The sequence below is a fragment of the Akebia trifoliata genome, chromosome 8 (genome assembly GCF_017979445.1).
Source record: "Akebia trifoliata isolate Shusen 1 chromosome 8, ASM1797944v1, whole genome shotgun sequence".
NCBI classification, from domain to species: domain Eukaryota; kingdom Viridiplantae; phylum Streptophyta; class Magnoliopsida; order Ranunculales; family Lardizabalaceae; genus Akebia; species Akebia trifoliata.
In genome coordinates, this window is record NC_141382.1 from 8,528,638 (window position 1) to 8,589,585 (window position 60,948).

Here is a 60,948-nt window from a genome sequence, read left to right on the forward strand (position 1 = left end):
TTAAATATTTACTTGATTAGATTAATCATTGGGCCGGGTCGGTCCTTCCATTCCATGATCCATATTCACCAAATACAATACAAAAAGAAAATAGGATTTCATTACCCAAACTACCCAAATATAACATTTAACACACCCACATACAATACTGCCGAAAGACTCATCATATGGGGTTCCACCAATATGCTTCGAACTAACAATAAACAACTTGAAGACCTAAAAAGAACAATTTGATAGATTAAAACCTCATAAAAACAAATAGTATGTCACTTAAAAGACTTTTTACATGAGTGACTTTATATCATTGGATATGCTCTGGGCATCAATGGCAGCTCCATACAATCCTTTTCGAGATAATCCAGCACAGTAGAGTCCATTCTGACCCTTCCAATGGTTAGGAAAACTCGGTTTTGGGATCCCATCTTCGTCGAGGAGGTAGTCATCATCCTGATACCATAAACACAAAGTGTGAATTAGATTATGAAAATTGATTTTCAAAATCCAAAATCTCGTTTGGTGAAAACTAATTTCTAGCTCTTTTATGATTTTAGTTGACCTTTTATTTTGATCACTTTGTATTGGAATGTGATGTATTATAATAAAGTGTATTGTTCAATGACATTTTTGTAAATAATATAAGAGAAATTTTGATTTAGATCAAATACGTTGAGTTACCTTGAGCCACTTGTTCGTCGATCGCTTAAACCCAGTCGCAAAAACTATAACATCGAACGGGTGTGATTTTCCATCTGTGAATTCTACATTATTGCCCTTTATCCTTGCTATTGATGGCAAAACCTGTTACATTATTAAACCAATGTTAATGGCTAATCTTATATCGAAAAAGGGTATTACTGTAATTTCACTATCTTATAAATCTCTAAAAACACATGATGAAATGAAACACATATAATTATGTCCTTAAACACCCCTCTCTCCTCTAGAGAATTAACATGATACACATAATTTATAAAAGAGAGCTTCTATTGCCACACCGACTTTTGCTAAAGCGACCCCCGATGTGTGCTAATTCTTTGTGATTTACATATGAATTTATTTAGTAGGGAAAGAGATTAAATACCTGAATCTCACCAGACTTGATCTTCTTCAAGGTCCCAACATCAACAACTGGATATTTACCATACTTTACTTTCATGAAGAATGGGCCTTCTTTGGGCCTACATATCCCATAAATGCTTGTATCACCATAAATGAACTTACTCAGCATGATAAGTAGTCCATCCACCATGTGTAAGGGAAGATACTTTAGCAACACCAGACCCATGTACACCATTTCCCTACTCAGTATGTGTACCTGCATCCACCAACCCCCATAATAACCTTTAATCATTATAAATTCTCAACCAAGATAGTAATAATAATAATAGTGTTGGGATCCATTGGTTCATGCAAAATGAGTCATAAAAGAAATATAAAATTCAACTACCTGTAATTTGATATTCATCTTGGGGATGTGTGTCATCATATTCTTGGGATAATTTTTTTTTATCCCAATCATTGGATTTCGTGTTATAACGATTTAGATTTCGTCTTATTTTATGAATCATTCCCCCTCTGACACACATACACCCTGATATGACTTGGGTTAGAACTATAAATTATTTTTCTCGGGATACATAACTGCACATATTTATGAGATATACAGTTGTGTATCCCGAGAAAAAATCTATGATTCTAGCCCATGCCATGTCAAGGGCGCGTGAGGGTGTGTCAAAGGGGGCGTCAGAAAACCACGATTCTTGACTAATACCCCCACAAAAAAGAAAAAAAAAAAAAAAAGAAACTCATAATTAAGATACGAATTTCTTGATTTAGGTCGGGTCAGGTTATGGTGAACCATTATTTGGTCACTAAAAACTCTCCCCCTATTTTAACTTTATAATCCTTTCAACATGTAAGAATCCATGTCATAGAAAAGGATATTTTAAAAATCTACAAAATATCATCCTGGTTCAGATACATCTAGGGATGGATCCATATCCGACCTGGAACCGGGTCAAGTGACGTTAAATCATATTCAACCCATTTTTTTAATTGGGATCTACTCCAAGGATCCAAACCCACTAAATCTGATTTTTGGATCACTTAGACTTCGGGTCAATCCAACCCATTATGTCCTAATTGCCCACTCCAACGTGGAGTATTCTCCCATCTCAGCAGTTTAGCAAATTTTGACTCCTCGAGACACTTAGATCTTGTCCATCAAATCATCAATTGGATCAGGTCCATAAGTAAATCGGACCAACGAGTCCAATTTGGACTGTTCTAGGGTCAAACAACGTTGGACAGATAGAATCCAATGAATGAATCTCTAGGGAATAGATTTCCATCTTAACCATCTGTCAGGTAGTCCTTATCTGGAGAGAAAAAACAAACAAACAAAAAACAAAGTAGAATGTCTTTTAAAGAAAAATATTTTCGAGATGGAAAAAAAAACAGTGTTTCTAGGGATCTGTTCCTAAAAAAAAGTTTCTAAACATCATCTCAATCTCAACCGTTGGATTGAAATTTCCAAAACAATAAGGTCAACCATCGGACAAAAATAATTCAAAAAAAGTTCAAACTTTTCACATTGATCTACCAGTCTAAATCGACAATAAATAAAAATTCATAAAATGAAAAACAAAAAAAAAATTATTTTACCGGACTTCGAACAACAATGGATGTCTTAGCTCCGAAGTTTGATAAATCCAGAGCGATCTCCATGCCTGAGTTCCCACTCCCGACAACCAAAACATCTCTGTTTCTATAATTCCCTCCAGATTTATACCTGGTAGAATGAAAAACCTCTCCATTAAACGAATCCAAACCTTCAACATCTGGAACAAACACATCGCTAGTTTCACCAGTCGCCACAACTAGAAATCTCGCGAAATAATCTTCAAATTCATCCAAATTATTCGTTGTGTTCTTCACCTTGACACACCATTTTCCAACACAATCATCAAATGTTGCAGATTCGACAGATCGATTGTACAATGGATTCACTTTGAATCGAGAGACGTAATTGTCCAAATAATTGATGAAATCTGATCTTGAAACATAAGTTGGGGATTTCGCTGGGAATGACATGTGAGGAAGCTCACAGAATTGCTTCGCTAAGTGGAGATGAAGACGATCGTAAGATTTCTTCTTCCACAACGAAGCGAAACAATCTTCTCTTTCAAGAATTACATTTGGGATCGAAAGATTATTCAGACATGCAGAGGTTGCGATTCCTGAAGGACCAGCACCAACGATTATCACAAGTTCTTCCTTCATTTTTTTTCTGACTCAGTGAGTTGTACAACTCGATTGATTAAGAAGAGAAGAAGAGGACTGGAGGAGCAAAGGAAGAAGAGATCCCTATTTATTAGACATGGAGGGCAAGATGGTCAAATTTTAGATAAAACCTATTCAAGTTTGCTTCTTCATTTATGAGACCCTGTTTGGTTTAAGCATTTATCAATGATGGTCGTTATGCTTCTGAAACTTAAGAAAAAGACCTAACTACCCTTACCTGTAATTTCTGGCCTTTTTGGGAGAAATTTCTATTTTCAACATCTTGGGTGGACATTTTTACCCTTGTCTTCACCGTCATGATTTCATTTTTCATTACCCTCTAAATCTTAATATTTATATGGGTTTTGATAACGTGTGCCCTTAAGGGCACATGTTAAAATGCAATAAATACACCTTGAGAATAAGTATTCGAGTGTATTTTGGTACAAAAATAAATTTTAAGGTATTTTTAGTATAAAATCCAATCTTCAAAGTGTAGTTATTGTACTTTAATGTGTGCCCTTAGGAGACCCTATTTATATAAGATTTGTGAAAAATTACCATGAGTTCGAGAAGTATTATTTTCGACAAGCTTCTCAAAAAAAATTTTAGATTTTGAAAATGTATTATCGACCAGATTATATTGTGAGATATTGAATCAAAATCTCGTAATGACCGTAACATTTTGTTGACAAATGATCAATATGTAGGAAAGATCTGTATGGAAAGTACTGATGATTGTGAGGCATCGTGTGATACAATCACTTCATAAAAAAATTTATAAATAAAAATAGATGTATGTAATTTCATCTAAAATCACTTACACACTCTGTAAAAATGATAGTTAACTTAATTATCAAAATATAGTTAAAGAACTCTCGAGAGTGAAAAATAAGACCTAGGCATCAATGGTAGAAAGAGCTCAAGGTGATAGCTTGTGCACTCCACAACTACATTGATTGGATTTTTTAATCTTTAAACAACATTTGAGGTACAAAATCAAACTTATAGTTGAGACGGTAGAAAAGTACAAATTTTCTAGAGATTCGTATAATTTTTTAGATTTACAAATAATCGCTAGGAATATTTACCTATTTGGATGGTATTTTGGAAAACTTGAAAGTGATGATGTTTTGGAAAATAAAATTAAGGGCTTTTGGCAATTGTGACTTGTTAGATGAGGGTATTATGGTTATTTGCAGCTAGTCTTTCGTAAAAGACAAATGTGAAGAGGATGTATCATCAGATTTATAAATACAAGATGGTATTTCAATAATTATAAAAAAATTGGAGGGGTACATTTAAAATACCGAAAATGTGAGATCTCAGTGGACCTAAAATGGAATACTGGTATGAAAAGGTTACTTGCCGTGCAATGAGGGTTTTTTTTATTTTACAAACAAAGTCAAACGTCCGTTTTAATTTTGTATGTGTGACATGTTTTCATAACTCAATACAAGTAGAGTCGGTTCAACCTCATATTTTATTAAAAATTTATCCAATGGTTCTTAAGAGGATTGAAGTCGATGCACACTAGACATCCTACCCTACACTTCTTTCTCTAAGAATCAAATTAAACATCACAAATCAATAAAATATGCTATTTATTTACTTATCACGGATGCCTTGAGATCACCAATTAGTGCATGCGATCAACTCCGATTTAAAATATTGTTTCAACGTCTTTAAGAACCAATGTGATACTTACCAAAGAGACATTAATTTTTGAGTCGTGATGAATGCACATGAACTTGATATGTGGATAATGTGACAAGAGCACAGAACTGTAGATTGTTTTCATCGGGATACACAAGAAAAATGTGTCATTGCCATGTCATCCACGTACCAAGACTGCGTGCATTCATCATTATTCTTAGTTTTTATTTTAAAAATTTACTCAAATTTAAAATATAATTAGAAGATATGAATACTATTATCTCTTTTTTATCCTCAAATCAAGATTTGTTGTTGACAAAGGTAGTGATATTCTAAGGACCCAATGGTATAACACCACGAGTATAGAGAACAAGTAGAAATCCACATTACAAAATTTTCTTCCGCAACTTTCTCTCGTCCAAACTAATCACTCTTCCAATTTCAATATACATGGCATGTCTACTCTTTTTTCCTCTTATACATCCTATTGGGTAGTTTTCTTTTTCCTCTTATGCATCTTATTAGGTGTTTCCTTTGAGAGCAGAACCTTTGTGGTACTTTTTTCTTATAGTTCCCTGTGGTATTCTTTCCGTAATGGAGAGACCATGTTGAAAAAAAAAGGCATTTAAGGATCATGACCTAAATCAATTTTTTTAATGTACTTTAAATCATATCAAGGGTTTTGAAAATGAGCGATAATTGAACACCAAAGTTTCAACAAATGGATTTTGATATCTCTGCCATGTGGTGCTTTCTCAACCATCCAATCGCACTTCACAAAGCTAAAAGAAAAAATTCCATAGAGAACCCACTTCGATTTCCTTCTACCATGTTCTTTTATATATATATATTTAAGGATTCAAGATTATTCATTTTTTAGGTTCTTATAGTTGGTTACTGTGGGAGGTATAATTTCATTTGATGACATAGACCAATAAGATGCCTCCACATAGGGATGTACATTTAGGTATAATTGAATTGAATTTTCAGGTTTGGTCTAAGAATAGTTGAAATTGAAATAAAGTCGAAAATTTCAGGTTCCCCTAAATCCTAAATCGTTGTGAGTTTTGTTCATCAGGAGGAACCAAAATCAAAATTTTGGATTTTAATCGGTTCGATTTCAATTTCTAGGAGTGGAAACTAGATCCAAACTAAAACATTTCGATCCAATTTTGATTCGGTCCATTTGGATTTTGATCCGGGTTCGATTTCGATTTTTTTAGTTCAATTTTTAGATAATAGGTAATTTGTACATCCCTACCTCCATGTGACCACTAGTGCAAGGCAAGGGTAAATAAGAAGGGATATGTGTATCATCCCTAAAGTAGGATGAACCATTCGACAAGAGAAAAAGAGAAAGGTTTAGTCAAGATAGCCTGTTGAGTGTGTATATTTTCCTTCACTTTCGAGTGTGTCATATCCCAATTAAGTTATATGACCCTCTTATATTCATAGTTCTCCCCTCCCCCTCTCCAACAAATCGGTCTTTTAGAATAGTTGGTTAATTAATATGGTATCAGAGCGTTGGGTTTGTATAGGTCACGTGTTTGAATCTTTCCACCCTTATAGGTAAGGGGGAGTGTTTAGTGTATATTTCTCCATTCTCGGGTTTATCATACAATATTTAAGCCTTGCAACCCTATTATATTCATAGTTCTCCCTTGTCCAACAAATTGATCTTTTGGAATAGTTCGTTGGTCAACACAGTCATTCTTCACTTTAACTGACACCTTAAGGGGACTCTGCCTAACTTAGTTCGTAGAAGAAAGATCACAGAATTAAAAAGAAAATAAGAGTATACCTAAATTTTAAGATTTCCTAGGACATACAAAATCCTTATTAGAGCGGAATTGTTAGATCAATTTGGCCGGAGATTAACACTAAAAAGAATTGTGATTCTATAAGAAATCAAACAAGATAAAAATAGAAAAATCCTAATTCAAGTAGTATACTAGGATATATACATGATTGTCACGTAAAATGTTACCAATGTAAGTCGGATTTCAAAAAAAAGCTATAAATAAAAGTATCAACACACAAGTAAATGACATTTTTTTTCCTCACATTCCAATTCAACCCTTCGAGTTTTTCTGTTAATTTGAAGTCAAGGGGTCTTAATCTGGTTAACCCTCCCAAGTTTGAGACCTTGTACATGTACAAAAGGGAATCAACTTCAAGACATGAGTCTGGGGGTGAGATAATTTTATTTTTGTCTACAGTTATGTTCCTACTATAATCGATATGTCTCTTTTACCTGTTTTGATTAGATGAGTTAGTCTGCTAGACAATCGCAGCAGATATGATTTGAGAACCATTATCCCCTCCCTTATCGAGGGGTCCAAATTTACATTGATCCTAGTCCTTTATGAAGAATCTCAAGGGAGTACTTTATGTTTCACATTTATAATAGAGAAACATTTTCCGTACTCGTTTTGCTCAAATGGATTACCACTTTAGTAATCAAACACAACAGTCTTCCAGAGTTCATCGAAAAACTTAGAGTAATTTCTTTTGGATTTTATCCAAGGTCTTGAAAATGGACAGCTACCAAAACTTTCAGGTAAGTCCCAAATCTAAAATTAAAATTTAACGATAAAAAATAATTTTTATTTTTCCGAAATTTCTCTTTTTCAAAGTTCATAGAATTTTGTCCTCTACCCGTTTTTTGCATCGGATTATATTTTTTGATGTCACAAAGTGAGCCCAAGGATCCTTAGTAACGGTGAAATCCTTACTAACTTAGTAAGGCTAGTCAGACTCTAATACAATAAGCATCATCATCATCACCTATGATGTTCTTTAGACATTATATATTTTTCTTATATGCAGAGAGATTTAGCCATGAAACATGTTGAAGGAGTTTGGTACAACAGTGAGCCCCACACCAGCGTAATGCCGGCACTTCGCGTCATCCTTACTTAGATCACAAACCATTGAAATATTCTTCGAGATCTTGTGGAGGACCATTTAAACGCGTAAGCCTAGGGATGATGTCGACCTTAGGCTGTCAGTTACGTGATTATGACAAACATGTCATGAGTGTACACGTGGCAGAAAGACGAAGAAATACTAGTTATTCATGCTAGCTAGCTCTCTTGGAGTCTACTCAACTCGTGCTATTAACGTATTAATGGGTTTGCAGGTGATTGATAGAAAAAAGAAAATCTAGTATCCATCATAGTCGGATACTCTGTATCCAACGATCTGCTAAGATGCAAAGAAACCATTGAAAAAAAATGATTCCTTATTTTTTATGTCCATCTCAGCCGTTCATCGAACACCAAATGTTTGAAGGACCTAAAAAGAATCAAAAAAGAAAAACAAATAAATTTATAATGACTAAAAATCATCCTAAATCATACCATTAAGTAGGAAAATTTTCTCAATAATATCAATAATTATTTGAAAATTTTGTCTAAGAATAATTCTCATTTCTTATATTTAAATAATTACAATGTTTATTTTAGGTTTGGTAGTTTTAGAAAATTATAACATTTGATTTCAATATTTCACAAATCATGACTAATTTAAATAATTTAAATGCCCTCATCTACAATCTTTCTCGAAAATCTTAACTTTTTCGCTAAAACTCATAATATTCAACTTTTAAGTTCAATATTTTACTTCAATCTAAAGTTTCTACCCCTTCAACAATCAAACCTAAAGATCAATATAGAATAAGGGGAAGGTTGAAGAGAGACACGATTGCAACATGAGCGCACGGGTTGACCCGAGTTCAATCCAATCAATGGGTGAGCCTGGGTGAGAATAAATCAATTCGACCTTAATTCAGATACAGCTTGGGTTGAAGGTTTGGGTAAAGTTACTAAAAAAAATTATATTAACTGTATCTCTTATTTAAGTTACAAATTTTCTTTGCTATCGAATGAACCCAATTCACCCAATTGGTCCACAACTATCGAATTTGGGCTAACCCAATCTCAACCTGAGTTTAGAAGGTCAAGTTCGAGTTGAGCTTAGGTTAATGAGTTGAAGATCAATGCTCGAGTTGAGAGATCTGCCGCTTGAGTTGAGCCTAGATATACCTTTCAATTCGCCAGGTTGCCGTCCTAAGAGGAACATGTTACAACTCATCATATTCAACTTTTACGATAAATATAAATATTTTATGATATGTAATCTTCAATCTAAAGTTTCTACCTCCTTCAACCATGAAACCTCAAGACCAAGGCAAGATTAGGGGAAGTTTGAAGAGAATAAATTAGTGGGAAGAAAAGTCAATTTTTTTTTTAAATAATAGGTAGAAGATGATGGATTGATAACAAGGTTGAAAAGATTTAATTGGCTAAACATATGTATCTTAGGTTGGTGACCATGGGGTTTTAGGTAAAAAAAAATCAAGGGTTGATGTCATGAGATTGTATGCATTTTGATTACTTTTTGTTCTACTAGACATGCATTTAATAGTTTTTCATTGAGTCTTTGGGAGTCTGTCTCTTTCATGCAAGGGTTATTTAATCAATTTGAAAATGCAAAGGAGTCTATGGGTGTCCTTTTAGATTTTTTTTTTTCCGTTAATTTAAAAAAAAAATTATGAGGGAATTATAGATTTATACGCGAGTTTAATTAGATAGTGAAATGTGAGATGAAGTCATTCAATTCTCACATGTCACTATCTTAACCATTGGACTATATTCTTTCTTTATTTTCTCTCTCCTCTTTTCACATCTTTTCTTTCATATATTTAAATTTTGATCTTAATTAATGTAATCATGATCAAGATTATGATCGTGATTAGTATTATAGGATAATCATGATCATGATCGTGATCAAGATCTCTATAATATTTTTCTCTCTTCAATTTATTTGTTGATTAATTATAACAACAACACAATCATGAGATCTTGATCTTGATCAAGATCGTGATTGTGAGATCTTAACCTTGATCATGATCAAGAATGTGATCGTGATCTTAATCAATTATCACGGTCATGATCATGATCGTGATCTTAATCAACGTGATTATGATTATCCTACGATACGGATCACGATCGTTTTGATCTTAATTAACATGATCATGATTGTCCTAAGATGTGGATCATGATCATGTTGATTAAGATCAAGATCTCACGATCATGATATTGATCATGATCAAGATCTCAATAAATGAGAGAAAATAAGTGAAAGTAGGAGAGAGAAAATGAAGAAAAAAAGGGGAAAGTAGGAGAGAGAAATTTTCGGCCCTTAAATGGTCGAAAAATGTTTGTGTTTATAATTTTTTAAAAAATTTGATTTTTTTTACAAATTAATTTTTTGTTATTTTTTTAAATAATTTTCCCAATTATTTTCATTGGGTCTTTGGGAATCTATCTCTTTCATGCAAGGGTCATGTAATCAATTTGAAAATACAAAGGAGTCTGTGTGTGCTTTTAGTTTTTTTTTTCCCGTAATTTAAAAAAATTATGAGGAAATTATAGATTTATATGTGAGTTCAATTAAATAGTGACATGTGGGATGAAGTCATTCAATTCCCACATGTCACTATCTAAACCATAGGACTATAAAATAACACTATAATAATATATATTATAAAATGAAAATTGATGACTCTAGTTTCCTATACATGTTAACCTTTCATCCATGCAAATTGTTAATTAAAAAATATTTAGATCTCTTTGAGAGTAGCGTTCGACAGACAACACTAAGGTGACAATGTTGAGAGACAAAATTTGTCCAATATGACTTAAAAGTTTCGGATTGGGCTGATGTTTTCTGAGGGTGATCTCTATGGTAAGGAGATCATTCTCACAAAAAAATCAACCCAATTTGAGACGTCAAACTCCATCAAAAGTGATTTATATATTAATGATAAAAATTTAACAGTTTACAATTCTAAACTACTTTTGATGGGGTTAAAAATTTTCAGATTGGTTGATTTTATTTTTAGGGTGATCTCCTCACCATGAAAACCATCCTTAAAAAAAAAAAATAGCTCATTCTGAAACTTTTAACCTATATAGGACAAATGTTATCACCCAATGTTGTATCCCTAACTTTGTTTGCAAAAAGAGATCCCTCTTTTAATATTCTTGAATATGTAAGCAAACCAAATACTTTAATAAATTATATTTTTTTTTTATATCTGCATATTTGAAATGCTTTAATTCTTTAACATGAATATTTATCCTACATTATTTGATTTTATTAGTTGATTTGCTTCTAAAATTGGGATGCAATAGATGCTTTAAGTTTTACTTTCATTTGGGCATATATTAGAGATACCCCATACTTTTAAATTGATGAAATTCCTCCTTTGACCTTTTCTACCCACCCTCTCAAATTTTGAAGCGATTTAGAGATACCCCTCTACGTTTCGATAAATATTCGAGATACCCCGTATTTTCGATAAATATGTGCCCCCTTTGACCTTGTTGTCACCCCACCCCTCTCAAGTTTTGGTTGTTAGATACCCCCTTACATTTTGGTGAATATTTGAGATATCCCTTGAGTTTGACCTATTCTCTTTTCTAGATTAACAAAATAAAACCTAAACACCATCATTATTAACCTATGATAAATAAATAAATAAAAAATCAATAATACTTCTTTGAAAATCCAAACATCTTTGAGCATCCTAACCGATATAATAAATTAATTTTAATCCATTTAACCTCATCTTCAAGCAATTGTTTATAATTTCGCCTAAGTCCACCTCAAAAAAAAATAACTAATAAATAAATAAAATAAAATAAATCTTATCTTGTTCTTAAAGTACTGAGGTTGAAGAAGGATAGATTATTGGGAAGAAAACTCATCATATTCAACATTTAAGATAAATATTTTACGATAGTCTTCAATCTAAGGTTTCTACTCCTTTCCATCATGACCCCAAGACCAAGCTAGAGTCAAGGGAAGGTTGAAGAGAATACGTTATGGGAAAGAAAAAGTCTTCATTTTTGTGGGATTGATCACAAGTTTGGAAAGATTCAATTTGTTAAAAAATAAATATCTATGAGTCATGCATTTAACAGTTTCTTCGCTCTCTACGCCTCTTTCATGCTTGGGTCATGTCATATATAGACTATTAAAACACGTCTAGAAGGTTACCAGAAAATTACACCTTGTTTGGTCAACGTTTGTGTGTGTTTTTTTTTTTTATTTTTAATTTTTTATGAGTCGTGATAATCTAACTATCCCACGTGGCAAATTCGGTGATTACTTGACGTGAGAAATTTGGGAATCATAACGATGCATTCCTCGGGATACATAGTTCCCTCAAGATATCTTTTTTTTATGGGAAAGTGTAGCAGTGTATCTGAAGAAATGCAAATTTACGATTCCCGAACTTATCATGTAAGAGTAGTTGATTGAATTTACCAAGTGGGATACTCAGATTATCACTATTCTATTGATTTTATTTATTAACTTAAAATATTAAAGGAAATATTATAGATTTGTACATGACTCCAATTAAATAATGACACGTGGGGTGAAAAAACTTCAATCCATTCCCACATGTCACTGTCTAAACCATTAGACCTCAAAATAAAAAGAAATATATATATATGAACAGCGTTCCTAAGACTCATATTGGGACTCACATTGCGACACACCGTTTTGTCTTATATGGGCAAAAATATTTGGAATTGGCTGATTTTTTGTGAGGATGATCTCTATGGTGAGGAGATCATCCTTGCCAAAAATCAGCTCATTATGAAACTTCTAGACCGTCCAATTTTTGTTGAAAAATTATAGACCGTCCAATTTTTGTAAATCAATTTTGATGGGGTTAGAAGTTTTGGAATGGGATGATTTTTTGCCAGGATGATCCCCTCATCACAGAGATCATCCTCACAAAAAATCAGCTCATTCCAAACATTTTTGCCCATATAAGACAAAACGGTGGTCGCAATGTGAGTCTCAATATGAGTCTTAGGAACGTGACCCTATATATATATATAATATATATATAGGGAATGTTCAGCAACAAACATTTTGACAAACATTTTGGCAAAACATTTTTCAAAATATGGGTTAGAGGTTTTGGAATGGGCTGATTTTTGGTGAGGATGATCTCACGGTGAGGAGATCATCATCACCAAAAATCAGCCCATTCCAATACGTCTAACCCATCAAAAATGATTACAAAAAATGGACGGTCCACAATTTTTCAATTTGTAAACATGGGGCTAGAAGTTTTGGAATGGGCTGATTTTTGATGATGATGATCTCCTCACCATAGAGATCATCCTCACCAAAAATCAGCTCAATCCAAAACCTCTAACCCATGTTTTGAAAAATGTTTTGCCAAAATGTTTTGCCAAAATGTTTGTTGCTGAAAGGGACCCATATATATATATATAATATATATATATATATATATATATATATTATAATATATATATATATAATAATATATAATATATATATATATATATATATATATATAATATAACTAAGATAATATTTTTTAATTAAAAAAGATGATTTATTCTTTTCTTATTATTTATTATTATAGATATGTTAGTTATATTTTTATCGGTAAATGCATTCACATTGATTTTTGAGTCGAACCAGCATTACTAAGTAAGGATTTCATCCTTACTAAAGGTCGTTGGGCTCACCTTGTGGCATTATAAAAAATATGATCCGATACTTCAGTTTTGTAAAGGACAAAATTCTATTAATTTTGAAAAAAACAAATTTATCGTTAAATTTTAATTATAAAATTTTGAATTAGGTGGAAGTTTAAATTGTAGAGTGTTGAGTGTTGGATTGTTGATATGATAATCCATTTGAGTAAAATGGCCCTTAGTAAGGCTTAGAATCTTTATTATGTTAGTAAGAAAAAAAAAATTCTTGGATTATTTTTTTATTTTATTTTATCTTTGAACACTCATTTAATGTATTTTCATTGTGTCTCTCTCATTTTTCTTTAGTCCCACATTAGATGAGACGTTTATCTTAATTGATTTTTAAAATAATTTCTATAGCTACACTAATATAAATGTCAACTTACATGATTACGAAATACAAAACGTACAGAATAAGAAGGTAATTATACACATAATTTAAATTTCAAATAAATATTGATTAATTATCATAGATGGCATGAATCATGATCAATTTCTCCCTTTATATGTTGACTTAGGATTCAATACGGTGTCCCATTCCTCAACCAATGTTCCCACGTAGACACCATTCCTATACATAGAAATTGGACACTATTCTGGATTGTGATTCTAAAAATAAATAAAATAAGAGTCGTGCTGGAGTGTCCTCAATATTGTACCTCATATCTCACTTTTCTCAGTGTGAAAGTGTGTAGGAATCATAAATATTTTTCATTGGGATACGAGTGAAAAAGCATCTATGATTCTTGCACACTTTCATGTTAGGAAAGTGAGATATGAGGTACAATCTTGAGGTCACTCCAGCATTATTCATAACATAAATACCTATGTTTTTTTATTGGTTGAGAAATTTTCTTTAGTTTTAGGAGTATAAATGTAAGGAAAATCCTAAGGGGCTTTGTTTTTCACTGTGTTGATGTAATAGTTGTGGAGGATATTTTTTGTAACACATAAGATTGTGACACATGACACTACTTCTGACTCAGTATGCACTGACTTTCTCTAAAGTATCGAGTCCGATGAATCAGAAAATCTACAATATTACTGTCTCGGGATAAGAATGATAAGTCGGACTCGGAACGATATTTCACAGTATGGGCTACCGACAGAATCGAATCTCAAAAGATTAGAGATTCAGGATAAGATAAGATATAATTTAATCCGAAATACAAGGGATTATCTTTGATTGAAGGAAAATCCCCACGTAATAAAGAATGAATAAAGTCACATTCCATAATATGGTACACGTTAATTCGTTACAAAAAAAAAAAAGAGGAAATATTCTATTTGATAAACAAAGAAAATCTTATAAACAAGACAAGAAGAAAATGTTGAAGGTAAGTAATTCTTCCTCAAAATTAGAATTGTTAATCATTAATATAAGATTCTAACTAGAGCGTCAGAGAAATTGTATTGCAGGCACATCAAAAAATGTAAAAAGTAGCAGATCAAAGAAGAAAATTAAACATCTCAAGGTGTGTAAGAAATTATATCTACAATAGCCATTGAAATGTGCGCACCTCCACGTCAGAAATGTGATAATCGTAGTAAATTCCAATATCACCCCAACATTACTCTAAATGTAAATATTAAAACAATATTTTCCTTATCGAAGCGACATAGTGTACTCGTGATCTTCCAATAATAAACTACTCTTAGATAAAGAATGTGCCACATCATCTTTAATATTATTATGCCCACAAAAATTTGGTTCTCACTAATATCCCTACCTTCACATTTAAAATTAATAAAATTAAGGTTATTTTTGTGAAAAATCAAAAATAACATTTCCCTTAGTATTTGAGCAAGAGTGCATGTGACCTTTTCAATAAAAAATTGATTTGAAATAATTTATCTCATGTAACTATAATTGAGATCCTCCTACTTCTATGAGACTTGACTAACGACAAATATCTTACAACATTTACGTATAATGCCCGCTTTGTTCCCCAAACGTCAGACCAATCAGCGATTCCTACAATTAATGTCCGCTCGTTGGGCCCACTGATATCTAGTGTGTATTAATTATGGAAAAAACTTTGAAGCGGGTAGTCTGCTTCAAAATTTTGAAGAAACCCTCTTCTATGAATTACACGTGGCATTTCTAATTTAAGAGCTATTCCTACTTTTGGCGGAAATGTAGGGAGTGAAATAAATTGAAAATGCCATATGTCTTGTAACAACGAGGGTTTCTTCAAAATTTTGAAGCGTCTGCCGGCTTCAAAGTTGGACTCTTTATATATTTGGTGGGGTGAGAAGAGTCGTTATTGATAAGAAGAAAGTCACAACATCGTGTGGTTCAAGCATGATTTTAAATCTTATCCAAGATTGGGATGACTCATCTGATTTGTCTCGATATCATCCATTGTCGAGATGGGTTGACAAGTCATCTCAAACCTGATGTTTTGACAAGTTGTCCACTAACGACTCTTATTTCAATTGTCACTTATCCTTCTCACTTTGTTGTAGGGATTTATATATTATATACTACTTGGTTGAAGGGTAATTTTCTGACTTAAATGTCAGAGTGTTTATTTTTTATAGAATCCTGTCGTTGAGATACGAAGATAGAAAACTCAGTACAAAGCAACTCAAGACGATTCTAATTTAAAAGATTTAGTGATTGACATTTTGGTCATCTATAATTTAGTTCGTGTTAATAAAGAAAGAGTAACAAATAGCAAAGAATTAAAACTTCAAGATTTCATTAATTTAATGATTGAAACTAAGAAATCTATTTTCAAGAAATGAAAATTATATTTCTCATTCGAAGGGAAGTAAGCTACTTAAGAATTTCTCATTTTATTTAATTTATGTCGTAATTATAATGAATTAAGTGGGATAAAAAAAATAATTGTAACCAATCATAATAAAGGTGGATCAGATCAAGCAATCAAGAAGTTTTTTCAAAAAATTATCTAAAAATGATCCGGGATGCATGTTTTCATTTATCTCTCTTCCTGGATTCATATTCTATTTTGATTTTGAACTATGAAATTAATTTATTTTCTCTAGTAATTAAATAAGAATTAAGAAAAAAATTTCAGAATCTCAAATTTCTCTCCTCTCATGTGCTCTGTTTTTTCATTTACTCATGAAACCACACCATGGTTCTTAATTATTTCTTCATTGTATGCTTGAAGTCGAACAACAAATAGAAAGAAAAACAAAACACCAAACTTTTTTTCCCAATGAAAGAAAAAAAAAATCCTAATTTCAAATAAAACCAATAGAAAAATTAAAATTGTCATTCTTTTCTTTTCTTATTGTGTCCTAATCTAACCTAAATTTAATAATCAAGAACTAGGGTTACAAAGAATCAAATCTAGAAAATATATCAAATAAACAAGAAGAAATATACCACTTTTTTTTAATCTCTAAAGAATCAAAATAAATTGATCAACATTAATCTCCAACACCACTGAACCCTAACCATTCTCACAAATGCAGTCGAGAAATCGAAAGAAAAGATAAAAGGACACCTATAGTAGCTGATAACTTTATTCGCTTTATTTTTCTCTCTTTTTTGAAATAAATAACATTAGAATTTTAATTATTTTCTAAGAAGTTGAGTTGGGGAAAATCTTTTCCCATGATTTTCTTCTAAGATAAATAATCATATTAATTATGCAAATCAGATTACACTTTGTTTGCTTATCACATAACCTTTCTAAACCATTTTCAAATCAGATTTTTGAATGAGGATTTGACAATGATGATGATGGTTATCTAAGTTTTTCCATGATAATGGAGATTTGACCATTTCAAAATATACAAAAAATACAGATAAAGGAGAAAGATTACGTCAAGTTGGGAAAAGGCGTAAATACTTTACTTTCTCCTAACATGAATCCTAATGATTCCGACTTAAATGTGATTAAGAATGCGAGAGAAGGAAATAAAAAATAAATAAATTAAAAATATATATCTTTGAAATGAAGGAAAAGAATGAATCATGAAAAGAAATCACACCACCTACGACTATAATAAAGCCTAGAGATTCAAAAACATATAGAACTAAGTTTCTAAAGATTACACTTTGTTTGCTTACCACATACATATAGAACTAAGTTTCTAAAGATTACACTTTGTCTGCTTGCCACATACCCTTTGTTCCTATCTTGAAAACCCAGAAAATAATTTCCCTGAAAATAAGTTGAAATCAAAAGGATTCCATTTCTTGGATGAGTACTCCTTAAGAATGCTCTTGTTTTTCTTCTTGGTTTCACTCAAATTCTCCTTTAAGATCTCAAGAGATAAACTAAGTTGTCTAATTACTTGTCTCTTCTCTTCATCTTTTGCAAGTAATTGCTCTTTTTGAATCTTATTCTCCTCTTTTAGCCTCTTTAATTCTTCTCTAAGCTTCATAACTTCACTTTGACTAATCACACTTGAAACTCTTTCTTCTCTCATTCTTCCACCACCTTGTGTTTCTTCCTCCTCTTCTAGTTCAGGGTCTTCAACTTCAGACTCACCACCAGCTTCATCTTCTTGTTGGGTTACTTCCTCGTGTTCGGGATCATCAACTTCAGAATCCCCACAATCTTCAGAACCAAAAGTCTCGGAGTAGCTATCGTAGGATTTCTCCATTGGACTCATTAACTTCTTAGATTGGTATTTGGTCGAGAAAAGGAATCCCAATGGTGTCGTCAAGCGGGCCTTGGATTCTGCTTTGAGCAAATCAAATCGCTCTGCTAAGGAACGGTGCGTGCGGTAGAAATCCTCGACCATGTTGATTAACTCCGGACGCTTCTTGTAGTACATCTCGGCACGTTGGGCAAAAGAATCCGCGTCTTCTTCTATTAGTTTTAGCATCACCTTTGTCTTCTCATCTAGCTCTGTTTAGTAATTGAGAGAAGGTAAATGAGAATCAAATAAATGGCTAAATCATCTCTAGAGAGGAAGTTTGATTTATTTTCAATGATCCAACATTTAAGCAATATGTAGGAAATATCATCAAGAAAAGACCATTTCTTCTATTGTTTAAAGGTGTCACCATCTATTGAAGTATCTATGAATTGAGCTTATGAAAGAAAGACCATTTCATTGACCCCAATACATCTTTTTAGTGTTATGGGACTAAATACCACACTTTATCATCTTCAATTTTCATTTCAGTATAAAATTTGGTGCGAGAAACAAGGTAACAATAAAAAATAATGCAAAAAATCAGACAAAAATAAAGAGCACAACATTAAATTTTTTATGAAGATTGTGTAGAAGCCCATGGGCTTAACTCATCCTTACAAAACCGGCTTGTAAGAGAGGATTGCCCCAGGTTTATATATAGCCCAAGTTAACGTGTGGGACAATCGCTCACACTCCCCTCACATGTAACGTGTGAGGGGGCTTCAAAATCGGCTTGCCCACTCTGATACCATGTAGAAGCCCATGGGCCTAACTCATCCTTACAAAATTGGCTTCAAGTTTATATATAGCCCAGGGTTATATACGGAGGCAACGTGGGACTATAGCTCACAGTTTGATGCCTAGGTCCATATATGGATTGTATGAAATTCAACGATTATGTCTGTAGTGACATGAATATGTGGCCCACCCTTTGTGATTCTACAACAAAATCAGCCCATGACACAACTGAAAAACACCAATGGTAAGTCAACGAGAAAGTTGGTTCAATGGGATTTGAACCTAAGTTGTGGGATCAACACTTCATAAACCTTAAGCAACTTGTCTAAGTTGACTCAATGATTTGTTTGGTTCCATTGAGTTTTGGGGCGAATCACCTCAAAATCCAATCGAGTTGAATGATTTAAAGAGTTTTAAAACCATGCACTCCAATGCAATTAAGACAATCCTAACCATCCAAATGTTTTACATATCCATGATGAGAGGATCAATAATGTGCCCTATCAGATTGTATGTTTCTTTTGGTATTATTTATTCTAATTAAGAAGTTTTTTAGGTTTACATTGGGAAGCAGTCTCCCATTATAATCTAAGGGTGTCAATGGGTATCCAATTATTTGATATAACTAAAACCGATTAATCGGTTTTGGGTCTACCAATATGGACTCAATCATTTTTGGGTCCAGTTTTGGGTAGCTATCTTAAGGACCCAATGAGACTCGGGTCTTCTTCAAGTACCCGACTAGTAAGTTTATAATATTCTATAATAAAATTAGTAATCTAATTAAATGCTTACAAAGAGATATCTTGAAGTAAAATTAAAATATAAAGAAAATGTGAAGTTTTTAATTTTTACCTTTTCTCTACATATACTTTCATCCATTTTTCAAATTTTTATAAATTTCAACTATCAATAAATGGTTCTTACTTTAATTTTCTGTGATTTTCTTCTCAAAAGCTTGATTTACTTAAAAGACTTTTTGGTTAATTTTTTTTACTTTCATTGAGGAATTACAAGTTAAATTATTACATTTATAAATAATTGTCAATTCTATTCGATACTCATGTTTTTCTCGTTCAAAAAAAATTAAAATGAAAATAAATCCATCTTAATGGGTACCCGATATGGGTATCGGGTATTTGTTGAGTCGGTTCTGATTCTAAGGATCTCATACCCGGAACCAAACTCATTAAGAATTGGAACCGAGATTTTATTTAGGTTCCGGTTCTGGGTACATGTGGAACTGACCCATTGACACCCCTATTATAATCTCATTAATCTTTCTAAAAAAAAATTAAAAAATTAAAATAAAAAATATGCTCAAAAGTTTAGATTAATGGGAATAACTTTATATTTCTATTATCAGATACAATGTGATGCGTAGTAAAATAAACATTATGAAAATGGATTGAAAGAAGGAATGAGTACCTGAAAGAGTGGATTGGAGCCACGTGGAGCGACATGGGCTGTTGTGACTATCAAACCACCATGAGTGAGAGGACTTCTTCAATGCCATCATCTCTCTTACCTTCACCAACAAAATTAAATAATTACAGTTACATAAAAATAAAAAACACTTGAGTTTACTTAAATTTCCCAAAATGCCGTAAAATAAATCTTACAGATGAGCAAAATTAATAGTCAACCTGAGGGTATTTTCGTCATTATGCAGCTAACTTTCCCATATCCTAATAAAACTAATACTTAACAAATGCTGTGATAGTTTAATCTTAATGGATCACAGTAAATCTGATCAGATAATTGTAAGGATTCCAACCGTTGGATCTAGTTCTCATGAGGATGGGGCCATGGAACATTTAGTGATTCAAACATAGAAATATGCCACGTGGCAATTTACTTGGACCAATGGTATGAACTCTTTGTTGAATCTATGAAACAAAACCAGGTGGACTGGTCATCTATAACGTTGAGAGTTCTTTAGAGAGATTCTATTAGCACACCAAGTTTTTCTTACAACACACCAATCCTTTTGAAATCAGTCGGTAAGAAAACGTTGGTGTGTTAATAGAAGCTCTCTTTTCTTTTTTTTATAATCATGGTGACGTTAGAATCTAACGGCTAGAAACCGGTTTGTAAAGGCTGAGGAAATATCAGCCAATCAATTGTCTAAGGGTATTTTAGTAATTTGATCGAACGAATTCAAATCAAATATGAGTGACGTCACCTTTGGACGTACACCATGTTTTTCAAAACCGATGCCTTATACCGCTTGACCTCTTTCTTCTCTAATAAGAGATGAACAAAATGACGTAAATACCCTCGTCTTCAACCGCTAGCCAAAGAATACCTCGATTTGTTTTCTCTCAAACCAGTCATACTCATCCTCTAGGATTCAAAAAAAAAAAACAAAACTTCTACCTACTTCTTAAACCCTAAGATTCTGTTTTCTTCAAACCTCAAACACAGGATCAAGATGGGATTTTTGGGAAAATAGGAAAAAAATGGAAATTTTACAGTAAAAAAAAATCAAGGGTTTTCTAAGAGAGATCCAGGGCTTGAAGATGACTGGTTTTAAGAGAAAAATCAAGGGTTTTTCAACCAATAGACTTAAATAAAGAGTAATCTGAATCTCACACACACAAAGAGCATACCTGAGTTCTCTCTGCTTGCTGGCTCCAGAGAGTGAGAGAGAGGGGCTGAGAGAGGAAGAAACAGAGCTCTCTCTGTGTCTAGTTGTGAGATGTACTTCTCAAGAACTGAACAGAAAACTCCAACTTGTGTTTTTTATATATATTTAAAAAAAAAAAAAAAAAAGGAATCCTCTCTTAAACTTTGTTCCGTTTAGAAATTAGACAAACACTTTAACCAACCAAAATTCGACAGGTGTGTATATAGCCGCAGAGGTTGAAAACCTCGAGGCAAAGAGTTTTTAGAGTCTCGCTAACGAACAAATCCAAAATGATTATTCTTTAAATGACTAAACTACCCCAACTTTTACTCTTATTTTCCTCTCCAACCACATTCTGTCTTGAATAAGATCCTGTCTTATATTATAAGCTTAAAATACAATATACTAGCGATGTAATTCCTAGTAACGAATACGACAAAAAGTTGGTGGGTTTGAATTAAATCTAATTATTTCTGGATCTTAATTGTGCGAATGTATTCTAATTTGATTATTAAATGGATTGTGTTCGAATTAGAGACATCAATCTGATTAATCCAATTTGATTTATTTAATCATTGAGTTATGTTGACATATGTACAACTTAACCCTTATACAATCTATAACAAAGATGGATTCAAGATTTTTTTTTAATGAAGGTAACTAAAAATTTTTGTGGGGACAAATGTTCCCATTGAAAATTTACTCCTGATTGATAGATTGGTGGTTACGATTTGTATATTGTAATCATGTTTTGATCATAATTGTGTTATGTTCATGGATTGTGTGTGTCAATTTGATGAACAAAACACAGCCCAAACTTCAAACTCAAGTATAAGATTTTGACGAGATTATTAAACAATTCAAATTCATGTTGAAATTTTTTTTCTTTTTCGAAAACCTTAACCTCAAACCTCAAAGATGGCAACCATGAACCACCACCCCTAATTGGCCAATTCAACACATTGTCGTCACCCATGACTACACTACAAGCAAAGAGTAAGACAAGTGTTGTAATTTCGATGTGCAAGGAAGGGTATTTATGAGATTATTGAATTAATTATAAAGATTTGTACTTATCTGGAGATAGAGCGTAGTTTTGTCCGATAAGAGGTGGCAACGGTCTGATTTTGAGGTGGGGTAATCTCTCTAAACCTTTTTGTTTGTAGCAAAAAAGAAAAAAAAAAAAAAAAAAAAAAAAAAAAAAAAAGGGAAATTTCAACTGTCTAACAGTCGTATTGCTGTTTAACTAAAGTGTTTTTTTAAGAAAAAAATTTAATTAATTATTTTCTAAACTGCAGAACTCGAATTTTTTTAACTTACATAATAAAATACACATGAATATAAAGGGCTCATTTGTAATTTTGAAATATATTTAAGTGATCGTATTGAAGATTACAAAATAAAAAAGATATTTTTTTAATTTTAAAAATTAATTATCACTGTAATTATATTAAATTTAAATGTTAAAGAGGGGTTAATTTTGAAATCTAAAATTTGATGATATACTACTTCTACTCTGTTTTCTTTCATTATAATAATAAAGATATTAATATTGAATTAATAAACATATAAGTAAAAAAAAAAAAAAAAAAGAATAATGAGGGCATAGGGGACTCAAATAACCACGACTCAAGAAAACAAACATCGGTCCTTTGAAAGGGAAAAAGAAAAATATCGTTCTATTTGCACACACCATATGTGCTTATAATACCCAATTGTAAAAAAAAAAGCGTGAATTTTTTGTTCAATGTATTGGTATCGAATCATTTTTGGAAGGTTTGATAAGTACGTACTGATCCTATACATAGAGATTTAGTGATGACATACCAAACATAAAAATAAAAAATAAAAATTACATGAGAAATTTTTGTTTAGTAGGTAAATACCAATCAATTTTATAATGTTCGGTAGGTAAGTATTGAATGTTTCAGAATTAATTGAAACATGTTTCGTTTGAGCTTTTATTAGCAATTTCGCCTTTAATTCTTGAAAAATTCATGAATTTTTAATATTTTTTAATGAAAGTATTATTTTTTGGATTATTGAACTACTCTGAATAATTCATGGATTTTAAATTTGAAAAGAATAGAACACATTTTTTTTTACTGAATTTTATGATTTTTACAAATTTTAATAAAACTTAGGTGGAAAAAAATGCTACTATAACTTGTTGTATGTTGCAAAGTGCGAACTTGAAAGTCATGACGTGTAACACAAATTGACTTTGAAACGGCCATGTTTTAAAATTTTGGAGGAATCCAAATTTTTACTTGACAAATGTTATTTTTATCTTTAAAAAACTAATGGAATGTACCTCTACATCTATTTAAGATTACACCTTAATTTTTCAAATTAATGATTTGTCCCTCGACTTTGGTCTTCTTTTAAAAATCAATGAAACCATAGCCTCAATGTCCTCATTATAACCATCACCAATTTCATCATCATCATCATCATCACACTCATATGGCCAAATTTTTTGTTTTCAAAATTTTGAAATAATACCAGATAATACACATATGAAACATATGCCGCTTATTTTCCATTTATCGAATTTTGGATCAGATTTTTCCAATTTAAAATCGAATAGAACTCAAATTTTTCACGAATCGAATTTTTGCCGTATTCCGAATGGCTAACAAGGGTCTAAACCTACCAAACAAAATCCGTAAAAAAAAATTCTGAGTTCTTCAATCCGAAATTGTCTCTTTGAAGGTTTTAATAATGGTTTTCTCTTATCTTCCTTGGTAATTAAACAAAAACAAAAAAAAAAAAAAAACAAAAAACAAAAAAAAAATAATAATAAAATAATAATAATAATAAGATAACTTGAAAATAACCTAAAAAACTAATCTCCGTTGATTCAACTTCACGCAAAACTAATCTTTGTTTTTGTTTGTATCAAACCCAATGAAAGAATTGTTAACGTCGGATGCAAGGACTAACTGAACCCAATCAAAGCAAATTGAACAAATAGAAAACACAATAACTAGTTTAGGTCTGAGTTTACATAAAATCTCTTCTAACTTGCATTCTATGTGCTTGTAATTTTCACAACTAAACAAAACTTAAACAAAACTTAAACAAAACTAGGTTTCATCTGAATTTCCATAGTGGAGTCAAGTCGGTAGTTAATGTATACTGTCACAGTGTCCACTCCAATTCGAGTTAAGTTCATGGAGCTCATCTTCGGTTGACAATCTGTCTAGGATTCTTTAAATCGAATGTGAAAAAGAAATGCTTCGATCAAACCTTACCCACTGACCGAATCAATTCCTCTTTGCTTCAAGAATTCCTTTGCTTCTACAATGTCCTACAAAATAAAATTTTTGATTCCAAGTTCTCTAAAATAAAATAAAAACTAAATCTCGATAAACAGGAAATAAGATCAGTTCTCTTGTAGAACATTTCTTCCATGGGTAGAATCCACATAGGAGATTCCTTAAACGAAGTATCCATCTAACAAGATGAACCAATTGATGCACTCACAAGAGGGACGAATCCAAGTATGCTGCAAAGGCTTCACATAAAAGGGGTTATGTGAAGTAATGTATGCCCACGAAATCAGTGTTTTGAATTCTACATACCCTCTTCTTCAACTACTTAAAAAACAAAAAAAACCCTTATTTTTCTTTCCAAAACCATTCATCACCTTCAAGCTTGTTTTTCTTCATGCTTGAGATCCCACCCCCTGGCGAGCACATGATTACACCCAATACACCAGTTTGTGGTGGGTGGGCAGGCATATCCAAAGGAACTAGTCCTACTTCCAAAGAGGGGGTGGGGCACATCCTACGATATCAAAATAAATTTATGAAAAAAAGAAAAGAAAGAAAGATGACAAACCCAAGTTATTGAGAGTTTTTTTTTTTTTGATAAGTAAAGACTTATATTAGAAAATGGAGGTTGAGGAGACCAACCAAGAAAGTTACAACAAAGAAAAACAGAGAAAACCAAACTAAGCCATTGCTATGTTACAAACCCTGTCCCAATTTCCTATAATATCATCAAAGAAGACACCTCTAAGCTCTTCGTGAATCTTGCACCTAAAAATATGGTTATTGAGCTCAAGCCCCAACAAATGGCAAATAGCTCCAAAGAACTCTCTTGGCAGCCACAAAATGCCCGCCCCACGAACACTAACCCACAAATAAATCTGCAACTGACTTTGGAAGACACCCCCAAGAGCCAAACTGCGAGAAAACAAAAATGGCTCCAACCCTCATGGGCCCCAACTTGGAGTGAAGCAACAAGTGATCAACTGACTCACCATCGCACTTACACGTAAGGTAAATGTTGGGGAGTAATGAAAGGTTGGCCCCCACCCCTTCATGTCCTCGATGTATCCTAAAATTTTGGGATAAGGCTTTCCTTGAATATAGAACTTAACAAATTTAAAGCCATAAGCCTATAATCAAATGCCATAGAAGAGCTTAACTGTGTAGGTGAAAGGAAAACTCTAGGTAGGTCATATCAACCTCCTACACCCCTTTGTATTATTCTGTTTTACAATATATTATATACCTCTAAAAAATGTACGTAAAAAGAAAAAAAAACAATAATAAGAGAAAAGAAAAACCTGATGCAGTAGTCCTGCTTCATTAGGACATGTTGGAAATTGCATCAAACCAACTCCAACCAGTAAAAGACCATAGCATCCAAGCGACACGATAGAGTAGACTGGTAGCTGGCAAGAAAACAAGAAGAGAGGAAGTTAAGAAAATAACGAATTAGATGAAAACTTGAGCAAAATAATAAATAAAGGATTGGAAACTCACCAACCATGCATGGCTACATGGAACTACAGATGTCTCCAAGAGACCGATCCAAAATGCAGAGATGGCCACAAGCAATGTCAAAATCTTTATGATATGCTTCATTTGGCCTTGCAATGAAAGAATGCTTAGTAATTCCTACCTATAAAAGACACAAATCTAGAATAAAATTTATTTGATTTCCAAACAATGAAGTAATGTATAAATCCTTGAATAAACTCAGTCTGCAAAAGTATTGAAAATTAGATAATAGTAGAAATTTTCTTTTAAAGTGGTAAGAAATTTACAAACAACAGCTTCCACTAATCAATTATACCTAATCAACAGAACAACTGCAAATTTTTACGTGCTCAATAAATTTATGAACAATGGAACATAGATAAGAATTATATTTTTTTTATCGAAAAGATGAAATTAAGCTAATGATGCAACCAAAAATTCAGCACTGCGGATCAACCAAAAATTATTAATATAATTTTTTTTTTAAAAGAACCATAGTATCACTGCCATCAGAAGGGAACAACCATGAGATCATTTCATTGAAAAATTGCAATATAATGCAATACTCAAAGCCCTTGCGCAATATCCCAACATCATTTGGCAAGTTTACTTCAAACTACAGAATCATCTACACAATCGAAGAATCCATGTTTGAGAGAATCAAACATCAATGACAACAAAGACTTATCCCAAAGATTTTGTGTCGGCTAAACGAATCATGTTCCTCAGATTCCACTCTGTCAAAAGCCACTTTATATTTAGTGATCAACGAAAATCTACAATGGGAACATGAGATTGTAACAGAAAAAATCACAAAAAAACAAAAAAAAACAATTCTTTAAATTTAGTAGGGGTTTTTTAAGGTATTGGCAAGAACCCTACATATTAAAATCGATACTACAACGCATAATTGAAAGGAAAAAAAAAAGCTAAACTTGATAAAAACGAATAATCTTAAATCTAAAACCAAAAAAGCCAATAAATTGCATAAAAATTCATTTGTTAGGAATAAACTAGTGAAACATGGAGCTTACCAATGATTGTGTTGATGTTAGAGAGTTAGAGGATTGAGATTTGGGGGGGAGGAGGATAGAAGAAGTAGTTTCATAAATTATAATAACTTTTTTCAAATGGTCAAAATTTAGACTGTAAGGAAATATTCAATCAGATATTGTAATATGTCATCACATACTTTTTTGTACAATGGCACAATGACCTAACAGTTAGAAATCGCATATGCAGTTCGTACAATTAACACATTAAAAAAAGTAGGTAGGTTCAAAAATTAAAATAATGATAATAACTATTTTCAAATGGTCAAAATTTAAACAGGGGGGCAATATTCGATCAGATATTGTAGTATGCCATCACATACTTTTTTTTTTTTACAATGACCTAACAGTCATAAATTGCATATGCACTTTGTACAAATAACACATTCAAAAAAAAAACCGAACTTTAATATGGATCCAAGTGTTTGCAAGAACCCAAAGAATCTTATTAAATTTAGCATAGTGAGTATTCATACTAGTGCTTGGACTATAACACCAACGACTTGTGCTTCATTGTATCCTGCTTACATTTTTTATTTAGAGCCTTTGTGCACTAGCAATCTTCATTTGATAACTATCCTTTAAACAGCGTCAAAGATTTCATCGAGCCTTGAAGTCAATAGGATCACCATTCATCTTTACATTTTGTTCCCTCACTTTCCTCACATCAAATTTCACACCGTTTCCAATAGTTTTTTACGATATTTACTACCATTTGATAGAGGCACTACTGAGCTTTGAAATCCATTAACTCATCATTCATCATATTTTTTGTTCTACTATTTTCCCCCATCAAGTTTCACACAATTTTCAATACCCAAATCTTTTTATAATAAATCTTGTATATTATACCAAAGGGAGCAAATACTTGCAGATCACATAAAACAGGTAGCACTCCATTGTAGAAAAAATCCCAATTTTTTTTTTTTTTAAACTTTTCTAATTCACATAATACCCTTATCTGTTGCACATCAAATGGGAAACTGAGTTTACTCAGATGAATCATTCAAGTTGAGATAATCAAAATATAAAATCACGACTGAATTGGTGAGAAATTTGGAACATGTTGAATTAGTGGGAAGTTGTCTAGCTGTTACAGAGTTGACACGACCAAATAATTCTATAGAGACAACCACCGAAATTTGAAACCCCAACTAAATTGGTGAGAAATTTGAAACAATGGCTGAATTGGAAGGACCCACCATTAAATTATGTATGCCTCACTATTGCGTATGAAGGGTTTTGGATTGAGATGCTAAATTATGTACGCTTCACTAGGTGCAATGTGTATTTTTCACGTGACGGAGTGTTACCTGTTGTATGTGATCTGCAAGTATTCGCTCCCATCAACAAAACAATTGTGAGTTTTTTTACGTGCTCAGTAAAGTTATGAACAAACAGAACATAGATATGATTTTCTTTTAAATTTATCGGAAATATGAAATTATTAATAATTTAATATAATTTTTTTTTAAAGAACCTTAGTATCAGTGCCATCAGAAGGGGACAAACCATGAGATAATTTCATCGAAAAATTGCAATAGAAAGCAATACTCAAAGCCCTTGCGCTATATCCCAACATCATTTGGCAAGTTTAGCTCAATCTACAGAATCATTTATAAATCCACAAAGCCTTAGTCCACTCTGTTCAAAGTCACCTTATATTCAATGAAAATCAATGGTGGGAACATGAGATTGTAACCCAAAAATCACAAAAATAAATTCTTTAAATTTAGTGGTGGATTTTTTAGGTATTGGTAAGAGCTCTACAGATCAAAATCAATAGCACTTGAAATATCAGACGCATAATTAAAAGGAAAAAAAAAATGTAAAAAAATAAAATAAAGAGCTTAGCTTGGTAAACGACTAACCCTAAACCTAAAACCCAAAAAAAGCCAATAAATTGCATAAAAATTCTTCTGTAACAAATAAAATAGTGAAACATGTAGCTTACCAATGATCGTGTTGATGTCATCGTGAAGGCGCGCGCGCGCGCACACACATTGTGTTGTTGATCGTAGAGGAAATGATAAGAGTTCTTTTCTATATGCAATATTTATAGAAGGATTTTGTTAAAGTGTACCCTAAGAGCACGTGGTTAAGTGCACTAAATGCACTTTGGAAATTCGATTTTGTTTCGAAAATGCCTTAACGTATGCCTTAAGGGCACACTTTAACAAGACCCTTTTATAAAATTATGAATAATGATTTTCTTACACCCCTTAACATACGCCCCTTGATGTGCCATGTGCTAAAATCATATAGTTTTTCTTAGGATACATAATTGCTCATATTTAAGAGGACGTACGGTTGTATATCCTGAGGAAAAAAAATCTATAGTTCTAATCCATGTCACGTCAGGGGACATGTGGGAGCATATGTTAGACGGGGCATCAAAAAATTATTTAAAACAATGATTTTTCTGACACTCCCTCTGACATATGTTCCCTAATGTGACATGTGTTAGAATCATAGATCATTTCCTCGTGATACACAATTGTACATATTATGAGGTTGTATAGTTGTATATCCGAGAAAATCTATGATTCTAGCCCATGCCATGTTAGAGGGCATATGGGAGTGTATATTAGAGGGGATGTCAAAAAATCATTATTAAATTTAATTTAAAAAAATATTATCACACCAAGTATTACTTATGACACACCAATTAACAAAGTATCACTCGAGGATGACCAGGTAGTCATTCTACAATCAATTTTGAGTGGTTTGATGGAATAACCTTTGTTAGCAATCTCTTTTTTTAATTCTTGAAAATTTTACAACTTAATTATTTTTTCAATGAAAATATCATTCTCTAGATTATTGAATAATTCACGTATTTTAAGTTAAAAAGGAATAAAATGCGTTTTTTTATGAATTTTTATAAAAAAATAGGTCGAAAGAGTATTGTAATTTGTTGTATGTTGTAAAGTGCAAACTTGTAAGTTGTGACTTGTAACACAAGTCAACTTTGGAAGAATCCTCATTTTTTATGTGACAAATGCCCCTTTGATCTTTAAAGAAATAAAATAATATCATGGCCCTCTAAATTTATTTGAGATTACACCTTAATTTTACAAATTGATGATTTGTCCTTGACTTTGGTCTTCTTTTATAAACCAATGGAACAATAATCTCAACGTCCTCATTATTATCACCACTATAATCATCACCATCACCATCACCATCACCCTTAACATCACCACTATAATCATCACCATCACCATTAACATCACCAATTTCATCATCACTATCACTATTAACATCATTATCATATTATCAAAAAATTTAAATGAGACGGATAATATGAGTATTTCTCATCTATCGAATTTTAGATTGGATTTTTGCAGTCCAAAATTGAATTTTCACGTATCGATTTTTTTGTCATATTTTGACTTACTAACAAAGGGAAGAACAAATCAAAGAAAGACTGTCAAATTCCTTTACTAGTCAAATGAAAAACAAAGTCCCAAGACCTCATCTCCCACATTTCTTATGATCGAATGCCCTGACTGTTCTAACTCATTATTTTTACTGAAAAAATTGGATTTTTAGCATCTCATTCGAGTTTCGGAGACTTCATTCCGTCATAAAGGATTTAAAAAAGAAAAAGGAAGTTATTTTCAATGATTTTTTCAAATATTTTGAAGATGTATGTAAGAAAACTAGGGTTTTTCACAATTTTTTTTCTTAATTTTTGGATGAAAATCGATCAAGATTGATTCTTTTGGTTTGATATCATCTAAACAAGTTGTTATCTCAAATCTTTAGTTGATCTTTCCATGTATTTTAATTGAAAAAAAGACCCATAAATAGGTGGATTTTACTAGTGTTGAGTTCACCATTTTATTTAGGATTTTGTTAATGTGTGCCCTAAGGGCACCCATAAAAGTGTAATAAATACACTTTGGAAATTGGAATCTAAGGGTATTTTGATAATAAAAAAAATCAAGACCATTTTCGATACAAAATTCAATTGTCAAAGTGTATTTCTTTGCACTTTAACATATGCTTTTAGGGCACACATTAACAATACCCTTTTTCTTTATTGTTGAATTCAATAATAAATAAAAAAAATGGTGAACTCGACAATAAATAGTAGTGAGTTCGACAATAAAAATTGTAAACTCAGCACTCAATAAAAAATGGTGAGCTCGACAATAAATAAAAAAGTGTCAAGCTACTGCCCAAAACTTAGGATTTATTTAAAAATAAATCTCTCCGCCGAGGTCCTTTAAGTAATTTTTTCTTTAAGATAGTATTATCGATTAAAGTTGAGTTGGCGTGTTGTGCATAATGATGTTGCTGTTTTAGGTTCCGATTTAAAAAAATTCGGTACAAAATCCAATTTCCAAAGTGTATTTATTGCAATTTAATGTGTGCCCTTAAGGCACATGTTAACAAGACCCTGATTTAATTTCATCAAAACCCGAACATGACATCATTTGAAAGTTTTTGGCTTTTGAGTCGACATTATACCTACTAATACTCTATATTGCATTTGATTTACATTTCCGTTTTTCACTCACTTGCATTCTACCATAATACATAACGATGGGTCGCTGAGGTGAAAGTCTAATAGGCTTTCTTTCGTACAATCCTACAATCCAACATCCTATGGTGCTATCTTGCAAATTGCCTAATTCACACTAATCTAATCAGGTTCTCTATCAAACATAGAGTTGAGATGAGAGAGCAAATATAGAATTATGGGCTCTTTGAATCCAAAAGAAATCTTCCTATCTCAGCCGTTCATTCCCAAATCTACATATCCCTAGAAAAACTGGTAATAAACAATTTCCTAGGATCCCTAGGAAATCTACTGTTTCACCTTCTTGTTCTTAGGTGAAGTCTACTACTTACCCTAAATATGAAAAAAAAAAAAAAGGGGAGGTGACACTGTTACAACCCCACATCCAGGGTTGAATTGGGCAGACGAATGATATAGAAGGGGTTCTTAAAAAAAAAAAAAACCAAGGAAAAATGGACTCTTCTATAATATAGATATGGAAGGAGTTTCAAAAATAAGACTTACCACAGTATGGGACATGGAAGGGTCCGTCATAGTAAGCCACAATGATTAGTCTACGAATGAGCAACTTATGGAAAAAGTGAACGAGGTTTCTAATACTTGAAAAGAAGGTCAAGGGACTGTGGGGAATTCGACATAAGATGGACCAATGAGGACATTGGCCTTGAAGCGTGGGAGTATGTTACGATCCTTAGGTTAAGACTTAAAACTTACTACTCCATTGATGCCTAGGTATTTTTAGAGCATTGGTTTGAGTCTTGACAGACACGCACTTCCCTGCCTATCTGCAAATTTGCTTGGTACATGGTCATGGCCCCTGCCATTTTTTGTGATACACACAAGACTGTTGTTGGACTGATGGCAAATCACCAAAAAGTATTGCAAAACCAAGATTGGCCAATAGAAATCCTGCACTACTTTGCAAAGTATGTGGCACAGAAATTGAATCTGTGTCTTTTTTACAGTCTTAAAGAAGAGAGAGACGCTCCAATCTCATAATATATCTTGAACTGTAAATATATTATAGCCCAAACTTCAGAAGAGAAAACATCCAAAAACAAAATTTAGAAAACAAACATACTTGTAGGTTATTTTAAGATAACAGCAAAGAGAAATGGGTGGCAAGTTCATCATAAATAGTAAAGCAAAGGAGTCTGGTGTGAGTCTAGCTAATGGGGAATAAATATAACACGGACTAAGGTGAAACACTGAACTGAAGAAACAGAAACCCCCATATCCAAGAATTTCTGTGTTTCTTCGTTTTTCATCATGGATCCCTTTTCTCAACAAGTTCTTCGATCATGTCCGCGGCATCTTGAACGGTCAAGATAGTCTGGGCACTATCTTCTTCCACACTGATATTGAATGCCTCCTCAAGCCCCATCACTATCTCAACCTACAACGCAATTCAAGCCAAATACAAACAACAGGCACAGTCAGAGTAAAATATGAATAATGGATTGGAGGACATGATCTTCAGTTCAGTTACTTCGGTACCAGAAAAAAAAAAATGTCACACTGCAATTACGATAATTTTTATAGAATAAAGACATGCATGTATAAAATGACAGAAAATTTTAAAAATAAAGTGTGAGATGAATCAGAACAAAATGAAAATGATCAAGGATATGTTGAGATTCGTTATTCATATTGCCATCAAGAGAAACAATAGCTAATTGACTTGGACAACAGCACATGAACGAATGTTCCTGGGAAAGGGCTGAAGCATATTTGGGCCGTTTCAAAGACATGGTATTTATCTTATTTCTGAGGATAAACAAATAGATTATTATCCTGTTTGCATTTTTTATGAACCTGATTTGCATTTTGACTACCATATCCGTTCTACCTACTTTGAGTTTATATAAGGATTCCAAGAACCTTATCATGAACTCTCACAACAAGTTTGTCTTCAACTCTTTGAACAATTTAAATAACGGGTTCGAAACAAATGAGAAAATTGAAACAGGAATAAATAATATACAGGGATACAACATGAGATATGCAACCAATATTTAGCAAACCCGCAATAAAAATTGGTAAAATCAGCGAAGTTACACCAAGATCAAAGACAATGATATAGGCAAGAAAAAGATGAAATGTGGAAAGTTCATGGTTAGTTGTCAGGTACCGTATCGAGGGAATCAGCTCCAAGTGCAGCAAACTTAGATTCACCCGTGACTGCAGAATGAGCTGGTAGTGCCAACTGTTTCCTCACTATTTCACACACCTTGTCCACGGTCTCGGGTTTGGCCTGCGAGCAAAGACAATAATGTGTTACTGTTGCATCAACATAGTGAACACCAGAAATGGGGAGTTCCCTTCTAATGATATTTTCTTTGAATATTCAAAAAAGCAGCCTATCAGATGGTGAATATTGGTGAGGCACCGCATGTTTTCAATTGAATTGTAAAATTAAAATTGGTTATGAGCTGCTTTATGGCATATTTCCTCTTTTGTGAAGAAGTTGAATAAATGTGTGCATGCATGCTTTACTTGGAGATAGAAATGACAACACACTGACTAGCTTTTTCTTTTGGATGGGTAAGCTGGACTTGAACCCACGACCTCAAAGTTGTTTTGCAATGAGTCAAACCAACTGAGCTATGGGTCTAAGCCTGACAGGCTGACCACCCTATCTAGATTGGACATATATTCAAATGCAGGGATATATGGATATGTTTGTTAGTATGTGTTACTGCATCAAATTCTGAGAAACTGCACAATTTGATATGAATTCATATCTACTTTACTCAAGAAGCAAAGAAGCATTAAAACACTAGGTTATTGTCCACATTATCAAGCTTTCATCAAAATGGCATTTCTACAAAAGCTTTGAAGTAACTCATTTTGGGTATAACTATCAGAGTGGGTGTACAAGCAGAACTATGGTTAGGAAAAACGTACAGCACAGGAAACCCGAAAGCGAAGTGGCACTTGTTGCAGCTTCAGTGACTGAAAGTTTTTCCTCTGGGAGAAAATCGAAACTGATTTCAGACTAGAAATCTTGGTTGTTGCCTGCAAGACAAGTTCAAACACAATAACTGGAATCGTTACTTGATACTACAATGGCTGTTTATCATATAATATGGCATTGAATTTAAATAATCAGGAGCAATTAGCATATCATCAAACAGAATCTAAGCCTAGTACACAATTTCCGATGTAACGAGGGAAAAGGTTTTCTGGAACAGCAATCTGGACCTCTTCAATTGAGTGAATAAGTTTTTCCTGCCATGTAGCGGGTTGATACAACCAGTCCGGACCATCCGCTAGACAAACCTCTAGATTTTCCATAAGGAAAATGACTTTATTGATGTTGTGCATAGGCATTGATCAAATTCATTGGTTTTTAAATAGAAAAAGCTTTAAAAAATTCTTCTTTTTCACATGAGATGCAGAGGTGCCAAACATGTGAACAAATCCATGAATTTTGCAATAGCTTCCCACATCATAAAATTAGATGGAACGACGAAACACGTAAAGGAATTTGTAACTATAACCTATCAAAATCATGCATTCATCTTGTTGAGTGAATAATTACTCTTTATGAAAAAGTGGTTCTGCATACAATGAATTGTGTGTCAATGGTCTGTATCAGGGCTTGTCTTTTGATAATTTTTTATTAGGCCCGGCCTAGCATGGTAACACAATTCAAATTCAGGCAACCACAGTAAGCAACAATTTTTACCACATAGTTTACAAGTGTTATTTTACTTCCTTCGAAGAAAAAAAAAATTACAAATTAAACTTTTATTAGAGAAGGCATTGGTTGAGATAACCAAACCGAAACAAGGGAACCACAAAAACTACAATAATCCGAAAGAAAAAGGCCCAATTACAACAAAATACTACAAACCCAATCCCATCTCCCTATGAAGTCTTGAGAGAAGAACTCCTTGCAAATTAGAGTTAATTAAATTGTCAACGAAAGATCTTTCTTTGCAAGTTCTGAAGACTTGAGAGAAACATCAGATATTGTATACCACTAAATCAGACGGCTCATGCAGAACCATTGCAATTTGGAGGACCCACTAAATATCAAAAAATTTAAATAAAAAATAATAATCAACGAATTTCTCAGATTAAATCAATCCTCACTCCCACCAAATCGTTCAACAAGATCCACATCAAATCAAAAGAGAACAACTATAACTATGAGATCAACCAGAAAAAAAAAAAAACGAAGCAGTTCAAATCACTCATCAGGAACTCCAGATCCACACTCGAGATATTAAAAAATACTGATAATCGATCGAGGTCACGAAACACAAGTCATGATTGGATCTCACAAGAATAAGATCAATATATTATACCTGACTCGAACAAAAACGAGCCGAAACAGGGATCGAAGTTCCTGCAATTGATGCCATCGATAGATCCGCCAAAGAAATCTCGTGAGAATGAAAGAAGGAAAGAGAGATCTGAGATTCTTCGCAACCCTAGAAAAGGTGCGAAACAGATATCAGAGAGAGGCGGAGAACACAAAGAGCGTGAGAGACAGCGAAAGAGAGAGTTACAAAAATATGTATTTTGTGTGTTTTTTTATACTCGATTTTGTTTACTCCTTGTTCTTATCGAAACGTTTAGGTTCGGCGTGAGGCTCGTTACGAGCCTGCGAGGTATGGGAGGTAAAAAATTTCATGCCGAAAGTGCCCTTCATTGCTTTCAAGACAATTGATAGGTGGTAGTGCCATTATCAAGTCTAGTGAGGTCAATTTGGTAGGTTTCGAACTTTTCAGTAAGAGGAAGCTGATCCCTCGCTAGTTATGCCACGTGACGCAAAATTCGATCAATCTTTTGGTCAAACTTTATACTTCAAAATTTGGTGATTGGTTATTTTTGACCGTTGATATGAATTTTTTTTAATAAAAATGAATTTATTTTTACCTATTTATTGATTCAACCCAAAAATAAATAATAATATAAAAAAAAAATCAAATTTTGATGATTAGAAGTCCCCGAACCAATCAAACTTTTGGTGAGTAGGTCCATTAAGAAATAGAGACAAATCATGAGGAGAAACTTGAAATGGTGACATCTAACTTTTTGAGAGTTAATTTGAAGGATCATGGCAAAGTACAACGTTTTTCATATGGTAAATGTAGAATGGAAACCCTTCTTTAGAGGTTTTGTGGTCATTTTAGGAAAAAAAAAATTCAATAATTCACATAAATAAATAAATAAATTTAGAATATGAATTTGAAATGAGTGCTGATTTTCTAACCCAATTCGGTAGAGTAATGCAAATACTCTGACGTGACATTTGTAAGAATTATAGATTTTTTGTCCTCGAGATACACAATTGCAAAAGTTAATAGGGATACATAGTTGAGTAACTCGAGGGAAAATCTATGATTCTTGCACTTGCCACGTCAGTGAGTTTTTGAGTTATTCTATCAGAGTTGAATTAGAAAATCATTAAACATTTGAAATGCCTTATAATTTCATCTTTCGAATATGACAAATCTACAAAATATGTAGTTGTGACTTGCACTTGAAATTCGATATCTTACAATCAAATTAACTTTATGTCTGGAACAAAGGTTCTGATTTCGATAAGAAAAAGATTCAATTTGATAATTTATTGAATCAGTTTTGGATCAACCATGTTCATCAATCAAGCTCTGATACAATTAAGTCTCAATTCAATAAAATGTGAGAAATTATGCAAGTTATAATATATATTTTGTTTAAATATATGACGTTTATTTAAATTTGTATAACAAATTAGATTTGATCCAATCCAAACTTGATTATTATCGAGTTGGATTGGAGTCTTACTATTGAGATGTGATTGAAAACTACAATCTAATAAGAGGTTGATCTAATCCTTATTTCAAAGTTAAAATCATTGAAGACAAATCTAATTGAAAAATTCAAAAGAAGGTCTGTAATTATTTTAGAGTCAAGTTCAAAAGATACCCAGAAGAAGGTCTGTAATTATTTTAGAGTCAAGTTCAAAAGATATCCAGAAGAGTCTGTAATTATTTCAAAAGTTCAAAAGTCCCGATTTAATAAATGTGAGAAATTATGCAAGTTATGATATATATTTTATTTAAATATATGAAGTTTATTTATACTTGTATATCAAATTAGATTTGATATATTATTATCAAATTGGATTCAGATCTTACTATTGAGATCCGATTAAAAGAAAATACAATCCCATAAAAGTTTGATCGAATCCTTGTTGAATCAATTTGGGTCCCATCCGATCTTATATAATTTGGTAAGTGTGGTATTGAGAAAAAAAATTTCAACATTTATAGAACTCCTTTTGAAGATGAACATTGTTTCAATGCCATTTCTTTTTTACTTTCAATTCACTTATGATCCTCACCATTTACTCAAAAAGGTTGATTGGATTGACCATTATCAAACCCCATTTACACCCTAAGTTTAAACATAATAATTAGATGACACATGTGTCACAAGTTTAATATTTGACTAGTCAATATTAACCCAAAAGTAATTGCAAGTTACTCCGAAAAATTAACCATCTTTAAACACACGTAGTAAGAGGCATTATTATGATAATTATGACAAGAGTTATGATTCAAAACAGTGTTTCGTTCCTATAACAAGATATTGTGTCTACGTGGTACATGTTTATTGATGGGCAAACACACTTTGGGTTATGTGTCATATAAAAAACGGCTTGGTAATGAGTAGGGCTAGCTATGGATCGGTTTGGTACCAGATCAGTACCACTCCAATATCGATCCAAAAATTTGTAAACATGTACCTAATTTGATCTAATCCGATTAATGAATACTTTGATTCGAAACCAATTTTATCCGAACACATGCCTTGTTTTCAAATTATCAATGTTCATAAAATATAAGACCAATAAATTTTTTTTAAATCTACTTTCTAACTACAAATATAGGGGAAAACCAAAAATACTAAAACGTTTTATCTATATGTATTTATATGAAATTAAGAATATATATATATATATATATATATAATAAAAAAAATTATTAAAATATATTCGGATCGGATTTTTCTCGAAGAGGATTGGGGTACATCTGAATCTGATTTGAAATTATTCCGGATCTTAGACTTCAATTAGAAATCGATTCGAAAATATAAATTTTCATGTTTTTTAGGACCGATTCGGACATTGGGCATATTTCAAATCATTGCTAGTCCTAGTTATGAGCCTAATTTGTCTTGAACTTTTACCAAATCACACAACGTAGACATAGTTCTGGATCCTGACTCTTAAGACAATGATCTAAGGAAAGCACTATGTCGATTATTTAAAGTTTTAGTCTCAAGATGCGTGTTATTGTTTTTGATCACCTTGAAACCTATTAATCAAATAAAAAACATTGCAAGATGGAACAAAACTTTGAATCATGGTCATGCAAACCCTACCTCAATTGTAATCCCCATCTCGATTCCCACTCATACGACATTTGGTTGATCCTATATAATCGCTGTAATTTTTCTTCAGTTCTTTGTTGCACTTAATCAATTGTGTTAACACTGTAGTACTTGGCATTCACTCTCATTTTTCTTTAAGAATTCTCACAAAATTAAAAAATATTCTTTTGTGATACAAAACTTTGTTTTTTGAATGCTTACATGTGAAAAAGAGGTTATATGAATTGAAGGATTATGTAGAAACTAGATCGAGTTCCTCTTTTAGGTCACATATATCAAAGTGGTCTAAATGACACCTTAGCCCTTTATAGTTCATGGTTTAGAATATATGTATATACTAAGGGTCTTTGGGTATGTGTGGATTGCCACATTAGTAATCAACACCACAATCCTCTAGATTTCAAGGAAAAACTTGCATTCAAAAAGAAAAAATATATAAAATATTAAAAAAAAAAAAAAAAAACCTTTTTTGAACTTAACCTAAGGTGTTTAAAATGGATGATCACCGAACTTCCAAATTTAAAAGAGTTGTAATGAATGCACTGATCATGGTATGGTTGGGGTGCACGACTGATGTGGAAAGGACACAAAATCATAGATCATTTTCATACCAAAACCACATGCATTCATCATTAATCAATTTAAAACTAAATTATGAAAACTTTTTTTTTAAGTTCTTGAAATTTCATGATCTACATCCATTGGCCATCCCATCTTATTTTTAGATGCCAAACGGATGGATAGTCAAGAAACTATCCTTACAAACTTAGTAAAGAAAGTAGCGCCAAACTATCATTAAATTCTTAAATTTAAAATTTAAATTCAACGACAAAAAAAAAATAATAATTTAAGCATTCGCACACAGTACGGGTCCTTTTTTTTCGGGTGCCACATGGACTTGGGGGGATCCATTATGATGAGTGGTAATTACATTCATAACCCAATCTCATCAAATTGGTTATATGTCAACTATATGACATTTAATTAGGTAATCTTGGAAGTCGAAAGCAACCACCATATAACGTGTGGCTTGCTTTACAATCTATTCTTATTCTCATTATTACAAGCTGGTACGGTTGTTGGGAAAACCATAAAGGCCGTTGCAACCTATGTCACCATTTCTTCACCTCCTCCTTCTCCTCCGTGTCTCTCTCAAAACACTTCTCAACTACTTTCATTAATACTTCAATTTCCTTACAATGTACATTGTTACGTAATTAAATAATGGACCACAGATGGCCTAACTATTAGAAACAAGGGAAAATTACTTGAAATGAAGTTTGGTGTAAAATTTCTTTGGAGATCGAAGATTGAAATCATTGAGATTGATATTTGATCCAATCATCATGATTATTCTTTTACAATCAATTATTTGAATCGTCAATGTCAATGATGTGAGTTTGATGCTTTACAGGGGTGAGAGGGCACTAATAAATAAAGATTTTACTAATTGGATTGTTAAGCTACCCCCAAAATATCAAGTTGCATTTATAAATAAATCCCCAACATTGGGTCCATTAAGTAATTTTTGGGCGCCAAGTAGGAGATAAAATTTGATTGATGGCGTTGTAATTAGCTTTGATTACATTTTAGATTCTTTGATGTTGATTGATCGGTGGTTACCAACTCACTATCATCAAATAGAGAGATACTTGACATTTCTCGTGATTTTTATCTGTAAGGATTCTTCTAATTTTAAGTTTATCAAATACCATACTTGAGATCTTTCCTTTAGAATTACGCATGAGCCCCATCCAGAAAACACTCCGATGCTCCTTAGATTAAAATTTTAGTAGGAATTAAATTCTAATTAATGCAAATTTTGTGCCTATTTTTTAAGAAAAAATTACTTAAAGGTCCCTGACGGGAGGGTTTTCTTTTTTAACAGTCCTTGAATTATGGGCGGTTGCTTGATAGTCCATTTAGTAAACCTTTTTTTCCTTTAGTGGTCCCTCATTATTGTCGATCTCACCACTTTCTATTTATTATCAAGGTCAACATTTTTATTGTTGAACTAACTGCTCATTATTGTCAAGCTCACCACTTTTTATTTATTGTCGAGCTCACCGCTTTTTTGGTAAGAAATTTAAGTACATATATTTCTCTTGGATTTGATTTTTGAGTATTATGTGCATCACATATGCCTCCTCCACCGGTTGATTATCATAGGGGAACAATATAGTTAGCTTCTCATTAGAATAAGGGGTAGGGGGTAGGTTGTAAGCGTGTTAATGTAATACGCTAATAATTTTTGGACTCGTTTTTTTTTTTCACTCGGTCTATTGTCGGTTGACATGGCAAGGACACAGAATCATATATCTTTTTCCTTATGTATCCCAAAGAAAACAATCTATGGTTCTGTGCCCTTGCGATGTTAGCCGAGTGAGAAAAAAAAATTGAGTCCAAAAGTCACGGCTCAACGTAATATTCTGCGTCTCTTCGTCCACTTGAGTTTCACTACTTGATAATAAAAACACTCTGATAATCTAGTTAGTAAAACATCCCACAAACTTAAATTTCTTCAATGAAAGAAATTGCATAGTTTTGCCTTTAAACAATCCATCTCTTTAAAGACTTTAGAATACTTTGGTTAATCATAAGTTTTTGGGCTAATATCATGTTCACAAGTGTTGATGTGTTGCCAAGTTGACACATGCTAGCATCATACCAAAGCATACCCACCCATGTCGTCTTGTTAGTTCAAATGTCTTTCTTAATTTTCTATATTGGTAATTCAATCACTTTGTCAATTTAATCACTCAGACATGATAGAGTCAGAATATCGGATCAAGTCAATACCATCGTAACAACACATGTCCTTAGACTCATGTTTTTAAAACACATCTGGTTATGCCTTGTGATGCCACAAGTAATGCTCGGTTCAAGATTGTGAAGTACTAAATAGTATGAGCTACAAGTTATACTAGTCAAAGCTTCATGATTATCTTATCTTACACAAATCATTTACCTGTAACCCATTCAATATCTTTTTGAAAAATTGATCGCATCAAAACATTTATGTGGTTGAATCCACTTTGATTTTGATAAAGAATAATGCTGAAGTGACCTCAGACTGGATACAAGTGAAAAAATATCTATGGTTTCTATCCATTTTCACATCAAGAAGTGTGATATGAGATTCTAGCTTGAGGTCACTTCAGCACGACTCTTTGATAAATGTATTGTTTGTGGAGTATTTGTTCAAGAGTCGTGCTAGAGTGACCTCAAGTTGGAACGTCATATCACACTTTTTGACGTGAAAGTGGATAGGATTCATAAATGCATTTTCACCCGTATCTCAATGAAAAGCATCTATGATTCCCATACACTATTACGATATGAGGTTCTAGCCTAAGGTCAATTCAGCATTATTCTTTCTTTTGATATGCCATATAGTTCTAAATGGATCGGTACCAATTTAGTACCAATCGGACCCCAACCGATCCACCCATAAACTACTCTTAGAATCCATGGGCTATATATATAGGGAAATGTTCAGCACCCTAAGTTTTACCACACACTTTAACAAATGTTTTTTGTCCTACATGGGTTATAAGTTTTGGAATGGGCTGATTTTTGGTGAGGATGATCTCTATGATTAGAAGATCATCCTCCCCAAAAATCAGCCCATTCCGAAATGTTTAGCCCCATGTTTACACGTTGAAAAATCGTGGACCGTCCATTTTTAGTAAATCATTTTTGTCTTACATGGGTTAGAAGTTTTGGAATGGGCTGATTTTTGGTGAGGATGATCTCTATGGTGAGGAGATCATCCTCACCAAAAATCAGCTCATTCCAAAACTTCTAACCCCATCAAAAATGATTTACTAAAAATGGACGGTCCACGATTTTTCAACGTGTAAACATGGGGCTAAACATTTCGGAATGGGCTGATTTTTGGGGAGGATGATCTTCTAATCATAGAGATCATCCTCACCAAAAATCAGCCCATTCCAAAACTTATAACCCATGTAGGACAAAAAACATTTGTTAAAGTGTGTGGTAAAACTTAGGGTGCTGAACATTTCCCTATATATATATCAAGGGTCACGTTCCTAAGACTCATATTGAGACTCACATTGCGACACACCGTTTTGTCTTATATGGGAAAAAATGTTTGGAATGAGCTGATTTTTTGTGAGGATGATCTCTGTGATGAGGGGATCATCCTGGCAAAAAATCATCCCATTCCAAAACTTCTAACCCCATCAAAATTGATTTACAAAAATTGGACGGTCTAGAAGTTTCATAATGAGCTGATTTTTGGCAAGGATGATCTCCTCACCATAGAGATCATCCTCACAAAAAATCAGCTCATTCCAAATATTTTTGCCCATATAAGACAAAACGGTGTGTCGCAATGTGAGTCCCAATATGAGTCTTAGGAACGCTGTTCATATATCAAAATGTAAAAACTACAGGTGGCTCCGTCAGCCGAGCTGAGCCGAGCCAAGCCGGTACAAAGCGGGTACAACCGCTCGCACCCACAACACAACTGCACAACTAACTCCACTATCGTCCAGACTTTGCTTTCACTGCTTCAGACTCTCAGAGACTCTGTGTTTCAGACCACCAAACCAAACAGACCGACCTAAAATACAAAAATCCAAAATCCAAAGTCCTAATCTCATCTCTCTGCAATTTCTAGGGTTTCTCATTTTAATTTCTCTTCGATGCAATCAAGGTCATTATGTTTCCTTGGGAATTCCAAATAAAGAAAAAAATTTAAACGAATTAAGAACGAAACGGCTCGATCGCGTAATTTATTACTCTTTCTCTATCGTTTCTTCCTTAAATTCTTCGCTAAACCTACCTTTGATTGCTATTTCTCAACCTACCTAAGGTTCGTAGCCACCAGGTAAGGTGTTTTTTTACGTACTTTGACTTTTCTTTCGTTTCATCATTTGTGATCTTTTTTTATATTTTGCGATTCTTTGATCGTTGATCTTGTTTCTGTACTGGTGGATTGAATTACGTAGTGTTCTTGAACGATCTGAGTAATTTTTTTGGTAATTAGGGCTCTAGTGGTTTTGTGTTGGTTAGTGGTGATTTAGGTTTGGTGATCATTACTTTAGTGTTCTTGAGCGATCCGAGTAATTGTTTTGGTAATTAGTGGTCTAAGTGGTTTTGTAATAGTTAGTTGAGATTTAGTGAAGTTTTAGTTGAGTATAGAGTTCGAAGACTAATCAGCAGCTCATTGGTGATTGGACTAAGAAGTGATTTTTCTCTTTTAAGTGTTGATTTGCTTATATTTGATGATTCTTTCTGTAAAGTCCGCAATTTTGATTTTGATCTGTTAGTCTTTTTTTCTTCTTCTTCTTCAACTTTGGTTTTTATTATCTTTTTTGACTTTGCAGGTTAAGGGGTTAGAGGTTTGGTGATTATTACTCACCCTTTGGAGGTTAAGAAGATTCCGTTTGGATTCTGTGTGAAGAGCCATGGGTCCAGAGCTCTTGGACATTCAACCCCGTGAACTCAAGTTCACATGTAAGTCTATGAGAATTGAGAAGGGATCTCGATCCTAAGAAGATTGATTGTTTTAAAATTTTCAATTTCCTTAGAAAATCAAGCAGATGCATAACCAGTGGAACTAACACTAATGTGTTTGCAATTTCAAACCCAAAAACTTTGATTCTATGGTTAATTGAAATCGTCATGGAGTTTTAGATTGAAAATATATAAGATCGAAGTTTAGCTAGAGAAATTCTGTGATTCTCATGATAAAGGGTAATATAGAGTAGTGTTAAAATAGCACACAGACCTGGGATCGAAACCCTACCTTCACATGTTAAATCTAAAAAAAAAAAAAAAGGGAAATATACAATGAAAACACCTTTCGATAATGAAATATGTGGAAGAGTTTGTACTTGTTTATTTATCGGAGAATTTGCGAATTCCATTTCCATCGAGAATTTTCCTGTATTTTGACTGGAGAATCTAACAGTGATGTTACTGTTGAGATTCTTACCAAAAAATAAGACACTCCATGTCCCATCACACAATGATATATTATTAATTTAATATAATGAACTTCCTTATTGTTGTTTACTTTTTTATTTTCATTTTGGAGGAGATCAAGTGACTTCAAATTATTTCAATTAGGGCTGTCAACGGATGCTTATCGGTTCGGATACAGCAATATCTAAATCCGAATCCGAAATTTTTATCTGATATCCGAATTTGAATTCGAATCCGACGGATGTTCTAAAACTCTATCCGAATTTGAGTCCGATTATCTAATTGGATATCGGATAATATCTGATTAGAATTCGAATAATTTGTATATTAAAAAAACATAATTTTTCCTTATCCAACTGATTTTTTCCTTATTAAAAAAAACTTATTATATATTATATTATTTATATAAAAAATTAATAAATAAAATAATATCTATTATATATTATTTCGAATCGGATATTATCGTATTCAAAATGTTAATATCCGATAAGGATTCGAATATATAAAACTATCCGAATTCGAATCCAATATCCGAAAATTTCGGACAATATCCGATTTTTCAAATTCGAATTCAAATCGGATTCGAATTTTTGACTATCCATTGACACCCCTCATTTCAATTAGACAACTGTAGGGAATTATAGTTCACACTTGCACATATTTGAATTGAACATAGGTTGAAGATGGAAGATTTATACCCCCTAGTTCTTTCCAAACATTCCTGAGTTAGATCCATCCTTTTGCATCATTGACACAGATTTTTCACTGGATCAAATTTATTAGAGCCATAAAATGGTTAATCTATATTGGTTATATGAATTACGTACTAGGCATAGTGTCCAATGAGTATCACATTTGCAACCTTTCTAACAAGATCTTAGTTATTGAAACCTTCTATAGAGGTGCACTGATCTTATTTGTTGAACCTTCTATAGATGGTGCACCTCCCACCTCGAAACCTTGATCTGATGGTTCGTATCTAATGCTTTCCCAAACATCACTCCCAAATTGCCGAACCTTTCTTCCATAATGAGTGCATCATTGACATGGACTTGCGTCCTGGATTAGTGGCACTTCACTCTGACGTGATAGTGCCATAAAATGGTTAGCCTGTGTTCTTACATACTAGGCATAGTGTCCAATGAGTCTCTCACCAGATGCTTTTGTGGTCATGTCTTAGTAATTGAAACCCCTTCTATAAGGGCACTACTCCCGCTCTAAAACCTTTATCCTGTGGTTCGAGAGCTGATCCTTTTCCTAACATCTCTCTCAAAATGTTGAACCTTGCTTCCAAAATCCATTTACTTTGTTGACCACTTTCTCTTCTATTAATATTCACATAAAAAATGTTTTTTTTTAACGTGTTTAGAACAATGATTGTGATAGAATATTGATGATTACTACAACTATGAGGCAACGATGATGTAAGATTACCAAGGCAAAAAGCGTGGCTCAAATTACAGAATTCTGCAACAGTTGAAAAGTTTTTAGTACAAAACAGTTCTATTTGTCAAAAACACATTAAATATGTGTTGTTAATGCGTAACAATATCACTTATAAAAAAAATGAGTAACAATATCAATCAATGATTGTTTTGTGGTGCGAAAGACGAGGATTGTTCAATGGTTGTAGTTGGAAGTTGTGGGACCATTAGCAAGACTAATGGTGTGAAAGAAGAGGATTGTTCATGATACTACTCAACCCAGAACAATGGTGAGTGGAAATGCTACCAAGCTATGGACAGATAATTTTGAACTTGGTGCTCCCACTTTCCCTCTCTTGTTCCATGCCATGGTTACCAAGTTTGTTGGGATATAAACAGAACTATTTTGAAATGGCAAACATCAAATTTGTTATGTCAATTTTTCCTTCACATAAAACTACCAGCACCCTAAATTGTCTCTAAGGTCATCAATAATATCTCATGGAGGTACCTATTCATCTGTAATGTAATGTGACCTGCAACTTCAAATAGAGAAGTGCTCTAATAGTAGATTTCTTTTATTTTAGTTTATGGAGCCTACAAGCCATTGATTTTCAAACGCTAACAATACATCTAGATTGTTTCATTTAGCACCTTCCATTTCAAGGTTATCTCATCATATTTATGTCTAATCATATTTTTGTATACTACAATGTTTCTTCTTGCGTATACTTTACCTGATATAATATTATGTTGTCTGGGTACCATTGCTTTTATGTAATTCTTTCTTGTCTAGCTTTGTTGAGGATGATAATACTCTTAAATATGTGCAAATACAAGCAGAGTAGATGGTCTAATTTTGTATCTTTTGTTGTGTTTTATTCTGAATAATTCTTATAAGTTCAATAAACTGATAAATTTGACTTATTGAATGCATTTTTCTCTAGTTGAGTTGAAGAAGCAGAGCTCATGCTCAGTCCAGCTCGTCAACAACTCTGATCAGTATGTTGCTTTCAAGGTGCAATTCATTAGTTGCAGAATTTTCTCTTCATTTTTTCTTCTTCCGATCCGTTGAATTTCCTAATTTTCCATTGTATTCTATTTCATTATCAAAGATCACACAGTTTTATTAAAAACAAATCTGTGGTTGCATAATTTTAGTCTCCAACTTTGTTGCATCTTTTCTACATTTCAATAGTCAGTAATTAAAAAAAAATTAAAGTTTACATCAACTTATTCAAAATATCCTTTTATACATATGGGTAAGGATCCACAGACACATAAAGCTACTCATAAAGCTACAACGTTTTTGTCTTATATGGGCAAAAAGGTTCGGAATGGGCTGATTTTTTGTGAGGATGATCTCTATGGTGAGGGGATCATCCTTGCAAAAAATCAGCCCATTCCAAAACTTCTAACCCCATTAAAAGTGGTTTACAAAAAATGGACTGTCCAGAATTCTTTAACTTGTAAACATAGGGCTAGAAGTTTCAGAATGGGCTGATTTTTGGCAAGGATGATCTCCTCACGATAGAGACCATCCTCACAAAAAATCAGCCCATTCCGAACCTTTTTGCCCATATAAGACAAAACACGTTGTAGCTTTATAAGTAGCTCTATGTGTATACGGATCCTGATCCTATATATATATTTAAATGAGATTTATAAACCGTGTAATATCATAATATTACTACTTAATTTTCTGGTTTTTGTTTTTGCTGAGGGAAATTTATGGCAGGTTAAAACTACGTCTCCAAAGAAATATTGTGTGCGACCAAACACAGGCGTTATTCAACCGAAGTCAACTTGTGATTTCACTGGTATATGCCTCTTCTCAATTTGTTATGGCCCTGAAATTTTACCCTAGAGTTTGGTCATGATAATTACACACAACACAACCCAGTTCTCAGTGGACACATCATCCATGATTTGACGGTGTATATTTAGGGTTCTATTACATATTTTCAACCATTCAAAAATTGATAATTTATTGTTTTTTTTTTATAGAGAAGAGCATGTAGTAGCTTACTGGCTCCCAAGTATCCTTGTCTTTCTACTGTGTCTGTGTATGTGTGTTTCACAGTGGTCTTTTTCAGTTATTTGTGTAGCCCATGGTAAAAATATCTTGGAAAAATTGTTCAATTAATGGCTAACTAATCATGAGAAAGTTTTTTTGGGCATGTTGGAACACAAGAATGAGGTGAGAAAGTTCAAAGTCGCATGTCTTGGCCATTTTATACAAAGGGAGTACCATCTATGCTCTGAGGAAAGAAGAAGATCTAGAGTGGATGCTAAGGTGGAATTTGCCATCCGGCCAAGATGAAGGAAATTATTTGGGAACATAAATCCAAAGTCAGATGGACATGGCAATCCTGAAACGCCCAATTTTGTAACCAATTTTCCATTCTGATCCCAGACAAGATATTCTGAGACAATACTAGACTTTCAAACATGGTTGGGGTGATCATAATACATGCATAAACCACTGACATTGTTGTTGTGATATGAGCTTGATTACTACTTCTAGAGAACATTAGAGACTCGTTTTCCTCCTCCATACAAATTTGTTAAGAATGTGATAGAAAAGGCAACAAGAAATCAAACAAAGAAGAGAGAAACAAGAAATTTAAGAAAGAGATTGCCCTAAAAAAAGGGAAGATGATTACGTGTTCATCTTCAATTAAATGACTGCATCTATGGGCCATGGATCCACTATTTATGATTCCTTGTTACATACTTATTGTTCGTATTCTTCGAAACATCTTTAAAAAAAAAAAAAATAACAACAGGAAAAACTCTCTTAAGCCCCAAAAGGGCTCTCTTTCACCTGAATTACACAATAGCCCAAGAAATTAGAAACAAGTCCCTTCATATGTGAGGTAAAGGTTACCAAATACGCAAACTGCTGTGCCAGCTCCGATGGAGAGGTCTACAAAATTCCAAGTACAATAGAACAAGTACAGCCACCACGTTGATAGAGCTCATTTATAGATGTTTCTGCAAATGCGTTATATTATGCATTCATTGTTTTCCATGTTCGTTATATTCCATTAAATTCCAGCAGTTGCTTTGCACAAACCACTGAAATTGTGAACAATGTCATCTTTGATATGATTACATGGCAGAAAATATCAAAAAAACAAGGTAGTCTTTTTTGTGTCGTGTCCATACTTTATTCTGCAATGTATTTGCTAAGTATGTACAGTGGTGTTTTCTATAATTCACATCTCACACTTAGTTTTTGGTGTCAATGTAGTTACTATGCAAGCTCAACGGATGGCTCCACCTGATTTCTTATGCAAAGATAAGTTTTTAATCCAAAGCACCATCGTTCCTTTTGGGACCACAGAAGAGGAGATTGCAGCTAGCATGGTAAGTGTTTGTAGTTGTCATTTGGATTTAAATTATTCTTCATAGTTTCTCATTGTCTTGTTTGGCAGTTCTCCAAAGATAGTGGGAAATATATTGAAGAGAACAAGTTGAGAGTGGTCCTCATTAGCCCACCCCATTCTCCTGTATTGCTACCAATTAATGGAGCTGTGAAGCAGGATCACGAAGCTTTGACTTTTAGAGATCAAGTATTGAGTGGAGTTGAAAACCTTTCCCCTCATCTGGTGAGGAAATTATATAGACATACTTAAATAAGTGCCAATGAAGTTCTGCGTCCTGATTTTCTCAAGAGCCCATTGGGCAACATTATTCATATTTTTTTGCTGTGTGTGTGTGTGGTGGGGGGGGGGGGGGGGGGAGTATGATTGATATTGCAGGGTCCATTATTCATGGAGCTTTTTTGGTCAGAAATGTAGAATATATTATCGAACTTGTATAGTTGAACCCTTGTTGCAATTATCCTTTCTTTGTGGTAGGTGGCTCGGGATGCCGAGGAGTTGAAACTTGCTGAGGATGAAGAGTTGAAACCAGCCAAGGATGTGGAGGAGTTAAAGCTAGTTAAGGATGTTGAGGAGTTGAAACTAGCTAAAGACGTTGAGTTGAAATTAACAAAGGATATGGAGGAGCTAAAGTCAAAGCTCAAGGAATTGGAATCAAATCTTAGTGAGGTAAATTGGCGTACTTCCAAGAATTTCATTTTTTTCAACTACTTTGCTTTGCAAGTAAGGCCTTCCAATTTCAATGCAAATGGGAAGGATTACTACGATTATCCTTTTATATCAGTACATATTTAGGTGATCTATATCACCTATTAAAACTGTAGTGTTGAGAAATGTGGATTCCTTTGCAGGCTGAAGTTACCATCACAAAACTCAGAGGAGAGAGGAGCACAACCGTCGAAGATAGGCAAGCGTTACATCAGGAATTGGTAACTTATTAAATGCACCCATTTCATAATTTTTCCAAGTTCATTATCTCAATTATAACCTCGAAAATTCTTCCCATTTTCTACTGTCCGGTCACTGAAACCAGTTGTACTAGATGACCTAGACCTTGGACAACCAGAAAAGACTGAATAATAACTATAATGTATGGGAGAAAGGTCTATATGTTGATTCATTTTATGTGCCCTATAGTTTTTTTTTTTCTTTTCAGTACTGAAAACTAAATTAATATTGGAAAAAATTTGTTTGTGAAATAGTTTTGTTCCTTTAATTTTTCTTTATCTACAAATCCTTCCTGATTTTTAATTTCTGGTCGTGCAATTGGTTTTTTTCCCTCTTTGCAGGCAATGTTGAGAAGAAAGAATAATGTAAGAAGAGTTCAAGTGGGTTTCCCGGTTCTGTTTGTTTGTTTGGTCGGCCTTGTTGGTGTGGCAGTTGGATACATGTTACGCACATAAGAGATCATTGGGTTCGTTCCGAAAGTATATAGGTAGGGATAACCCTCTAAGTTTGTAACTAGTTTAGTATGGACTTGCCATATTTAGAAAGTTAGAACAGCCCTCTCCTTTTGAGTTTTAAAAGTACGTTGGGGTTCATTATGTTGATTTTGGAACTTGTTGATATGGTGTGTAGATAGAAGGAATGAGGGATCTCATTATAAAATGAATAAATGAGTGAAGGCAATGTGACTGTATCTTCAAATGATTTTTTTTTTTCTTTTTAAACAATAACTAGGGCGTTTTTTTTTTAAATCTTTTTCTGTGATTCCATATAGAACCCCCCTTCTATTGACAGATAAGGTCATTGAATTTCCGTAGGCCATAGTGAAGCATGTGGGGGGTAATTTACTCAATCTAAAATCAATTTGTCTAAATTACTTTTAAAAAAAAGGAAATGTTGGACAAGAAGGCAATTTTCATTTGCACAATTAGGTTAAAGTATGATAACGAGTAATAATTGGTGTGAGAATAAATGGGGGGGGAGAGAGAATTGATCTACTATCGTTTACATTTGAAATCAACCATGAATTAATGCATATTTGCTCTAGTATTAGTTGATAAAGAATCTAATAGAGTTTCACTACAAAATTGAACTCTAATGGGGTCGGATAGGATTTTAAAAGGTAGACCAAGATGGACTAAAAAGTGAATAAACTTAGAAGAGCTACTATTGCCATCGGGACTGTGCAGGTTGCTCTCTTTCTGATCTATGTGATGTATGCATAATTTTTCCAAAGCCATAACTCCACATTAGTTTTTATGGATACTGGTATAATCCACATGAGAAATAAATAAAATTACAAATCAAACTGCAATTGAACATTAGAAATTCCCGATAAATCGACCACTTTCAATTGATGACAGGATTCGATCTGATGAAATTACGACAATGCCCATCACCAATGAGGCAATGATGAGAAAAGTTTCAATGGATTTAATATAGATTGAAAGTGAAAAAGAGAGCAGGATTAAACTAAAATAAAATCTAGAAACAAAATATTTTATTATATTATGTTACGATAAGATGTAAGGCTATTTATAATAAAATAATAATAATAATAATTTAAATCCATGCAAAATTTCCATTAACAATACTCATCCCTTGTAAAGAAATCAAAATATGTGTAACCACACCTACTGACAACATTCCAAGGATAATGAATCTCAAAATTAGAACTCTCCTTCAAAACCAGCAAGTGGATAGCAACAGTACTTGTACATCTTGAAAGAGGGGGAGAAAAAAAAACCCTCAAATGAAACAGAAGAATGACCCGCCTTAAACATCTTGATCGACAGGTCCAAAAACTATATACAACAATTGTAATAAAAAAAAAATATTTGAATTGCAAGCACAGCTCCAACTGCACATATTCCACCACCACTCAAACTAAAAGCTCATTAATCTCAACATGCCTGGAAGGCCACAAAAACACTACATGTACGATCACGATCTTCAAGATCTGTGCACTAATTTCGTATATATATTTATTGGTTTTCATCTCGTTGTAGATGGACACTCTGTTCAACTGGTGAACCAGGTACAAGGGGGACAAAGCCCCGCCCACCAAACACAGGGCGCATGAATGAATCATCGAACTTACGCCAGTAATGATGGACAGTGTGAGATGGGGTGGCAAGGAGCATTCTTAGGCTGCTTGGACGTGGAACATGGTGGTTAGTCATATCAGCTCCGGAGTCCTGCCCGTTCTCGAGAAGTGGGACGATGAAGGATTTCGGACTTGATGGCTCTGAGGATGTCATGCTACTACATAAGTGTTTTGGTGGAGGTAGCAACCACCTCACAAGAGGCTTAGTCAGCATGCCAAACACCTGAGTAAACAAATAATATTAAGAATCGTAACATAAACTTTAGATGAACCCTTGATGGGTGAAAAGGAAGCAGAAGCACTAATTTCCAAAATTATTATAAATAAATAAATTAAAAAAATGATCCTTGCGGAGGGTCTCAGTGCGGGCTAATTCAGCTATGGATTTATCCTAGATCTGGGATTAGAGCTAACCATCATTTATTTAGCTTGTATATAGGTCTCCCTTGGATGCCATGTGTCACTCCTTTGGCCACATTGAACCATGAAACGGCCACCTTGGGTGAACCTACACCAAAGATCAGTCCTATTGGTGATTTTTTTGGCAATAGGATTTGAGCACCTTGAGCTCCAATCCAACGGCTAAAAAACACCAATAAGACTGCTATTGATGTTTAGTCCGTCTAAAGAACAACTATATACTAATATGTCAATGGATCCGAAAGAGTACACCATGTGTGCGTGTAAAGGAGACCTTGGGTTGGGTTCCAACCCAACTTCCTAGAATACTTCCACTTATACCTGAAAAAGTTTCTCCTTCACATAGAAATCAAAAGTATAAAGCTGGACAATGTTACAGTGACTTGTTTTCCATAACTTCCCTAGCAACTATCATTACTCCAATATGCTTCCTTTTATTGACTGGGAAGCTATGGTTATAGGTGCGTAAGTCTGTACTTGGTGATGATAGCCAATGGCAAGCAATGGACTTAAAAGAGTTGTAGAAAAGCCTCCATCAAAGTTTGGACTTCAAAAACAGATTCTCACAGTAGAACTATATTGGTAAAACAAATTGCCAAAAATACTTCAAGAGGCAGTGATGTAGGCATGGGACATCTTACCACGGTGCTGACAAGAACAACAGTGATGGTGCTGGTGATCATGATAGCATTCCCAAACAACTGAGTATGGCCTGCCCACGTAAACTGCAAATACATTGAAAGTGAAGTTATCATTACATGATCTCACCACCATGAAACATCTAAAGCAAAGATGTGTGCGTCTGCAATATGTTGTAAAATAACAAGAACACATTGTACTTTGGCAAAATGCGAGTATAATGGGAGAATAATGTACCCCTATTATTAGGATATTCATTTAATAAGTTCCAAATTTTCCAACTAAAAGAATTAATTTTTGGTAGTTTTGTGTACCTAAATTAGACAAAAAAAAAAAAATCAATTAGAAGAGGTCATTGGGCTTAGACCCATAGCTTAGTTGGTTTGACACATTGCAAAGCAACTTTAATGTCGTGGGTTCAAGTCCAGCTTGCAATAAAAAATAAAAATAAAAATAAAAAACAATTAGAAGGGGGTCACGTAAAAATAACTTACGATTTTTTTTTCCAGAAGCTTCGAGAGTGTTCATATCTAGCTATGTTACCACTAATTTTTGGGAGATTAACCATCTTTATAATCCTAAAGCACCTATTTGTTTGGCTGTTGGAGTAACTATTGCGTAAAATACCAAATAGAAAACCAGTTGTGTTCTCTCAAACCAAATGAGAAGAGTTAACGCCCAATAATTATGATTTATGATTTATGATATACAGAAGATTGTAATTAATATTTCTCCAGTCCACATTCAGACTTTTAGGAAATTGTAGAAGTGGATTTGTAGTTCTAGTACTAGTAGAACTTGAAATGATACTTCATCTTTTAGGTTAAAGATATCTTAGTCCCTTGAAAATAATAGAGTCCAAATTTTTACCTGCTTATATGCAAGTGCCACAGATACAGCACCTCGCATCAGACCAGCCCACCATATCGTAATCTGCAAGGCCAAAATTGTTGCCATTATTGTCAATTTAAGAAGGTTGAGAAACTTAAAATTGCAATCCCCAAAATCCTTACTTGCTGCTTGAATTTTATTTTTTCACCCGGAGACTTCTTAGTTATGTTGGATAGAAACGATAGAGGGAAAACAAAAGCTGCTCGTCCAACCAGAACAAGGCCTAGGAGTATTGAACTCACTCCAACTGATTTTCCAGGACTGCAAAAAAATAATAATAATAATAAATAAATAAAATCAGAGCCCCAAGTATGAAAATAACGGTTGTGAGGCAACAAGCAATGTTTACGATGCAACTTACATATAACCTTATGCAGTTAAAACAATTGACACAATGACACCTAAATTCATACATTAAAGAGGGGGTGGGGTGGTTAATCCATCAACTTTCAACAATCTAAGATCCATTTCATGGAAAATACATATTTTTGGTAACTTATTGAAAGTTTGGCTTAATGCGCGTTTAGCTCTAATCATCTACATCTTGTCATGGGATGTATAGACTGTACCTATTTTTAACAAATTTCCATTTCTCGATGTCCAACGCATCCATACCAACATAAAGGAAGATAAATATCTCAGCCATGAATGACATTGTAGCAAAAGCATGCCTGCCATAATTAGAAACAGTGGTAGTAAAATTATTAGTTTGACCTGGTTGGAAATAAAATAAAATAAAAAAATGGATTCAAATATTTTGTGGAGAATTTAAATACTTGGTAGTGACTCTTGAGCTCTCAGTCACATTATGCCAGGTGTAATGGGACATGACAATCCCGCAAAAGAACACTGTGAGAATAGCACTTAAATCGAATAACTGCAATACAAATTGAATTTACCAATGTTAGGGGTAAAGTATTGAAGATGTTGCATCCAATTCAATCTAAATGGAGAATTTTAAATAAATAAAAACAGGACCCCCTGGGAGGTAACCCAAAAATTGGGGGGGAAGAAAAACCTTACTTCTGCTAGCATGTAGGACAGGTAAGCCATAAGCATCATAAGTGCAACCTCGCGATCGGTAGAGTGCCTGGAATTTGTGAGAACTAGCCATTAGGTTTTTCCAGAAAAATGTAATAAAAAATTCATCAATTATGCTTCCACCACATCAATTGTGTGGGATGATACAAAACTGAATCTTCAATGAGCTCAAAGACATTAATTTGTACATAAAAAGGAAAATCTGAGGTAGCATCAGTTAAACTAGAAGGATGACAACAATAGCATCGCAGCAAATGCGATGCAATCAGTGGGATGGGGCCCATCACCACAAGTTCTGCCACTATATGTGAGGCTGTTAGACAGTTTTCTCCAGTCCACGGGATAAGTAAATCATTATTTCTCACATAAAAAATTGGGTACTTTGTTTTACCAAAACCTGATAGACAAGGAAAAATGATCATACACAACATTATGAGACTAGATGGACAGAGAGCAGTAGTTGAGTTCGTAATTAGAAAAAGTTTTCAAATTCAGAAAAAATTACACAACAATAAGCATTATGAAAGTGTAAGAGTGATTTCATTAACCAACCTGCCGAAGTACAACTTTTTGATAATATACGCACTAAGTAGACCAACCTGCAAGAGAAAGAGAAGAAACGTCATAGATCCGGATCTGACCCTACCAAATTACTTGATTCGGGTCGGTCAGGTTGGATAATTCTGGGCCATTCAACAATTTTTTGCTATATTTCTATACTATTTTATCTTACCATTATAATTATTTTATTTTATAAGAATTCATGTTATATTAAAGTAGTAGAAAAAAGATATTTTGAAAAACATAAAAATATAATTGTCAAGCAATATATCATTTGGATCAAGGCGGGTATAGGGATATATCCGTATCTGACCCGGATCAAGGGACATCAACATTTTTTATTCGGATATACTCCAAGGGTCCAAACCCGTTAAATTCGGATCACTCGGATTTCAGATAAAATCTGACCCATTTTATGCCCTACACTCACGCGTGCGCTCACACACACACACACACGCAGAGAGAGAGAGAGAGATAGAGAGACTCACAAACACTCCGAGCATTGTGCTTATGATAAATAAATATAAGAAGTTGCCAATGAAGTGCAAGGCAATGCTGGAGTTGATGTTTGTGGGATCAAAGTTCTGGATTGCATTAAAGAGCACCACTGATGTGGCATCGTTAACGACACCTTCTCCAAATACCAAGCTGTACAGTAAAGGTGTCTCGTCCTGATTAAGAACCTGTACCAGCACACACAATTAGCTTTAGCTACATTATGTCGTTATTCTTAGTTGCAACAGAGGCACCGTTTTGAAAGGTTTTCCATACCTGTAGGGTGCAAACAGAATCCGTAGCAGAAAAGATGGCTCCAATTGCTGTAGGTAACGAAGTGTAATACAGATAAGACTACTTGAAGAAAAGTTATGCAATAGATTACAGATAAAAATATTTATAAGACAGAGAGTGATATAGTAAGTGTACCAAGATAATCTCCTAACTCCAAGGAACCTATATCCAGCCTCTTAAATATTTGTGTAACACCTGGGTTCAGAACAGAGAAAATCACGAAGAGTGAATTCAAACTCAATTTACATTTATTACTTGTCAACCCAAGCACCCCAAATGCTTGTAAGCTAAGAATGAACATTGGACCCATAAAAGGTGTCCATGGGACTCAGCTCAGTTGCCCAAATGCATATATCAAATACTTGATTCAGCCTCATCACATCTAAGGAACATTTCAGCCTAGGCTGAAATGAAACAATGACCCCAAAACATTGAATATTTTGGATTTTCTCAGAATTTTGGTCGAGACTGATTTTGGGCTTTCTCTGGGCCAAAACATTGCCTTGACATGAGATTTTAAACCTTGATTAGAAATATCAATATGCACTTTTTCTGTGTTGTATTAATAAAGTGCAATGAAAACAACCTAGATAGATCTAACATGCATAAATTTGAAAAATATACCTAATGAAATGATGCCAAAGGATATCAATGTCCCAACAGCACCAAACAGCGTGATTGTCATGAAGTTGCGGAAAAATTGTTTCTTTTTCACCTGGAACCTGATACAGAAAGAAGAAAAGGAAATAAACGAGCTCATAAGTCAACAAAAAGAAAAAAGGAAGAAGAAGAAAGAGCGACAGGATTAGTGTGAAAATCCAAACATTTATGTCACCAAAGGAATAGCAAATGGAAAAGGGCCAACAAGAACAAACTTGAAAAAAACAAAAGAAGCAAATATTTGATGAAATACAACTAAAGTTTCAATAGAAATTATGTCTATTCGGAACAATCAAATACTCAGATGTTCTGTTCCATGGATTAGAAAACAGGAACAAAAATCCATAATGCATAAATTCAGCATTTATAAACATTAAAAAATAACAAATAGCTGATTAAAAATAATTGAAACACTATCTAAGAAAAGAAGCGAATTTCTTCTAGTTGACCATATTAACTAACTAAAATTATCACAAAATCTAATCAATCTTCACTCCAAAAAAAGAAAAAAAGAGGTGATTGGAAGACCCAACATACCCAGCATTGAAGATTATAGGTGGAAGAAGATATATAAAGAAAAGATCTTCACTGAAAACTAAAATATGAGAGCTTTTCCCTCCCGTGGTCAATAGAATTATGACACCAGTACACAGACCCTGCCATTAATCCACAAAAATTCAGATTATAATTACCATATATCCAATATTAACCATATAAGGGAATTATAAAACATATGCTCAAATCAAAACTCACAATAGCTATGGCAGTAATGGACTCATTCATCCATCGATTCTCCTCTAGTAGATGCCCAATCACGATGCAAGCACAAAGAAGTGCCACAAACAGGTTGATTGAAACTACATTACCGTATTCGGACTCAAAAGCCATTATCAACACCTCTATCAATCAAAACAAACAAAACAGGATGATTCAATTTTCTGGCGAACTCTACGTTTCTGAACAATCCATCCAAGAGACTTCTATGCAAAATCTGCAACAAAACATCCAAAATACGCAACATTCCAGATCAAAATCAAAGCTTTTTTGTTTTCTTTCTTCGTTTCTTCTCCTTATTTAAAGATCAATATTTTCAAAAGCTTCAAATCAAGAAATTATATATAAATAAAGAAAAAAAAAAAAAAAGTTAGAACAGAACTGAAATTCATGAACATTTCAGAATAACCAGAAATCAATGGAAATATTGCCGCCACCTCGATTAATCGAAACAAACTAGTCAGGATGATTCAGTTCTAAACTCCAAATATATATATATATATATATATATATATATATATATATATATATATATATGTATCTTAATTTTCCTTTAAGCTAAGTTTATGTTTCCGAACTGTCCATCCTAGAGACTTCTACACAAAATCTGCATCGAAACATGCAAAATACGCAACATTTCAGATCAAAATCAAAGCTTTTCTTTCTTAGTTTTTTCTCCTCATTTCAAGATCGATTTTCAAAAGCTTCAAATCAAAAAACAAAAAAAGTTAGACCATTTCAGAATCCAGAGTAAAACTAACCAGAAATCAATCGAATTATTGATTCCGAAGTTCCAGAAGCCCTAAAACACATTCACCATCAGAATTTCAAACGCGAGTTTGATATATAATCTCCTCTTGGATTTCAACTTAGAATCAAGAAAATAACTGATTCAGATACCGAGTTTGAAATATAATCTCCTCTGCTGCAGTTTTTCCGCAGAAGAGATCAATATGGTTCGTAATTCTCAGAAGAAACGCGAAATACTGAGATGGAGCTTTGAAAATCGAAACTTTAAAATCTTTTCTCCGACTCTGAGTGCAAAGAAACTGAGTTGGATCACAGAGGAAGAAACTGAGTTGGATCACAGAGGAAGAAACTGAGTTGGAGACTTACTGGTTTAGGTGCGATTTAGAGAGAGAGAGAGAGAGACATCTTGCTGAGAAGTTACTCGAAGAACTTGTTCGACGCATAGAAAAGCTAGTACTTGAGTCTGCAAGTAAGAGAGAGAAAGAAATGCCTGCGATTGCGCCAAAATGCTAGGCTGACGTGGCAGTATTCCTACAACCCGTAGATATTTTTTCCTCGAGACACACGGAAAGAATCGATGATTCAGGATTCTGGAGACAATGCCACATCAGCAGCACAGTGTCAGGACTCAGGAGCAGTTTAGAGTTCAATATTTTCCTATTTTTTAAGAGTCACAATCCAGAACGGTAGCCTGTTTCTATAGAAACAAACGATGACTACGTGGCATGTTTTGGTTGGATTAAAAATGCATATGGCTGCGTGTACGTTTTTGTTTATCTACAATGTGTTTTAATCACCAACCAAATCCTGCCACGTAGATACTGTTTCTATTCTATAGGAACGGGACACCATCCTGGATCGTGATTCTTTTATAATTTCTCATAGTAAGCCTAGATTATCGTTGAAGTTACTACTTTGACTTACAACATACAATATTATGTGGCGAAGGCTGTTTTTTGAAAGAATAATAAATAAATTAATCTTTGATCAAGGAATTTCCTTGTTTTTTATAATTAAAAAAAAAGAGAGAGAGAGAGAGAGAGAGAGAGTTGCTATTTCTGCAACAATTGTGTGCAATTTTTGGATGATTTGTATAGGAATTGGTGTGGCATTAGTAAAAGTTGATGGGGAAATAGTAATCCTCTAAAAAATTGAATTAAAAAAAAACTTTGAATCAGTTTTGCCTTATTTTGACTTGACTAATATCTCTTAGACATTCAAATTTTCACATACTTATATTAGTGGGATACTCAATAAATTAATCAAAATTAATTCCCCCCCCCCCATTTTGATGAATTTTGAGAGGTTAAGAGGTTTTC

General features: G+C 33.4%; 6 protein-coding genes across 11 annotated transcripts; 1 reads left to right on the forward strand and 5 right to left on the reverse strand.

Moving 5' to 3' along the window:
* Window positions 1–78: 78 nt before the first annotated feature.
* Window positions 79–3,403, reverse strand: LOC147395913 (putative indole-3-pyruvate monooxygenase YUCCA10). The gene is made up of 4 exons (XM_086452052.1): window positions 2,665–3,403; window positions 1,082–1,315; window positions 676–798; window positions 79–447 (listed from the first exon to the last, which is right to left on the reverse strand). The coding sequence occupies exons 1-4, from the start codon at window positions 3,280–3,282 to the stop codon at window positions 283–285; spliced, it is 1,140 nt and encodes a 379-aa protein (XP_086308178.1). The 5' UTR covers window positions 3,283–3,403; the 3' UTR covers window positions 79–282.
* Window positions 3,404–17,512: 14,109 nt separating this feature from the next.
* LOC147395914 (protein NETWORKED 3C-like) lies at window positions 17,513–21,666 on the reverse strand. Its single transcript, XM_086452053.1, has 3 exons — window positions 21,512–21,666; window positions 20,328–20,427; window positions 17,513–18,370 (listed from the first exon to the last, which is right to left on the reverse strand). The coding sequence occupies exons 2-3, from the start codon at window positions 20,416–20,418 to the stop codon at window positions 17,649–17,651; spliced, it is 813 nt and encodes a 270-aa protein (XP_086308179.1). The 5' UTR covers window positions 20,419–20,427; window positions 21,512–21,666; the 3' UTR covers window positions 17,513–17,648.
* Window positions 21,667–24,608: 2,942 nt separating this feature from the next.
* LOC147395915 (dolichol-phosphate mannose synthase subunit 3-like) lies at window positions 24,609–29,464 on the reverse strand. Its single transcript, XM_086451203.1, has 4 exons — window positions 29,310–29,464; window positions 26,307–26,445; window positions 26,108–26,215; window positions 24,609–24,841 (listed from the first exon to the last, which is right to left on the reverse strand). The coding sequence occupies exons 2-4, from the start codon at window positions 26,406–26,408 to the stop codon at window positions 24,782–24,784; spliced, it is 270 nt and encodes an 89-aa protein (XP_086307329.1). The 5' UTR covers window positions 26,409–26,445; window positions 29,310–29,464; the 3' UTR covers window positions 24,609–24,781.
* A 3,423-nt stretch (window positions 29,465–32,887) lies between these two features.
* Window positions 32,888–36,409, reverse strand: LOC147395916 (acyl carrier protein 1, chloroplastic-like). Its single transcript, XM_086450793.1, has 4 exons — window positions 36,203–36,409; window positions 34,794–34,904; window positions 34,018–34,140; window positions 32,888–33,282 (listed from the first exon to the last, which is right to left on the reverse strand). The coding sequence occupies exons 1-4, from the start codon at window positions 36,257–36,259 to the stop codon at window positions 33,154–33,156; spliced, it is 420 nt and encodes a 139-aa protein (XP_086306919.1). The 5' UTR covers window positions 36,260–36,409; the 3' UTR covers window positions 32,888–33,153.
* A 7,387-nt stretch (window positions 36,410–43,796) lies between these two features.
* On the forward strand, window positions 43,797–51,691 carry VAP27-2 (vamp/synaptobrevin-associated protein 27-2). Of its 2 annotated transcripts, none has more exons than XM_086450786.1 (9): window positions 43,797–44,139; window positions 44,639–44,768; window positions 47,611–47,681; window positions 48,402–48,483; window positions 49,920–50,035; window positions 50,104–50,277; window positions 50,530–50,721; window positions 50,904–50,981; window positions 51,342–51,691. In XM_086450786.1, exons 2-9 carry the CDS (start codon window positions 44,720–44,722, stop codon window positions 51,453–51,455), a joined length of 876 nt encoding a protein of 291 aa, XP_086306912.1. In that variant the 5' UTR covers window positions 43,797–44,139; window positions 44,639–44,719; the 3' UTR covers window positions 51,456–51,691. The 2 variants fall into 2 exon arrangements, with proteins under 2 accessions (XP_086306912.1, XP_086306913.1); XM_086450787.1 differs by lacking the exon at window positions 43,797–44,139 and adding an exon at window positions 44,527–44,548.
* Window positions 51,692–52,879: 1,188 nt separating this feature from the next.
* LOC147395918 (sodium/hydrogen exchanger 1-like) lies at window positions 52,880–60,079 on the reverse strand. 5 transcript variants are annotated; one of them, XM_086450878.1, is made up of 16 exons: window positions 59,780–59,989; window positions 59,641–59,681; window positions 58,859–59,004; window positions 58,643–58,761; window positions 58,070–58,167; window positions 57,581–57,640; window positions 57,428–57,474; window positions 57,145–57,339; window positions 56,648–56,694; window positions 56,078–56,144; window positions 55,831–55,931; window positions 55,624–55,725; window positions 55,177–55,315; window positions 55,034–55,096; window positions 54,166–54,249; window positions 52,880–53,327 (listed from the first exon to the last, which is right to left on the reverse strand). In XM_086450878.1, the coding sequence occupies exons 3-16, from the start codon at window positions 58,991–58,993 to the stop codon at window positions 52,983–52,985; spliced, it is 1,602 nt and encodes a 533-aa protein (XP_086307004.1). In that variant the 5' UTR covers window positions 58,994–59,004; window positions 59,641–59,681; window positions 59,780–59,989; the 3' UTR covers window positions 52,880–52,982. The 5 variants fall into 5 exon arrangements, with proteins under 5 accessions (XP_086307004.1, XP_086307002.1, XP_086307003.1 ...); XM_086450876.1 differs by having other exon boundaries at window positions 58,859–59,096; XM_086450877.1 differs by lacking the exons at window positions 59,641–59,681; window positions 59,780–59,989 and adding an exon at window positions 59,996–60,079 and having other exon boundaries at window positions 58,859–59,096.
* Between the last annotated feature and the right edge of the window lie 869 nt (window positions 60,080–60,948).

Excerpts from the sequence above, each read along its gene's own strand:
- VAP27-2 (XM_086450786.1), top strand. The coding sequence starts at position 44,720 with ATGGGTCCAGAGCTCTTGGACATTCAACCCCGTGAACTCAAGTTCACA. Across the intron at positions 50,036-50,103 it reads AGGAGATTGCAGCTAGCATG|TTCTCCAAAGATAGTGGGAA; the intron begins GTAAGTGTTTGT and ends CTTGTTTGGCAG. Across the intron at positions 50,722-50,903 it reads TGGAATCAAATCTTAGTGAG|GCTGAAGTTACCATCACAAA; the intron begins GTAAATTGGCGT and ends ATTCCTTTGCAG.
- LOC147395918 (XM_086450874.1), bottom strand. The coding sequence starts at position 59,692 with ATGTGTTTTAGGGCTTCTGGAACTTCGGAATCAATAATTCGATTGATT. Across the intron at positions 56,145-56,647 it reads AAAAAGTTGTACTTCGGCAG|GCACTCTACCGATCGCGAGG; the intron begins GTTGGTTAATGA and ends CACAAATTCCAG. Across the intron at positions 55,316-55,623 it reads TGGAAATTTGTTAAAAATAG|TCCTGGAAAATCAGTTGGAG; the intron begins GTACAGTCTATA and ends ATTTTTTTGCAG.
- LOC147395913 (XM_086452052.1), bottom strand. The coding sequence starts at position 3,282 with ATGAAGGAAGAACTTGTGATAATCGTTGGTGCTGGTCCTTCAGGAATC. Across the intron at positions 1,316-2,664 it reads CCATTGTTGTTCGAAGTCCG|GTACACATACTGAGTAGGGA; the intron begins GTAAAATAATTT and ends TGGTGGATGCAG. Across the intron at positions 799-1,081 it reads TCAAGTCTGGTGAGATTCAG|GTTTTGCCATCAATAGCAAG; the intron begins GTATTTAATCTC and ends ATAATGTAACAG.
- LOC147395914 (XM_086452053.1), bottom strand. The coding sequence starts at position 20,418 with ATGATGGCATTGAAGAAGTCCTCTCACTCATGGTGGTTTGATAGTCAC. Across the intron at positions 18,371-20,327 it reads GCTCCAATCCACTCTTTCAG|AGCTAGATGAGAAGACAAAG; the intron begins GTACTCATTCCT and ends ATTACTAAACAG.
- LOC147395916 (XM_086450793.1), bottom strand. The coding sequence starts at position 36,259 with ATGGCATCAATTGCAGGAACTTCGATCCCTGTTTCGGCTCGTTTTTGT. Across the intron at positions 34,905-36,202 it reads CTCGTTTTTGTTCGAGTCAG|GCAACAACCAAGATTTCTAG; the intron begins GTATAATATATT and ends CTTGTCTTGCAG. Across the intron at positions 33,283-34,017 it reads GAGCTGATTCCCTCGATACG|GTTGAGATAGTGATGGGGCT; the intron begins GTACCTGACAAC and ends ATTGCGTTGTAG.
- LOC147395915 (XM_086451203.1), bottom strand. The coding sequence starts at position 26,408 with ATGAAGCATATCATAAAGATTTTGACATTGCTTGTGGCCATCTCTGCA. Across the intron at positions 26,216-26,306 it reads CATGTAGCCATGCATGGTTG|CTACCAGTCTACTCTATCGT; the intron begins GTGAGTTTCCAA and ends TTTTCTTGCCAG. Across the intron at positions 24,842-26,107 it reads AAGCAGGACTACTGCATCAG|GACATTGTAGAAGCAAAGGA; the intron begins GTTTTTCTTTTC and ends TTTATTTTGTAG.